At 37.8% G+C, this 72,089-nt stretch overlaps 1 protein-coding gene and 1 pseudogene across 1 annotated transcript; one reads left to right on the forward strand and one right to left on the reverse strand.

Moving 5' to 3' along the window:
• Positions 1-2,580: 2,580 nt before the first annotated feature.
• Positions 2,581-50,166, reverse strand: CUNH6orf118 (chromosome unknown C6orf118 homolog). The gene is made up of 8 exons (XM_069070563.1): positions 49,466-50,166; positions 43,596-43,718; positions 42,622-42,681; positions 26,302-26,426; positions 17,021-17,079; positions 8,046-8,227; positions 4,948-5,001; positions 2,581-2,646 (listed from the first exon to the last, which is right to left on the reverse strand). The coding sequence occupies exons 1-8, from the start codon at positions 50,129-50,131 to the stop codon at positions 2,581-2,583; spliced, it is 1,335 nt and encodes a 444-aa protein (XP_068926664.1). The 5' UTR covers positions 50,132-50,166.
• On the forward strand, positions 33,143-34,259 carry LOC138147913 (transcription elongation factor A protein 3 pseudogene; annotated as a pseudogene).
• Positions 50,167-72,089: the final 21,923 nt, after the last annotated feature.

Raw genomic sequence — 72,089 nt, forward strand, 5'->3', positions numbered from 1 at the left:
GTTGCAGAAGAACTATCCAGATCTCAAGAAAGGACTGCTCTTGGGAGGGGAGATTTCTCTCCCATCGGCCAGGATGTCTTGCAGCACACAGCAGAAAACAGAACCAGTTAATGAAGGTACGAGACTAGAGGAACACTGTGACATGACAGCAAATGGTACTGGCAATTGAGTCAACAGGAGGAACAGGACCAAGGGCTTCAGATGAGGGTGTTATGCAGCAGAGATGCATCACCCTGGGAGAGCAGCATGAAGACACCATGAAGGGAAACATAATGGGAGCCTGAAAGTCTCAGAGGTATAAGTGTTGCTAGTCACATGTCTTCACTATGTGTGTTCCTCTATTAGTGTTCTTCCTAATGCCCAATCTTCCCACTTACTGTTTATAGTTTATTCCTTTCTATAAAAAGCAACACAGTTTGAATCTCTTCTGTCCTACCAAAGCTTACTGCCTTGGCATCTTGAATCAAATCTTTTTAACTGTTTCTTCACGGCTTTGCCTATTTAGGGAGCAAAGATTTATTTTAACAACTGGGCAACCACAAATGGAACTCAGTACCTTTTCTCTCAAACCTTCCCCTTTTCTGAACTTCCATTTTATGGTCAAAGGTACTACCATTCTCTCTATTACTTGGACTCAGCCATGAAATCATCCTTGTTTCCTCACTCTTATTGGTCCCACATCCAATATTTTGCCAAATCTTATCTTTTCTACCTTCACAACATCTCTCATATATTTGGGTGTCCCCTTATCTCCAATAACCACCATGACTGGTTCAAGACTTCATCAATTCTTGCCTGGACTATTGCAACAGTCTTCTAATTATTTTCCTTGACTCAAGTCTCCACTCCCACTCTGATCCATCCTTCACTCAGAAGTCAAAGTGATTTTCCTAAGGTGCAGGTCTGACCATGTTACCCCCTAACTCAATAAACTCTTATGGCTCCTTATTACCTCCAGGATCAAATACAAAGCCTTCTGTTTGGCATTTAAAACTCCTCAGAACCTGGCCTCATCCTTCCCCTCTAGTCTTCTTGCATTTTTCCCTCTACTACTCTACTACAACTAGGTGCAGCTGGGTGGTGCAGGGGAAGCATCAAGCCAGGAGTCAGGAAGGCTCGAGTTCAAATCCAGCCTCAGACACTTTAACTGTGTGACCCTGAGCAAGTCACTTAACCCTGTTTGCCTCAGTTCCTCATCTGTTAAAAAGGAACACACTGGAGAAGAAAATGTCAAACCACTCCAGTATCCTTGCCAAGAAAATTCCTTGAGGTCACAGAGATTGTGACACAGACTTGGAGACAATTGAACAACAAATGTACTCCATTCCTCCGTCAACTCTATAGCTACACTGGTCTATCTACAATTCCTTACTCATGCAATAGCCCATCAATCATCTGTGTGTTTTTGTACTAATTATCGCTCATGCATGGCAAGCTCTTCCTCCTTCCCTCTCCTCCCCCTCTTAGCTTCCCTGACTTTTATTAACCATCAGTTCAAATCTCACCATATTCAGGAGCACATTCTGCTTCTCCCCTGCTACTAAGGGAGCCTTCCACTGTCAGATTACTCTCCATCTACTCTGTTTGAATCTTGTATATCCTTGATTATTTAAATATTTTCTCCCTTATCAGAATGTGAGTCCTTGAAGCCAGGTGCTGTTTTTGTCTTCCTTCCTTTCTTCCTCCCTCTCTCCTTTCCTCCCTCCCTACCTTTGTTCCTTCCTTCCTTCCTTCCTCCCTCCCTTCCTTCCTTCTCCTCCTCCTCCTCTTCCTCTTCCTTCTTTTGGTATCTCTAGAACTACTCAAAATGCATCTCACAAAGTATTTAGTAAATGCTTTTAAACCTATTTATTAATGATCTCGGTGTTTCCAATACCTTCTCTACAACAAACTAATGAACAGTGAAGCAAACACTCAAAAAGAAGCTATTAAAAGGTAAATAAGTACAGATGCCCATCCTGAAATATAAGTTACTCTAGAACAGGAGTTGACTATAGATTCATACCTATAATAGATTTGGTTGGTGTTCAGTCATTTCAGTCATATCTGACTCTTTATGACCTTACTTGGGATTTTCTTGGCAAAAATACTAGAGTGGTATGCCATTTCCTTCTCCAGCTCATTTTACATATGAGGAAACTGAGGCAAAGAGGGTTAAGTGACTTGTCCAGGGTATCAAAGCTAATAAGTGTCTGAGGCCAGTTTTGAACTCAGGAAGATGAGTCTTCCTGACTCCGGGACTGCCACTCTACCCACTCTGCCACCTAGCTGCCCATAATAGATTATAGTCTGGTTTAATTTATCTGCTTTTCTTCTTAAAATGCATGATGCTCCATATTATTTGACCTTTTCCTAACAACTTTATGAGGGAGGTGTATGTATTATCACTTCCATTTTACAAATAACAAACTGAGACCCAGAAAGGTTTTTTACTTAAGTACATAGAAATAAAGAATCATAGGCAGGTTTTGAACTTTTGCTGATTCCAAGTGCATTGCTTTTTAATATGGTATAATTTAATATGAATTAAGCTGTTATAAAAATATATTGCTACCATTGCTTTCATTAAGTTACCCATACTTACTGCTGCTCTTCCTGGCTTATTTTATACCTGTCAAGGTTTTCTTTGATTTTTAATTCTGAGTCCTACCAAAAAAAAAACAAAAATAAATAAATGCCAGTTTATCTCATATAAGATATTTCCAACTTCTCTCTCCTTTTAGAGTACTTATGCCAACTCCTGCTATTACACATTTATATATGAACAAACGCATACATATTGTGAAGGGAAACACACACATCAAACTAATTAGAGACAAAGTTAAGAACACACCTGCTCTCAAATAACTGAAAATTAAAGGAATAGAATGTAAATTGGGGGATGACTGAAGAAAATTTTCTTATGAATGTAATGGAATATGATTGAACCATAAGAAATGATGAAAATGATAGTTTTAGAGAAACCTGAGGTTTATGGCCTGATGCAGAATAAAGTGAAAATAAGCAGAACAATTTCTACAACAAAAATGTAAAGAGAAATAACTTTGAAAGACTTAAGAACTCTGGTCAATACAATACCCAACCATGAGAGAATTGAGGATGAACTATGATAATCCATTCCCTGACAGAGGGGGTGATGACTTCAAAAGGCACATTTTTGGAAATGGACATTTTGGACATGGGAATCTCTTTCACTTGACTAGGAGAATATGTTACAAAGGTTTTAATCTTCTTTTTTGTTTGTTTCATTTTTATTATGGTGGAAGGGAAAGAAAAATAAATGCTTGTAACTGAAAATTTTTAAATCCAATTCTAAAAATTCTTAGAAATTCTTTTCCTATCTTAAAAGGAAATGCACAACATTCCAAGGGGTGATGGTTCAGGGTTGCTTCAGCTTGTCATGGTCTTGTTAGCAAAGATTCGTTTCTTCTGCTGGCCAGTCCTTCCCTCTCTCTCTTGGTTCCTGCTCACTTACTACTTTATTTTACCTTCTAGTTTTTATGCCCTCCATGTTCTTGGCTGCTTGCCTGGCTTCTGACCTGCTGTTTGTCCTAATTCTCATTATTTATGTGTGTCCTGACTCGTCTTGCTTATTTGGTTTGCCCATCTTGGCTCTGTTCCTTCAATGTATAACCTTGGCTTCCTTCCCCCTACATCACCCACACATTGTCCTGACAAAAGCAGTGATCCATTAAATATGATCTCATTGTCTCTGGCAAAGTCACCAATGGATGCTGTTAGAGCATTCGGTCAATTCCCATGACATCAATTTGAAAAGATTAGGGATATAATTTAGCTTCCTTCAATAACTACCTATACCACCTTATGGACTATTTCTATAAGTTCCTAACTGTTCTCCCTGTACAACCTCTCCTCTCTCCATTTCATCCTTCCAGTTCATCATTCCTTCATCAAGAACCTTTCCTATTATATCAAGGATAAAATTTAAATTTCCTATCTTGGAGTTTAAGTCCCTCTAAAACCTACCTTATTCTGTGTGAGTTCAGCTGTTACCAAGACTATAGAGAAACCTTAAGAAGTATGGACCAAAGTTAAAAAATGACCAAAAAATAATTCCAGTAAAGCAAGGAAGATCTATATTAATTTATTCAGAATGGAATATATACAAACAAAAGGACAACATACACAATACCACAACAATACAAACAAAAAGATCACTGAAATGAATCAAACTCTGAATAATTGGGGGGAAATGGTCTTTGATAATTTACAGTAAAACATAATTGCTTCCTTATAACAAAGAAGTGGGAGACTACTGTGGCAGAATACTGTATACCTTGTAACACAGAGTCACTGTATTGGGTGTTTTTGCTTAATAGTTTTTTTTTTTCTTTATTACAAGGAAGGGTCCAAAGCATCAATAAAACACAAAGACAGACAGAAAGAGAAAAAGAGAGAGAGAGAGAGAGAGAGAGAGAGAGGAGTATAAAAGCATTTGGAAGATGAGTCATTACCCTTCTCATAACTATTGTACATTTCATTAAAACTTCAGATGTTCTCTGCTTTAGACTACCAGACCAAATTTTTGGTTTTAATTAGTTACATATCTTTATTGGCAATAGTACCTTGTCTCTCCAATGGTCCCAACAATATTCCTGAATTAAACTAGATCCCAAACCTTCACCAAAAGCTCCCTACTGAGGTCACAGCCCACCCTCAGAGACCATATCTCCAAGAAGTAGTCAATAATGACTAAAAAATAAAAATAAAATTTAGAGCTCTTCATTCTGTAAGTATAGTTTTGAATTATTTTCCCCTAAACTGAATTACCTCATATTTCTCCAGATTAAAGTTGGAATAGTTAAAGGCCATGGATTTTAGACAGAGTTCAATGACATATTAGGAATACAACTTGTTGATGATGTAGAAAAAGCACATTCTAAGGGAAACTAATCTCAATATAACACCAAATGAAAAAGAACTCACCATTATTTTTTTCTTTAAAATCCCATTAAGTGTCTCCAACTTAATAGCTTCGGTCTGAATGAGAAATGGGAAAAAAAAGATTAGATATCTATTTAACAAGGATTGTTAGTTTTGAGAAACACAGGAAAAATTCTACATGTCTTAATGTCCTAAATACAGGCAAACGTGGTATTCTATTACTATTATATTTTAGCTGAATAAATGAATTTCAGCTTTTACAAGGCAAGTATCCTACCACACAACTTGAAACCCACACATGACTGATGAGATCTAGAAGTTTAGAGGAGGTGAGTAAGGATGCCTTATACCACCATGGGACCTTTGTGTCACACATCTATTGCAGAGATGTGGGTCTCTCATTTTTAAGGGATTCTGAAGAAAGAAAACTCCACTGCCTCCTTTGGGAACTTAGTCCCATGAATAATAGCCCTCTCTGTGAAAAGAAAGAAAAGAAATTCTCATAACTAATGTGAGTGTCCAATCGAACATACCCAACTCATTTTTCTTTTTCTTTCTTTGTTGTTTAGTCATGTTCAACTTTTCATGACCTCATTTGGGGCTTTCTTGGCAAAAATGACTGAGCAACAAAAATGTTGGGCAGCTAGGTGGCTCAGTGGATATAGTGCTGGCCCTAAAGTCAGGACTCATCTTCCTGAGTTTGACTCTGGCCTCAGAAATTTATTGTAGGACCCTGGGCAAGTGATTTAACCCTGCTTGCCTTGCTTTCCTCATCTATAAAATTAGGGGGAGAAGGAAATGGCAAATCATTCCAGTATTTTTGCCAAAAATAAACACCTAATGGAGTCATGAAGAATCAGATATGACTGAAATAACTGAACATAACAAGGCAGGTGCAGTGGATAGAGGTCTGGACCTGCAGTCAGGAAGACTCAGCTTTGTGAGTACAAATATAGCCTCAGATACTTACTAGTTGTGTGACCCCAGGCAAGTCACTTGAACTTGCTGGCCTCAGTTTCCTTATCTGTAAAATGAGCAAAGACCAGATTTAAACTTATAAAGATAAGTGTTCCTGATTCCAGGCCCAACACTCTATCCACTCTGCCACCTAGCTGCCCAATGAAATGGTAGTCTTTGGGAAAATAGGGATCCTGTCCATCCAGGTAAGTTATATCAGAGCTCATAGTAAAAAAACATAACTTCAAAATCACTTCCATTCCTTCATGGCTTTGGAGGAGGGTTTGAGATCAGGTAAGTTCTTATAAAAGAATGACACACACACATATGTGTGTGTGTGTGTATATATATATATGTATACATATATATACATATATATTATACCTCACATCTTGGCATGGAATTGTACACTAAAAATACTTTCTCAAAATCTCAATTCATCTTCATAACAGATCTTTGTGGTAGATTGGGCAACTCCAATTATTCTCATTTACAGATATGGAAACTGAGGTTCAAAGATACCTAAATATATAATTAGTGGCAGATTCGAAGACTAGGATCTCAACACTTAGAAACATCAGTTGGGTGATATCTGCATGACAGTATCCCAAAACTGTCCAGGAAGAGCTAAAACAATGGCAGAAATATGTCTTTCGATCACAGGAGAGGGAATGCCTACTGAGCACTTGAGAGTAAACCATCTCTTTTCTATCCAGAAGCATATCAAAAGTTTCATTTTGGCATAAAAGATTTGACTCACAAGGACTGACACATAGCACATACTTAATAAATATTTGCGGATTGTTTGTTTGTTTGATTTTAACTTGGTGGTAGAATATTATGAAGTCATGGTCTTTGACCCTCATTTCAATGGCCAGCTGAGAAAAGTTAGATTTTCCAGACATTCATTGGTTCAAGAACCAATCCATAGTCCACCAGTCAAAAAGCATCTTTAAAGTCTCAGCATGTTTCAGGCACAAGGATAACTGCTGAGGATATACAGAAAGGTAAAAAAAATCTCAATCCTCAGGGAGTTCACATCCTAAGGGAGACACTATGTGAATAACTTGGGTCATGCAATGCAGAATTAAATCTGTGTGTATTATTAAACAAATAAAGAAAAATACCAGCATGAATCTAACAGCCGTCTCAGAACAAGGACTACTCTTATTTCTCCACATTGATGGAGAGTGATATAGCGAAAAGATCATGGTATACTTGAACTCCATCTGCAGGGCAATTCACTCAACCCTGTTGGCCTCAGTTTCCTGATCTATAAAATGAGCTGGAGAAGGAAATGGCAAACCACTCCAGTATCTTGGCCAAGAAAACCCCAAATGGGATCAGGAAGAGTCAAACATGAATGAAATGACTCAACACCAAAAAAAATCTGACACTAAGAATTATGAATCTAAAGTCAAAGAACTTAGGTTTGAGTCCTAACTCTGCCACCTTCTCCATTTGAGGACTTCTGTTGGATTAGATGTCCTTTTAGATTCCTTCAAGCTCTTTATCAATGATCCTATGAGTCCAATGTTCTTATTTTAAAGATTAGATAGATAAGGAGAGGGGGTGAGGGAAGGAAGGAGAGAAAAAAGGAAGGGAGGGAGGAAGGGAGGGAGGGAGGGAAGGAAGGAGGGAGGAAGGGAGGAAAGAGGGAGGGAGGGGTGGAGAAAGGAAGGGAAGAGGGAGAGAGAAAGGGAATGAAGGAGAAAAGAAGGAAGGGAAGGAGGGAAGAAAAGAAGGAGGAAAGAAGGAAAGGGAGAGGAGGGAGGAAATCCACATTTATTAAGCAATTACTATGTTTCAAAGGCTTTACAAATACTATCTCATTTGCCCCCCATAACAGCTCCTTGAGGTAGGTGCTATTATTATCTTTATTTTATAGTTAAGGAAATTAAAGCAGACAGGAATTAAGTAATTTTCCCAGTATCCTACAACAAGTAATTTTCTGAGGCTATATTTGTATGTCATTCTTCCTAACTCTAGATTTGGCATCCCATCCATTTTGCCACCTTGTAGCCCCTCAAGGGGCAGTTAGGGGTAAAGTGCTTTCAAAACAAAAAAAAGTTTTACATAAATGGAAACTTTGTTGTCATCATCATCAAATATTATTATTTTCAGACTCACTGTGCATGACATTATAGCTATTTTTTAAACAATTAAATAAGGAAATTGCATACCTCTATGCTTTTAATGCTACTCTCAGTAATGCTTATAATTTCAGAATGAGTCAAGTTGGTCTTAATGGTTTTTTCAAGACCACAGATTGCATCCCATTTACTAAGAATTTCGCATCTCTTTTCTTCAATCTTTTGAATCAAAGTAAGTGGCTCTTCTTTAGTTATTTCACTTTCAGATGACTCTGAAAATATAAAAGCAGAACATATGATTGGGAAGAAATCACCTTATAGTTCTTTCTTAAAATTTTGTTTTCTTTAATTTGAATATGCTTTAAAGTAATATCCACATATGACTCCAAGCTTTTTGATAACAAGTAATCTAAACTAGAAAGCAAATATAAAGTAAAGTTACATATTTGGAAGAGGTAAGATTCTAAAATCAGCAAGCAAGGCAACAATTGTATATGGTAAAAATCATCCTTTAAATTCCAACAATTTGGCTATAATGTACAGTAATTCATCTTTAAGGCATTCTCCTCTTCATTGGCTTTTTGGGTCTCTTTTGCCAGTTGAATTAGTCTATTTTTTTTCTTTTTTGGAGGGGGAAAGGCAGGGCAATTGGGGTTAAGTGACTTGCCCAAGGTCACATGGCTAGGGTTTGTGTGTGTGTGTGTGTGTGTGTGTGTGTGTGTGTTAAGTTTCTGAGGCCAGATTTTAACTCAGATCCTCCTGATTCCAGGGCCAGTGCTCTATTAATGGTGCCAACTAGACATCCCAAGTCTATTTTTTAAGGTGTTATTTTCTTCAGTATTTTTTGAGCATTTTTTTAGCAGGCCATTGACCCACTTTTCATGATTTTTTGCTTCATTCTAATTTCTCTTCCCAATTTTTCCTCTACTTCTCTTACTTGATTTTCAAAATTCTTCTTGAGCTCCTCCATGACCTGTGACCAATTCATATTTTTCTTTGAGGTTTTTGACGTAGGAGTTTTGACTTTGCTATCTTCCTCTGGTTCTATGTTTTGATCGTCTTTGTCACCAGAAAATGATTCCACAGTCTGATTTCTCTTCCTCTGTTTTGTCATCTTGACAGTCAATTACTTGACTTTTGAGCTCTTTGCCAAGGTAGAACTCTGCTTCCAGAGTGGACAGTGCTGTGTCTCAAATTTATGGTGTTTTGTGCAGCTGCTATCAGAGCTTCTTCTAGGCACCTGTCTCAGAAGTGTGAGAAGGACTGCCTTTCCACTTCCACGCCAGTGCTCCTCGCCCCAGGACCACCACCCAAAAGAGTGACCCAGATCCAAGTAGGGCAAAGCAAGAGAATCCTGCCTCACCATGAGCATTCCAGCAAAGATTCCAGCAATTGCCCTCTGGTCATCCACATGGTTCCCCCACAATTTGTGGTCCAGGAGCTCCAGAAGCATCCACTGAGCAGTAGCTGAAGACAGCCACCACCTCGACCTCCCCAGGGGTAAGGAGCTGACAGTGCTCTTCTCCCACTCAGTTCCAACAGTTCCCCCCACTGACCTTTTACTTTCTTTTTGGTGTTTATGGGTTGAGAAGTCTGGAAACTGCCACAGCTACCAGTGATTCACTCTGCTGAAGTCTGCTCCAGCCCATCTGTGCCATGGGCCTACACTGTGTGGTCCTCATGGCACTGTGCGCAGCTCCAGTCCAGTGTGATAGACCCTTCTTGTTGGCCTGCTAGGCTGCCTTCAGTTGGAGATTTGTTTCTCACTTTGTGGATTCTGTAGCTCTAAAGTTTGTTTAGAGTCATTTTTTACTGTTATTGGAGGTGGTTGGAGTGAGAGCTCAAGCAAGTTCCTGCTTTTACTCCACCATTTTGACTCCACCCAGTAAGCTATCTTTAAATAGTTGTATATGAAAGGAGGATTAGGTCACTTTCAAAGGAAGGCAATTGGAAAAAAGAAATAAATTTTAGATGGCTACTATAGTGGGAAAATGTACACAAATTTTATTCTATACAGTGGCCAAGAAAGAGTCAAGAACCAGAACGTCTACCCAAATATCAGAAAATCAAAGGAAATATAGCAGGGGTCTTCTACCTTATCTGGGTACTAAAAGGCTAGCTAAAGTTATCTGTCTCATTAGTTAATGTTTTCTCTGTGAAATTACTTAAGCATAAGGAATATGTCTGGGGATAGGATGAAGGAGAGATTTTAGAATCACTCAGCAGTTTCATTTCTGATTCTAATTTAAGGGAATATGCTCACTGAGTGGAATGCCTGTCCACACTATTTAAGATGTATTTCTGTGTGTATGTGTGTGTTTGTGTATGTGTGTTTTCCTGCTGATCTCTGTAAGTCAATTCCTTGAAATGTGTGTGATAGGATGTGCCATGGTATTTTATTCTGAGAGGAGTGGTAATTGCTAAGGAGTCATTCAATTCAAAATGTTCCCTAAACACTAAAGTACTAGACACCTAATTGGAATGGGGGAAGTATGGCCCTTTGAGAAGTGAAAAATTACTCCCTTCAGATGAGAAGCAATCATTGGAGACTGAAATAACTGACATGCAGACACTTTGGCTTTAATCTTTGCTCTTTTGTCAAATTATTTCAAAAGAAAAATAAAAGTTTGAAGAGAAGGAAGCTAAAATCTTCTGGGAAATTATTTCAGCAATTTGGTGAAGCTCAGAGCAGAAAACAACCATAGAACAAACTCTAAGCTATGGAGGTAGTTACAGGATGGATATATATCTTCAGACTTAGTATTCAAGGTCCTCCACAACATGACACCGTTCAACTAGTCTGTTTCATCTTATCTCACTCTCTACTCTTCATCCAACCTAGATTACTAGCATATCAGGGGTTCTTAATCTGAAATACATTAATCTTATTTTTAAAATATTTTTTGTTAACTATTTCAAATAATTTATTTCCTTTGGAATTTTACTATTTTATTTTATGCATTTAAAAACATTATGAGGAATCAACAGACTTCACTGGACTGTCCAAGGGGTCTTTTGTGACAGTCCTTTGGCATAAGGGAGTCCCTCCCTGGAGAACATAGAACTTTATTCTAAGCAATAGGGAAGAGGTAAAGGGAGAGAGGGAGGAAAAAGGAACAGGACACAGAACTCAGACATAGACACTGACATAGAATATCACTCACATAATGGCAGTGCTGCATTGGGAAACACAAATAAATAGGTCCATTCAGCAGGAAAGGATGCTCAGTCATAAGATATGCTCCTGTTATAGAGGAAGGTGTACTCCAAAGTACCCTTCTGAGAGTGGATTGTTTATAGTCTGATTTTGGGTGCCCCACCCCCAGTTGGCCAATTTGTATATCAAGGGTCAGGGAAAAATGTTTTGTTAGAAATTTAGTTTTGTTTTGTTAAAAAATGTCAGGTAGAAGAAACAAGCAGGTTGTAGATAAAATATTATTTGAGGGATTTGCACATCAGAGAGAAAAACAGATGGTGATAGACTATATATTATTTGGAGGAGGCAGCTGTACTAACATTCAAAAAATTATTGTTTGTATTTTTCTATGAATATGTTCTATAAACTGACAATCTGCTCTAAGGGGAGACCATCATGATGACTTCAAGATCATCTGACCTAATCTTGTAACAATGGTTTCCATGCATAGATTCCCCCTTGAGGGGACTCTGTCATGGTGCTTTCAAGAATTCAGTCATTCTGGAAGACAATTTTTAACAATATGCAAAAATTTTCTAAATTGAATATATCCGTTGATTGACCCAGCAATACCAGTATTAGGTATATATCCCCAAGAGGTAAAAGACATAGGAAAACAACCATATATTAAAAACCTACTAATAGTAACTAACCATTTTTCTTTTAGCTAAGAACCAGAAGCAGAGGATGCACATAAATAGGCTGTTGTTTAGTCTTTCAGTAGAGTCTGACTCTTTGTGACCCCATAGACCATAGCACATCAGGCCCTTCTGTCCTCCACTATCTCCCAAAGTCCCTTCCTCCTCTGTTCTCTTCCCTCCCTCTAATCCTCTCACGTTCTCACTACTTCCTTTCCCACCTCCACTCTCCTCCCCCCAAAATTCCTCTAGACACACGTGGTTGTATAGTTTCTATCCTTGTCTTGTGTCTGGCCAAGACCTGAAGGGAGCCTAGCTGGTCAAGAAGCCTTGCCTCTGAGACTCCCCTCCCACCCATACATGTACATACACTTCTCACAGTGGAGAATATGGGTGAAGCTGCCAGCACATACACGGATACCCTTGCCTTCCTACAGACTCACTAACTGAGTCAAGCACACTAACCCTTCTTCCAAGCAGCAGTTCCATTAATGCCACTCACTCACTTGCCATTGTAAACACTCAGAATAAGTTGAAGTATTTTAGGGCCAAACAACTGTTTTTGTAAAGTATTTTTGAATAAATCTGAGAGTTCTATTTAAAAAAATGTATTTGTATAAAAATGTATAGCCCATGTATAGATGTGACCTAAATAACATCCCTTATGAATATGAATGGAAATGATGAACTTAAGGGATTAAATCTGTCAGATAAAGTGCTTGAAGAACTATGTAGAGGTTTCCAATACTGTATGGGAGGCAGCAGAAAAATCATTCCAAAGAAAAAGAAAAAAAAGCAAAATGGCTGTCTGATAAGGACAGATAGCTGAGGAAAGAAGGTAAGCAAAAGGTAAAGGAGAAAGGAAAACATATACCATCTAAGGCAGAATTACAGAAAATAGCAAGGATAGATGTTTTCTCAAATGAGCAATGCAAAGAAATTGAAGAAAACCATAGAAGGGGAAAGAAAGAGATCTCTTCAAGAAAACTAGAGATATCAAGAGAAACTTTCATGTTAAAAGGGGCATGTTTTTATAAAAGACAAAAATGGTAGGACTTAACAGAAGTAAAAGAAATTAAGAAGATGTGGCAAGGATATACAGAAGAACTATACAAGAAATATCTTAGCATCACTTAGCATCATTCCTTAGCTAGGAAGCATTACTTACAATAAGGCTAGTGAAAATAATGAAATTCTAGATGAACTAATGAATCCTAACTAATGATGTTAAACTGCTGCACTCAATATACCAGCTAATTTGGAAAACTGAACAGCAGTCTCTGTATTAGGAAAAAATCAGTTTACTTCACAATCCAAAATAAGGTCAACACTAAAGAATGTTTAAATTACCAAGCAATTTTCACATGCCAACAAGATTACACTTCAGTAATATGTGAACCAAGAAATACCAGAAGGGCAGGCTGGTTTTTAAAGAAGCAGAAGAACTAGAGACCAAATTGCCAACATTCGCTGGATAGTGTAGAAATCAAGGAAATTCCAGAAGAAAAAAAAATGACTTTCCTCAAATTAAGTCTGAATTTTGCTCATGATCTGAGATGCAGTCAGCTCCAGGTCTTGTTTTAACTGATGTAATGGCAAGTAAAGATGTAGTTCACACCTTGTTTCAGCTATTGAATTAACACCTTGTTTCAGTTCAAGTTTCTTTTGAGCTTTGTATCATCTGTTAAGAAACAGAACATATATAACTTGAACAGAACCCCATAACTTGTGAACTACTGAGGAGGAGCTAATGACTATATAAGGAGAGTCGCAGGTCTAGAGACAGAAAAAAAAATATTGAGAAGAGATAGAGTCAAGAAGGAGAAAACTTCTGGTATCCCAGCACTCTGTTTGTCTGCTCTGTCTGTGTTGATGTTTTCTTGTGATACTTTATACAGAATCCCTGGGACCTTAAGAGGATTTTCTGGTAGTATGTTTACAAAAGTCCTGGAGGAGCGTTTTGGAGGTCCTGGGACTTTACTGATAATTTTTGCTGACCTCTTGGACCTTGTTTGTGGGTCTGTGTTGATTTCTATGTTGATGATTTGTGTTGAGTTCTCAGATCTTGGTGGGTCTGAGTTGATTTCACAGGCAGATAGTGAATATTGATGATGGTGCCTGCAATGTGTATGAATATTATTGTGGCTCTGTCAAGCTTTGTCTTCCCAGAAACAAGAACTGTGAAGGGCTTGAGGTGGACTGGACACTGTGAGCTTCAATATGGAATAGGAACTGGACAAGGAACTGGGAACTGCCTGCCTTTGAACCCAGGTGACAGTTGGAGCTGGGACCGTGGAAGAGGAACCATGGAAGCTGAGAGACAACCTCGAGTCAAGCTGAAAAAAGACTTTACTTGGATACCGTGCACTGACTGAGGAGATTATGATTTACTGTGACCTAGGGGTGGAGAACTTTGACTTTTGTATTTTGTGATTGAATTAAAGATTTTGTGATTGACTAAATGAATATACTTTGTTGAAAACTATGCGTCCATTTTAGTGATAAGTTGTTGAGTTGTGACATGGTGAATGCTGTACTTGATTTTCTGTGATAAATTGTAACACTTTTAATTCTGTACCTTGATTTTCTGTGAATGCTTTGCTCTGATTTGTTATTGAATACATAGAGAGTTTGTTATACTATGTAGTCAGAACCTTGAAAGATGTTCACAGCAGCAGTCCTCTGGAAAGCTGCTCATGCATGGCTTTACAATTGACTATATAGGACTTCGCCACATTTGACTGTAAAGTATATAATCAATCTGATTTCAATATTGACCATCTGATGATATCCATGTGTAGAGTCACTTTTTTAAAAAGGTGTCACCTTTTTGTTGAAAAGGAGTATTTGCTATGGTCAATGAGTTATCTTTACAAAACTCTATTAGTCTCTGCCCTGCTGCATTTTGTATTCCAAAGCCAAATTTACCTATTATTCTAATCATCTTTTGATTCCCTGCTTAAGCATTCCAATCCCCTATGATTACTGTGGTTATCACTGAGGGTGTGCGTTTTATTTCCAGAAGCTGTTGTAGTCTTCATAGAATTGATCAATTAATTATACCCCAGTACTGCTATTCTCATACTTTTATTGACTATGAGAGCTACTCCACTTCTTCTAAGGGATTCTTGCCTACAGTAATACATGTAATGATCACCTGAATTAAATTCACCCATTCCCATACATTTAAGTTCACTGTCAGCCAAGATGTTGATATTTAATCTTTCCATCTCCTGTTTGACTAGGCCCAGCTTACTTTGGTTTATTCCATTTTCCTATGCAATATTGATCTTCGCAGATGTGGGCTGTCCTTTGGTTACCAGACACATCTGCAGCTGCCTTCTTTTGGCTTTGACCCAGCAGCTTCATTCTTTCTGGGACTACTTGCAGTTGTCGTCTGGTCTTCCCCATAGCATCTTGGACACCTTTCTACCTGCGGGGTCCATCTTCCAGTGTCTTATCTTTTATCATTTTAATACTGTTCATGGAGCTGTCTTGGCAAAGATACTGGAGTGGTTTGCCATTTCCTTCCCCAATGGATCACCTTTTGTCAGAATTCTCCACTATGGCCTGTCCATCTTCAGTAACTCTACATGGCATAACTCAGAGTTTCATTGAGTTATGCAAGATCCTCCACCATGACAAAGCAGTGATCCAGGAAGGGCACATAAATTAAGCAAATGGATAAATATATTATGGAATATGAATGCAATGGCATAATATTGTACTATGAGAAATGAAAAGAATAGAGTTATAATTACACAGGAAAAAAGCTAGGAAAACAAATGATTCAAGGAGTGTGATATTACAAGAAAAATAACTTTGAAAGACTAAAGAATTCTGGGTGACTAGGTGGCAGGTAGTGCCCCTGAAAGAGAAAGGAAAGTCTGGGAGAAGGTTTTAGGATAATAATAATTAGTTCTGTTTGTGATGTATTGAATTTGAGGTGCCTATAGTTCATCCAGTTGGTAATAGATGACTGAAGTTTCAGAAACTATGCTAGATATAGATAGATAGATAGATAGATAGATAGATAGATAGATAGATAGATAGATAGATAGATAGGTAGGTAGGTAGATAGATAGATAGATAGATAGATAGATAGATAGATAGATAGATAGATAGATAGATAGATAGATAGATAGATAGATAAAGAGATAGAAATATCTGGGATTCATCTGCATAGAGTTGATAAGTGAACACAATTCAGTTGATGAGAATACCCCATACCCCATGAGATAGTATAGAGGTAAAACAAAAAGAAGAGAAAGCAGGATAAAGTTTTGGAGGGACAATCATGGTTAATGGGCATGGCACAGATGGGGAACATGCAAAGGAGACTGAGAAGAGACAGTTAGATAGATAAAAGGAGAGTTGAGCGAGATTTGTATCATGAAATACTATAGAGGATACCACAGGCATGGGGAACCTGTGGCCTTGTGGGTATAGATTCCCCACCCCTGGGACAACATAACCAGAAGTTAAAGATAAGCATTTGTGTCAAAAGCTACAGAGAGCTCAAGAAAGTTGAAATCTGAAAAAAAAAGTTATTAGATTTGATAAGGGATTAGAAGTAACTTTACAGAGGATGGCTTCAGATAAATAATGAGGCTGAAAGCAAGAATGTAATTAGAAGTGTGAGAAAAAGATGAAATTGAAACATGGAGTATGGGCAGCTTTCTCATGGAAATTAGCCACGAAAGGGAAGAGAGATATAATGATAGCTAGATGCAATGAAAGGAGAAAGGAATAGTATTTTAAGAATGTAGGAGACATGAAATTGTCTGTTAGCAGGTGGGAAACCCCTTCTACAGCTTACATCAGTCACCCATGCTGAGGTGGCTAGTTGGTATACTGCATAGAGTACTGGGCCTGGAATCAGGAAGACCTGAATTCAAATACTGCCTAAAACAACCACTGCCTATGTGCCCCTGGGAAAGTCACTTAAACTCTGCCTGCCTTGGTTTACCCAACTGTAAAATGGGGATAATAGTAGCATCTACTTTCCAGGGTTGTTGTGAGAATAAAGTAAGATAATATTTGGAAAGTACTTAGAACAGTTCCTTTCACATAGGAAGCAATTAATTAAAGCATCTTTCCTTCCTTCCCTTTCGAATAGGTTGAAAACTTTCATAGAGGTTCTTCAGATTTAATAGTGTTTCTAAAGTTGTTTTGTACGTATACTCTTGGTCACAGAAAAATGTCAGCAGAACAATCATATAATTACTTGCCTGATTTAATACTAGGAGACTTGCTAAGTGACTCTTCTAATTCCAATTCACTTCGGAGTCTATAAAATACAGAAAAGAGTGAATAACAATTTGGATCACTACTATGTGTTTTCTACTCTAAACTTTTTATCCTTATAACCATGGTATAATAAAGAGTATTTTTTTATATAACTACTGCTTTTAATTTTCAAAATTAACCAGGTGCTTTGACTCCTATGACAAAATAATAACAATTTGACTTAAAGAGAATAATACACTGGAAAATATTATCAAGTGTATATTCAACTAGTTAAAAGAGATAGTTTATTAAAGTAAGAATAACTTCCTTTCATATTCTGTCCATCAATATGGTAAGCAAATAGCTGGTTAAGGAAATAAGTCAAATAATATTATTTGGAATTCTACATAAATAAATAGGATTCTGGCTACAGTTCTCATGTTCCTAACAAGAGCTGATGAGGATATACTATTTTTAGAGTCTTGGAAATATTATCAAAATAGCTTTAAACTGAAATGGAAGGGAAAGGGAGAAAACTGCATATGATATCCATCAAGAAAGTAGTTACAATTTAGGAAGAAGAGTCGTGCTAAAAACTCAGAAGTAGCAAAAAATAATCTTCAAAAGTAAAGAATTGGAAACTGAGAGGATGTCCATCAATTGGAGAATGTCTAAATAAGTTATGGTATATGATTGTGATGTAATACTCTAGTAATATAAGAAATGACAAGCAGGATGATTTCAGAAAAACGTGAAAAGGCATTAACAGATACAAAGTGAGCAGAACCAGAAGAGCATTTTACATAGTAACAGCACTATTGTATAATGATCAACTAGAAAAGGAGGCACAAAAACTCACAAAGGAGAAGAACTCTAAAAAATTAAAATAGGTCAAATGGAAAAGGAAATAAAAAATTTAACAGAAGAAAATAATTTGCTAAAAGTTAGAATTGGGCAAGTGGAAGCTAATGACTCTATGAAATATCAAAAGTCAGTTGAACAGAAACTAAATGAAAAAAAAAACACATAAAATACCTCATTGGTAAAACATCTGACCTGGAAAATAGATCCAGGAAAGATAATTTAAAAATTATTGGTCTACCTGAAAACCATGATGAAAAAAAGAGCCTGGACAGCATCTTTCAGGAAATCATCAAGGAAAACTGCCCTGAGGTCCTAGGACCAGAAAGTAAAATAGTAATTGAAAGAATCCACTGATCACCTCCTGAAAGAGCTCCCAAATTGAAAACATCAAGGAATATTGTAGCCAAATTCCAAAATTTCCAGTTCAAAGGGAAAATACTTCAAGAGGCCAGGAAGAAATAATTTAAATATCATGGAATCACCATCTGGATTATGCAGGATCTTGCAGTGTCTATATTAAAAGACTGGAGGGCATGGAATATGATATTCCATAAGGCAAAGGAGCTTCTGGATTACAACCAATGATTTACAACCCAGGGAAACTGAGAATAATCCGTAAGGGAAGGAAATAGACATTCAATGAAATAAGGGACTTCCAAACCTTCCTGACCAAAAGACCAGAGCTCAACAGAAAATTTGATATCCAAATGCAAGAATCAAGAGAGGTATAAAGAGGTAAACAGGAAAGGACAAAAAAATTATCTTATTTTTTCCAATTACATGTAAAAACAATTTTTTTAGCATTCATTTAAAATATTGTTTAGTTTCAAATCATCTCTTTCCCTTCTTCCCTTTACCCCTCCCTAAGATGGTAAGCAATTTGATATAGGCTATACATGTGAAATTATGCAAAACATTTTCATATTAGTAATATTATGAAAGAAAACAGACTTTTAAAAATCATGAAAAAAGAAAGTGAAATGTAGTATACTTCTATCTGTATTCAGTCCATCAGTTCTTTCTCTAGAGGAATAGCCTTTTTCATCATGAGTCCTTTGGAATTGTCTTGGATCATTGTATTGCTGAGAATAGCTACATCATTCACAGTTGATCATTATACAATAGTGCTCAGAGGCTCCATGGTCTCTTTCAGTCATAACTCTTTGAATCAGGCTTTTCAACTAATTCCAAATTAGTTATGCCCTATTAGAGCTATGTTGCAATCATTGATATCATCTAACAAAGCCTCAGTGATAAAGCCAAATTAATGTCCTTACATCATGATCTATAGTTCACCTTCCTTGTTACCCATATATTGTGTACTTTTTGTCAGCATCTGAGACCATGGATCCTCTGAGCACTTTAAAAAAATATCCTTAAGGGAAGGAAATAGACATTCAATGAAATAAGGGACTTCCAAACCTTCCTGACCAAAAGACCAGAGCTCAACAGAAAATTTGATATTCAAAAACAAGAATCAAGAGAGGCATAAAAAGGTAAACAGGAAAGGACAAAAAAAAGTTATTAATAAGGGCAAACTGTTTACATCCCTACAAGGGAAGATAACACTTGTAACTCTTGAGAACTGTACCATTAAAAGGGGTATACATAGACAGAGGGTGTGAGTATAAGCTGACTTTGATGTGATGATAAAAAAAAGTCTAATTAAGTTGTGAAAAGAGGTTATTCTGGGATAAGAGGAAAGGAAGTGACAGAAAAAGGGTAAATTACACCACATAAGGCACAAAAGCCTATTATAGTAGAGGGAAAGAAGGGAGGATCATGTGAACCTTACTCTCATCAGATTTGGCTCAGAGAGGCAATAATGTGATCAGTTAGGTATAGAAATCTAACTTACCTTATAGGAAGTAGGAGGGGAAAGGGGAAAGAGAAGAGAGGGGGCTGATAGGAGGGAAGGCAGACTGAGGGAGACAGTGGTCAAAACAAAACTATTGAGAAGGGAAAGGAAGAAAGGAGAGAGAAAAGCATAAATGGAGGGGGGTGGAGGGATGGGGGCAGGGAATAGGATGGAGAGAAAGACACAGATAGTAATCTTAATTATTAATGGAAATGGGATGAACTCTCCCATAAGACACAAGTGGATAGTAGAGTGGATTAAGAATCATAATCCTACAATATGTTGTTTACAAGAAACACATTTGAAGCAGAGGGAAACACACAGAGTAAAGGTAAAGGCAAAAGTAAAAGGCTGAAGTCAAACAGATGAAATTTAAAAAAGCAATCCTGATCTCAGACAAAGCAAAATCAAAAATAGATCTAATTAAAAGAGGAAAGGAAGGAAAGGGCATCCTATTAAAAGGTACCATAGACAATGAAGTAATACTATTACTAAACATATGCACCAAGTGGTATAGCATCTAAATTCTTAGAGAAGTTAAGGGAATTACAGGAAGAAAGAGATGACAAAACTATACTAGCGGAGGACTTCAATATCCCCCTCTGTGAACTAGGTAAATCTAACCACAAAATAAATAAGAAAGAAGTTAAGGAGGTGAATTAGAATTTTAGAAAAGTTAGAAAAGGGAAGGAGAAAAATATGGTAGATAAAGTTAGATGTGGTAGATATAGTAGACCTCTGAAGAAAATTGGATGGGTATAGAAAGAAATATACTTTTTTTCTCGGCAGTAAGTGACACTTAAACAAAAACCAACCACGTGTGAGGGCATAAAAACCTCACAATCAAATGCAGAAAGGCAGAAATAATAAATGCATACATTTCAGATCATGATGCAATAAAAATTGCATGTAATAAAGAACCATGGAAAGATAGATTAAAAATTAATTGGAAACTAAATAATCTAATCCTAAAGAATGAGTGGGTCAAACAACAAATCATAGAAACAATCAATAACTAAATCTAAGAGAATGACAATAGAGACAACATACTAAAATTTATGGGATGTAATCAAAGCAATACTTAGGGGGCATTTTATCTCTCTAAATGCTTACATGAATAAAATGGAAAAAGAGGAGATCAATGAACTGGGCATGAAGATAAAAAAAAACTTAGAAAAAGAACAAATTTAAAATCCCCAATTAAATACCAAATTAGAAATTCTCAAAATTGAAGGAAAGATTAATAAAATTGAAATTAAGAAAAACTATTGAACTAATAAGTAAAACTAAGAGCTGGTTTTGTGGAAATAAAAAACAATAAAATAGATAAACCTTTGGTTAATTTGATTTTTTTAAAAAGAAAACCAAATTACTAACATTAAAAATGAAAAAACGTGAGTTCACCACCAATGAAGAGGAAATCAAAACAATAAATTAGGAGCTATTTTGCCTAATTGTATGCCCATAAATTTGACAATCTTAGTGAAATAAATGAATATTTACAAAAATATAAATTGCCCATATTAACAGAAGAGGAAATGAAATGCTTAAATAATCCCATTTCAGAAAAAAGAAATTGAACACGCCATAAATTAACTCCCTAAGAAAAAATCTCCAGGGCCAGGTAGACTTACAAGTGAATTCAATCAAACATTTAAAGAACAACTAATTCCAATACTATATAAACTATTTGGGAAAATGGGTGAAGAAGGAGTCCTATCAAATTCTTTTTATGATACAAATATTGTGTTGATGCCTAAACCAAGAAGAGTCAAAACAGAGAAAGAAAATTATAGACCAATTTCTCTAATTAATATAGAAGCAAAAAGTTTTAAATAAAATATTAACAAAGAGATTATAGCCATTTATCACAAGAATAATATACTTTGATCAGGTAGGATTTATACCAGGAATGCAGGGTTGATTCAACATTAGGAAAACTATCAGCATAATTGGCCATATAAACAACAAAACTCAAAGAAATCATGATTATCTCAATAGATGCAGAAAAAATCATTTGACAAAATACAGCACCCATTCCTATTAAAAACATTAAAGAGCATCAGAATAAATGGCGTCTCCCTTAAAATGATGGGCAGCATCTATCTAAAACCATCAACAAGCATTATGTGTAATGAGGATAAGCCAGAAGCATTTCCAATAACATTGGAGGTGAAACAAGGATGTCCATTATCACCACTGTTATTCAATATTATACTAGAAATGTTAGCTTTAGCAATAAGAGAAGAAAAAGTAATTGAAGGTATTATAATAGCAATGAAGAAACTAAGTTATTACTCTTTGCAAATGATATGATGGTATACTTAGAGAATCAAGTAAAAAATCATTCAAAATAAGAAACAAATTTAGCAAAACTGCAGGATTTAAAATAAACCCACATAAATCATCAGCATTTCTGTATTTTACTAACAAAGCCCAACAGCAAGATAGAAATTCCATTTGTCACTGCAGACATTATAAAATATTTGGGAGTCTACCTGCCAAAACAAACCCAAGAACTACATGAAAATTACAAAAGACTTTTCACACAAATAAAGTCTGATCTCAATAAGTGAGAAAATATCAGTTGCTCATGGGTAGGCCAAACTAAGATGATAAAAATGAAAATTCTATCTAAATAAAATTACTTATTCAGTGCCATACCAATCCAACTACCAAAAAAATTATTTCATGGAACATGAAACAAGAATAACAAAATTCTTCTGCAAGAACAAAAGGTCTAGAATATCAAGAAAATTAAGGAAATGAAATGCAAGGTAGGGTGGTCTAGCTGTACCAAATCTTAAATCCTATTATAAAGCAGCAATAATCAAAACTACTTCGTACTGGCTATTAAATAGAATGGTGGATCACTAGACTAGCTCAAGTATGTAAGACACAATAGTCAAGGACTATAATTATCTACTATTTGATAAATCTAAAGAGTCCAACTTCCGGGATAAGAATTCATTATTTAACAAAAACTGCTGAGAAAATTAGGCATAAACCAACATCTTACACCCTTTACTAAGATAAAGTCAAAATGGGTATATGATTTATATATAAAGGCTGATACTTTGGAGCAAACTAAGAGACAAAGGAATAGTTTACCATCAGATCTATGGAGAAGGGAAGAATTTATGACCAAACAAGAGAGAGAGAATATTATGAAATGCAAAATGGATGATTATAATTACATCAAATTGAAAAGGTTTTGCACAAATAAATCCAATGCAACAAAAATTAGAAGGGAAGCAGAAAGCTGGGAAACAATTTTTACAGTCAGTATCTCTAAAAAAAAAAAGCCTCATTTCTAAAATATATAGAGAACTGAGTCAAATTTATAAAAATATAAGTCATTCCCCAATTGATAAATGGCTAAAGGATATGAATAGGCAGTTTTCAGAGGAAGAAATTAAAGTCCACATGAAATAAAAATGCTCTAAATCACTATTGTTTAGAGAGATGAAAATCAAAACAACCCTGAGATTCCATATCACACCTATAAGATTGGCTAACATGACAAAACAGGAAAATGATAGATGTTGGAGAAGATGTGAGAAAATTGAAATACTAATCCAACCATTCTGAAGAGCAATGTGGAACTATGCCCAAAGGGCTATAAAACTCTGAATACCTGTTGAACCAGCAAAATCACTACTAGGTCTGCACCTCAAAGAGATCATAAAAATGGGAAAAGGAGCCATATGTACAAAAATATTCAAAGCAGTTCTTTTTGTGGTGGCAAAGAATTGGAGATTGAGGGGTATGTCCATCAATTGGGGTAATGTCTAAACAAGTTGTGATATATGAATGTAATGGAATACTATTGTTCCATAAAAAAAACAATGAACAGGCAGATTTCAGAAAAACTGGAAAAGACCTTTATGAACTGATGCTGAGTGAAGTGAGCAGAATCAGGAGAACATTGTACACAGTAACAGCAACAACTTTGTTAGACTTAGTCCTTCTGAATAATGCAATGATCTAATTCCAAGACTCATGATGAAAAGTGCTATCCACATCCAGAGAAAGAACTATGGAGTCTGAGTACAGATCAAAGCATACTTACTACTTTCTCTTTTTTGTTGCTGTTTTTTGTTTTCCTTTTTTTGTAGTTTTCCCCTTTTTGTTCTGATTCTTTCACAACATGACTAATGTGGAAATAGGTTTAGCATGAAAGTATAAGTAGAGCCTATATCAAATTTCATGCCATCTTGGGTAGGGGGGAGGAAAGGAAGGGGAAGAAAATTTAAAACTCAAAATCTTATGGAAGTGAATAGTGAAAACTAAAAATAAATTTAAAAATTTTTTTAAAGGAAATGGGTTAAGTGTATTAACCGTTAATGTCCTTTACATACATGATGTTCTATGAAATATTTATTGAGATCCTCATTTGCACAAAATACTGAGTTAGGTGCTATGTGAGAAAGAAAGATGGATGAGAAATAGTCCTTACCTCCAAAGAATTTACAGCTTGAAAGAAGTCGGTGGAGAGGGGTGAGGATAACTTTGTATGCTCAACAACTAATACGGTGATTTGTACATTGTAGGTGTCTAATAAATGCTTGCCACATTGAATAAATCCATTAAAACAATAGAGTTTGAACAAGGTAGACTACAACAAATGCCTTAACAGATATATAGAAAAATTGTCAGGAGGATGCAAAGGATGGTAATCGCAATTAGGGATCATGGTAGGCATTATGAAAATTAGGCTAACCTCTTATGGGGAAATTTGCAAGCGAGAGCATCTCAATCAGAAGAAGCAGAATGAGCAAAGGATCAGACATGGAAAAAACCTAGGACACATGGAGAACAGTGAGTCATCCAGGTTGTCTGAAATACAGGTCGCATAATCGGAACAGTGGGAAGAAGGCTAAAGAGGCAGATTGAGCTTTGTCTCAGAGATACTCAAATGGCAGCCTGGGAGTTTAGACTTCATTTTACAGGTAAAGGAAAATTTTAAAGATTCTTGAGCAGGAGAGTAATATAATATTGGCTGATAGTATTTTGAGGTTTGAATTTAGAAATAGGCCACTAGAATATAATCTCATTGAGAATAGGAACACTCTCTCTGATCATTTTCATTTTATTATGCTCAACACCTATCATATTGCCTTGAACAGGGTAGTCTTTCTTGAAGGAAGAATTCAGTTCAAAACCACAAATATGTGTTCAGTACTTACTATGGGTAAGACAATCTAGTACTATAGAACCAGTAATACAAAAAATAAAATGTTCCTTGCCTTCAAGAAGCGTATACAATCCTGGGGATACAATAGGTACATCAACAAATAAAGAAAACGTTGTTTGAGAAGAAAGAGAATACTATTATTTTGAAGGATCAGAACAGGTTTTGTGTAAGAGTTGGCTTATGAACTGAGGTTTTAAAGAAGAAGTACATTCTAGGCACTTATTTTTAAATTCCTCAGTGCTTAGGACAGGGCTTGTATATAGTAAGCATTTAATAAATACTTATTGATTGCTTGAATGAAGACAGTCTATGGAAAGGCTTCCAAAGCAGGACATGGAATGGCAAGTTTGCAAACAGCTATTAAGTTGGAGTAGCTAAAACATAGAGTGTATAAAGGTGAAAAATATGAAATAAATCTGGAAAGGTAGCCTTAGCTGAGAAGTTTATATTTTATCCTTTTGGCAAAAGGGATTACTAAAGGTCTGCGAACAGGGGAGTGATCTCTACCTGTGTTTTAGGAAGATTGTTTTGACATCTGTGAGAGGATGGGTTGGAGACTAAAGATCCTAGAAGCTGTAAGACAAGGTAGGGACTACCAGAATATTCTAGATAAGAGGTGATATATGTTTGAACTAGAATTATAGCCATATGAATGGAGAAGAAGGGATAGATGTGGAAGATGTGAAGACAGAGTTTATAAGATAACTCCTTTAAAAGTCTGTCTTACAATCAGAGACAGACAACTGTCTGTACTAGAGTACTAGAACGGATGGTCCATAGTGATTTTTAAATTGTAGAACTGACTGAAGTTTAACAAACATTATTGATCCTTGTTTGTTACAGCAGAAATCTCAACCCCTTACTTTTATTTTCCTTACCCTTTTATAAAATCAGTAGCACTCTAGCCTTCACCTTTGCCAAAGAAAATGGGCTGAATTAATATGATTTTGTAAAAAAGAGATTTTTGTTTGTTTTAATGGGGCCGTCTGCATTTATATTAGATGCAAGATAAGAAAGGACCATCATATCCTTTTGGTATCAGCTTTGGTATCAGCAGTAACCTTTCAACAAAGAGCCAAGAGGTACTGTCACCTATGTCCTCAGGGAGAATGTAACCAAGATATCCACTGAGTCTTCCTCTGAATCTGGAGCTAGTGATTGCCCATATTGATCTCCCAATACTAAGAGGAAGTCCAAGTTATATGAGAAATGTCTTGGTGAAAAGGCCACAGGAGGTTAGTAACAGAGTTGATAAAAGCATGCATAATGTTAAGGATCTGTGGATTTGAACTTAATGGTGTGAAATATATTTTTAAAATAATAAACTATGTAAAGAATAAAATACTAAATATTATGACACTCACTCTTCATTTCTCTCTAAAGCTCCTTTGGCCACCTTCACGAGCCTCTTTACTTCATCTTTGGCTTCTTCTATGTCTGAAGTCATGAGAGTTCTCTTTTCTATTCCCTTTACTTGAACCAGCAAAGTCTTGTAGTGTAGTCATACACAGAAGTAAAATGAGACACAAGAGTACAAGAGAAATTGGATAATAATTAAATTTCATTTATTATTCAAGAAGCATCATGTCCTTTCTAGAAATCTAGTGCCATATGCTTACTGGGACATTTATAGGCAGGAAGCTTTTTATTAAAACATTAAGTATAATAGGAAGGATTTGTAGTCAGGGGACTCATTAAAATACCAGCTATGAAATATGGTACCTAAGTGACCTTGAGCAAGTCATTTAATTTCAGTTAATTAGGAATCAGTTTCCTTGTCTATAAAATGAAGGGGTTAGACTAGATGAACTGTGAGTTTCTTCCCATCTCCAAATCTAGGATCCTATGGAATGTTTTTTTTTCCCAGAGACTTTGAAGCTTGTATTTGAAAAATATTTGATTTGTATTTGAAAAATCTGATAATTTTGCATTAAGTTTTGTTTATATTGAAAAGGTGTTCATTTACTACCCAGACTTGGGCATCCCTAGATAATTTCTAAAAATGACAGAAGTTTTTATTTGTTCTTCTTCTTGTTGTTTCTCCCACACAAAACAATGGACAGGGCTGCATCACTTCAGTGCATTAACGACAAGCAGTACAACATGTCTCTGACTCTAGGGAGTCCTGAAAAGGAAAGTACTATTCTGTGCCTCTTTGAATGATAAAAAAATGACCCTAGTAATCTGGATTTGGAGTGTAGAGCAGAAAAACAAGCTTTATTGTTATTATAAGCCATGGCAGGGAGTGGTAAGCTGATTGACAGCTTTCCTTCATCAGTCAAATGCTATCTGAATAACTATAGATTGAGAGGTAGGAGAGCTGTCTCCTGACCATAGAGGGAAAAGAGAAAGGCAACTTAGTCAGTTTGTCAGACAATAAACATTTAAGTGTCAACCAAGTGCCAGGAGCCTGTTAAGAAATGGAGATAGAAATAAAGATAACCCATGCTCTCAAGGGGCTCATAGTCTAACAGAGGACATAACACTCAAGCAACTATGTACAAACAAGTTATCTACAGAATAATTGAAGGTAATCAACAGAGGGAAGACACCTAGAATTACAACATGGGAATGGGTGAAGAACGAAAACAAACCAAGGACGTGAAGGAAAGGACATGGTTGTTCATTTTCTGCTGAACTGGAGCCCATTTAAATATGGAGTCAGTCATGCCAAAAGAGAGTAGATACAGTGCCTCTCCCTTGTTATCTCTATACTTCTTTGTTTGTTGATCTTAACCCTTTCCAGAGGCAAGTCAAGAAAGTATATTTAACAAGTTATACAGTTTAAATATCAAGAAAACTTTTCAGAAGCCAAGAGGAAACATATTAAAAGGCATAAATTTGAATCATGCAAGACTACTCAACAATGTAATGTAAGAATGTAAAAAAAAATGGGGGCTGCCAGGTAGCACAGTGAGTAAGAGCACCCGCCCCAGAGTCTGGATGACCTGGGGATCAAATCCAGGCTCAGACACTTAGAACCCACCCAGAAACACTTATCCATGTAACCTTGAGCAAGTTACTTAACCCCAATTGCTAAGGGACAGTCAGGTGGCACAGTGAGTAAAAGCACCAGCCCCAGAGTTGGGATGACCTGGGATGGAATCCAGGCTCAGATACTTAGCACCACACCCAGAAATACCCGGCCGTGTAACCTTGAGCAAGTTACTTAACCCCAATTGCTTAAAAAAAAGGTAAAAAAAAATTAGTAAGATCTGATATACAACAAAGCAAAAGAAATTAGTTTGCACTCAAAATATCATATTGTGCAAAGGTAAGTGCTTTACTTCGTGTATAACAAATACTATTTAAAGATATCACTGCCTTTACATCATATTTTCTGTTTATGATGTTAAAACTAAATGCAGCAATAAAGCAATGCATTCCAATACAAAAGATAACTATGTGAGGATAAGGATAGGGACCAGACAGCTACATGGTGAAGTGGATAGAGCATATACCTGGAGTCAGGAAGACTTGAGTTCAAATACGACCTCAGACACTTACTAGCTGTGTGATCCTGGAAAAGTCATTTAAATCCATTTGCCTCAATTTCCTCATCTGTAAAATGGACTGGAGAAGGAAATGGCAAACCACTCCAGTATATTTGCCTAGAAAACTAAATGGGATCACAAAGAGTGGGGCAGGAGTGAAAAGACTGACAGGGACTAGGGATTAGACTGAGGATTTCATTGGTGTGAGAAAACCCCTGGGCAAGGAAACTCCTTCTAGCAATGCGGCTAGATACCTTGTGTGCATTTGTAATCTTAGAGAGCCACCTAGAGCACTGGGAGGTTGAAATAACTTGCTTATGGTTCCACAGTGACTTAGTGTCACAAAGACAAGATCTGAACCCAAGTTTTCCTGGCTTCAAGGCCAGTTCTCTATCTACTAAGCCACACTGAATAACTGTGACATCACTAAGGTCGTCACAATCTTAGTGATAATACCTCAAACAGTTCATGAGATCATAGTTTCATAGATTTTGATACAGCTAATGGCATACTGGATGGAGCACTGGAGCTGGAATTAAGAAAAACTGAGTTCAAATAAGACCTCAGATACTCACTCACTGTGTGACCCTGGTAAAGTCACTTAACTTCTAACTTCTTCCCTCAATTGTCTCATCTGTAGAAAGGGGATATAATCACCTCACCTACCTCCAAAAGTTACTGTAAGGATAAAATGAAATAATATTTGTAAAGCGATTTGCAAAGTTTAAATGGCTCTCTAAATGCTAGTTGTTGTTGTTATGAACTCAGAGGACTACTAGAGCTCATCTAATCCAATACTTCCATTTTACAGAAAAGGAAACTGAGGATTGAATGGGTAAAGTGTCTTCCCACAGTTACATTGTAAGAAAGCATCAGAATGGGGGTAACTCAGATTCTCTGATCCCAAATTCAATTTTCTTAAGTTTTTTTTTTTGTGGTTTTTTCTTTATTTCATAGAAGTGCTCAAACAGATAGAAACAGAAGCACTAAATTATACCAGTTGGAAATTTAAGATGGAAATCATTAAAATATTTGTTCTGCAGGCTGACTGTGCAAGTGACACAGTAGCAGCCTAGCAAACCATAAAGGGAAAAGGCCTACCCATTAGGTCTGTGTGCATGCCATGGCCTAAAACTGCTTTTTAATGGTGTCATAAATTTGGACACTCAGTGATAGTCTACAGAAGAACAAAATGAGTTGTAAAATATGTCAAAGGTACCAGGAATCATAGAATCTCAGAGTGGGAAAGGGATTCAGAGTACAACCAATACCTGAAAAAGAATCCTCTCTATAGCTTGGGCTGACCCCTTGCCTTCTCTGCAGCATCTGACTAATAACCACCTTTCTCCTCTCTGGATGTTTGTGACATTATTCTCTTCTGGCACTACTAGTACCACTTCTTTTCAGCTTGCTAGAGCATCATAGCCCTGGCCCCTAACTGTGGGTATGCCTTAATACCCTATCCAGTGACAACTTCTCTTCTACCTTCACACGCCTTCCAGGTTATTTCCTCATCTCTAAGCAGATGACTCCCAAATCTCTAAATCTATCCTTATCTATAGTTTTTCTTTTGAATTACAATACAAAACACTAACTATTCATTGAACATTTCAAACAGAATTCAACTTCCTATAAGTATTTTAAACTCAACACAGGTCTAAAATTGAATTCATTATATTTCACTTAAAACTTACCCCATTCCTCAACTTCCCTATTTCTTCCAAGAGTGCCTCCCTATCCCAGTAATACTGGTTTGCAACCTCAACTTTCCTTGACACCAATCTACTACTCACCTAACATATCCAATTTGTTACCAAGTCTTGTCAATTTAAACTCCACAATGTCTCTCTTATCTACTCACAGGACTAACACCCTCATTTATGCCCCCGTCACTTATCTTCCAGAATAGCTACCTTAATGGTCTGCCTCATAGTCTTTCCCTACTTCAATCCATCTATCCTCCACACAGCTGCCAAAGCTATTTTCCTAACGTACATGTGTGACCATATCACTCAATAAACTCTAGGGCTTTCCCATTATTATACCTCTAGGATTGAATACAATATCCGTTGGGCAACTAAAACCCTTCTCAGTATAGGCTTCAATCACATTATTCCCCTTAAACACTGCATGATGGCCCAATAAAACTCATTAGCTAACATCCATCTTATCCACAGTAATAGCATTACAAACTTTGTTTAAAATCTTTTTTTAAAACCTCGATGAGCTATAAATAAAGCATTTTTCCTGGTTGAATATCAAAGTAACATAAAAAATCAAATATTTACTCTATAATGATGTATTGATGAAGCCATGCTACCTCTTTCTAATCACAGCTTCCCTCTCCAGATTTTAAGAAACCATCCCTTTGATAAGTAAGTCTATATCTGAAGGTCAGAGGGTTGTTATTCAAAGATTTCATTCTCTTCTTCTTTAAGATAGGACAGAATGCTCCTTTCTTCTTTGATATCTCTCCTTTCCTCTAGAGTCTTTTAAAGTTCACTGACCACAACTGACTCAAGCAATCGTATTTCACAATTCTTCCAGTATTCTGGTATGTGGTCCATCTTGATCCAGTACTTTGAATTCACCAAAGTACTTTTTGTGTTATTTCCTTACTCGCCTAGCTAGGGCTTCGAATACCTATTAGTGATGTTGGTTCTGTTCCTTCCAGTCCAAAGATCATTCTCCTTGTCTGAGAAGTCAGGAGCAAAGTGTTAAGTAGATCTTTCCACCATCATTCATTATCATCATCTTATCAGCTATTCATGTGATGTTCTTGCCTTCTCCAAGAGGAAACGGATGAAAAAATTTCAAATAATAAAACAGCAGCAACTGAGTTGAGTAAAAAATATAAATAAATAAACTTCAGAAACAGAAATAGTTGAGCACCAGTTCACACTTCTGGGTCTGTTTCTGGGAACACTGTATTTGTTGAGAATATTTTCTGGGTTGCAGTCCAGAACTCACTGGAGATTTCAAAGCCAAATTCTTCAATAATCATTGTATTTAAATCAGGCAGTGCAAATGTCAAGCTTCCTTGGCAAATAGCCCAGATAAAAATAAACTATTTTTGAAAATCTAATTTGATTTTCACATTTAAAAAGTAGACTTTGGGGGGAGAGGGACAGCTAATTGGCACAGTAGATAGAGTACTCTCCCTGGAATCAGGAGGACCTGGGTCCAAATCTGACCTCAGAAACTTACTAGCTGTGTGACCCTAGGCAAGTCACATAACTCCCATTGCCTCAAAAAAAAAGAAAGAAAGAAGACATTATTTGTTTTAAAAAATCGGGAAGAACAATTCTTGTCTTTAGGAGTTTACAAATCTCATAGATCCAAGATTCAAATGTAGTAATGTAAGCTAGCCTTGCTATTTCATTAAACTACATCACAAAACAATCAAGACATTTCATGTTAAAGCACAAATTTCAAATGTTGCAGAATGTAAGTTCCTTCAGATGTTTGTTCCAGGAAGACTTCTGAAATTCAACCACAGACATTCCTTCTATAACATGATGATAAGATTTGTATATAATATTTCCTTCCAGTCATAGCTGATCCCCCACTTCATATTCTTCCATTTTTTTCAGTGTTTCAGTGAAAGCTTGGGTGGGAAAAAGAAGACAGCAATTCCTTTCCATCTCCATTTTCCTTGATGCCTGCTCCTGGAGAGCAATTATTCATTGATAGATGTTTCCAAGAGCTTAATTTCCCATAAGAAAGAAAGTTCACTTCCCAACAACTGGATAGGTAGACCTTGACTATTAGCAGGGATTTCTGGGTTGCAGAAGAATAAGAGAAGGGAGCCATGTGAAGTATACAATTAAACCAATGTCTATGGCAGTAAAAGGGATAGCAGCTAGACATCGTGCTTGCTTATTGCCAGAAATAAGCTGATAGAGGGAAAGGCTTCTTTCTATGAATATATAGTGGAAATCAATAGATGTTGGATATGTAAATCCATGTGCAATGTGTACAAACAGATTATGTCAAGTTTTCATCATTTCTCCAAGGTGATGTTTAGGGATCCTAGGATCACAGATTTAGAATTGAAAGGAAGCTTAGAAGTATTCTATTCCAATCTCCTCCTTTTTAGAAATCATGAAACTGAGGCCCAGAGAAACGAAATTATTTGCTCAAAGTTAGACAAAAAGTGTGTCAGAGTCAGGATTTGAACCTAGGTCATCCTCTGGCTCTCAGGCTACCATGCAGATGAAGACTACACATTACAGAGATAGAAAATCAATCTTAGTTTCTTTATCACCTCAGGTATAAAATAGGTAGGGAATTCATTTAGAGCTAATAAATATATAGTATCTCTCTTTTATTTCATAAGAAAGAAGTAGCTTATAAAGGCCAGATCTTTACTGTTTAAACATTAAATTTTACAACTTGAATTAGTCATAGAATGATCATGTGTGGTACGTTAAGTTTAAAAGTGTGATTCATTGAGATAATTATGTACTTCTTTGAATTTCCTTTAAAATGATCTTAATTTTTTGATAGGTCCTCTGACTTCAATGGAATATGGTAGTGAGGAAACTAACTCTACCAATGTAAGTTTCCACCATCTTGGTAGCTTATTTATAGTCTTAGAAAGTTGTTTGGGCCCTGCCCCACCCCCTTCACTGGGTGTTGGTGCTGAGCTGTCAGCCTCGGCCACCGACCTGGGAGCCTGACGGAGGCAGAGGACCCCCCGGCTGGCCCAGGCCATGCCGTCGTCCTCCTCCCAGCCCCTGCCAGCCAGCATGGGGCAGGAAGAGGAGCTGCTGAGAATAGCCAAGAAACTGGATAAAATGGTGTCCAGGAAGAGCAGGGAAGGAGCCCTGGATCTCCTGAAGAAACTGAATGACTACAAGATGTCAATCCAGTTACTGAAGACCACCAGGATTGGGATTGCTGTCAATGGGGTCCGTAAGCACTGCCTGGATAAGCAGGTGGTGGCATTGGCCAAAATTCTCATCAAGAACTGGAAATGACTCTTGGATGCCCCTGAACCCCCAAAAAGGAGAAATCGATGGAAAGAGAAAAAGAGAAGAAGGATCAAGATGTTGACCTCTCTGACTGGAAACCACTGGGGGCTTTTCCCCCACAGAACAAAAGCCCAAGGGAAGAACCCAAGGACAGGAGAGACTCTTCTGTGTGGGGGTCTTCCTCCACTGTCTTCTCCCCATCTTTCTCCTCCTCCTTCTCATCTCCTCAAAAGAGGCCAATGGGAAGATCTAACAGCAGCAAAGGGAAAGTGGAAACCCCAAAGAAACCCACCAGCCCCTCTTCCCCTACATTTTCTCCATCAAACTGCTTCTTAGCCCCTTGTTACCTCACAGGAGACTCTGTCCAGGACAAGTGCTTTGAGATGCCATCAGCGACCCTGAAGATGGATGGTGATTACAAAGAATATGGAGTCAACTGTGACAAAATGGCATCAGAAATTGAAGATCACACATATCAAGAACTAAAGGGCACAGACATGAAATACTGGAATAGGGTACGCAGCCGAATCAATAACCTCAAGGACCCCAGGAACCCCAACTTGAGGTGGAATGTGCTTTGCGGGGCTATTTCCACCAGCCTCATTGCCAAGATGATGGCTGAGGAAATGGCTAGTGAGGAGCTGAAGGAGCTGAGGAACTCCATGACTCTGGAGGCCATCCGGGAGCACCAGATGGCCAAGACCAGGAGGCACAGCAACTGACCTCTTCCAGGGTGATAAGTATAAAAAGAAGAATTGTACCTACAACCAGTTGCAGACACGAAGTGCTGATGAGCCCATGACCACTTTTGTCTTATGCAATAAGTGTGGCAACCGTTGGAAGTTCTGCTGAGTGGTTGCTGGCCCGGGGCTGTGGTGGATGCAAGGAAACACAAGAAGAAACTACTTGGCCCACGGGCCTGGAGTATGGAGAGAAATGCTCCCATAGGAAGGGGAGTTCTGGGTGGCACAGGCTGAACACAGGACTCCCCCCAGAATGCATAGTCAGCTTTGATCTCTGACCTCAGAGCTTTCCCTACTGGGTGAGAGAAGGCATTTCTGTTGGGAAAGTCCACACTGGATGAGCTCTGACCTATGCTTGTGCCTCCCCAAATCCTGCAGTAAAATAGAAGTAGGAACCTACTTAAGGATTCCCATAGAATGCCAAAACTACCAGAGAAATTAGAATATAGACTCAGACATGAGAGGCATTTTAGGAGACAGAGCTGGAAGGGATTCTTTTTTTTTTTTTTTAAGCAATCAGGGTTAAGTAACTTGCTCAAGGTTACACAGCCAGTTATTTCTGGGTGTGGTGCTGTGTATCTGAGGCTGGATTTGATCCAGGTCATCCCGACACTGGAGCCAGTGCTCTTACTCGCTGAGCCACCTGGCCGCCCCTAAGCAATTGGGGTTAAGTAACTTGCTCAAGGTTATACGGCCAGGTGTCTCTGGGTGGGTGCTAAGTGTCTGACCCCGGGATTCTATCTCCAGGTCGTTCTGACACTGGAGCCCGTGCTCTACTCACTGTGCTACCTGGCTGCCCCGCTGGAAGGGATTCTTGAGACCATCTGGTCCACACTCCTCATTTTATAGATGGGGAAACTGAGGCCCAGGGAGGAGAGCTCCCTTGCCCTAGGCTGACAAAAGCGATATCCCTGTCTGTCCCATCACTTCCTTCACCTAGCATGTCATTTGGCCTAATAATAGGTTTGGTACAGTACAATGGAAAGCATACAGTCTTCGGGTTTAGGGGTTGTTGTTGAGTAGTTTTCAGTCCTATCCAGATCTTCTTTGACCCCTCTTGGGATTTTCCTGGCAGAGATACTGTAGTGGTTTGCCATTTCCTTCTCCAGCTCATTTGACAGATGAGGAAACTGAGGCAAACAGGGAGAGGTGACTTGCCCAAGGTCACATAGCTAGGAAATGTCTGAGGCCAGATTTGAACACAGTTCCTCCTGACTCCAGGCCTGATGCTCCACCCGCTGCGCCATCTGTAAAATGGAGCTGGATTAATTAGCTTCTGATACTCCTTCCAGTTCAAGGTCTGCGATCCCACAAGGTTACATTCATATGTCACATCAGTGCTACAAAATCCTCTCACTTCCTATTTGACCCCCATAGCAGTCCTGTGAGCTTGGTGGTGTGGATACTGGGCCCATTTTACAGATGAAAAGACTGAAGTTAGAGAGATAATGGACTCATAGTCCAATTCAGGATGTTACAACGTTTTCCTAACTCTCAGACCCACTGCATTCTGTTATACTACAAGCCTGTATGACAACTGGGTATCCTTCCTAAATCACAAAGAGCCTTCCCTCACCTTGTCCTTACACCCTCCCAAACTTTCAGTAACTCCTTGTTCTCATTGGGTTTGGGGCAGGGGGACCTTTGGTAGAACCACAGATTGAATCTATGACCAGGAAAACATGCCTCCTGACTTCCTAAGCATGGCCAGGTTCCCACGCTGCCCCTGGGGCCACGGGCTAGGATGGGATTTCCCATAGAGGGAACAGAAGACAGGGTACCTGCAGGCCAGGCCAGTGCTTCCTTCGAATGCCCTGTATGAGGCAAAGGTGCCCTTCTAGGCTTTCCTCCTTGACTGTACTTCCTAATTGATGCAGTGATTTAGGCAAAGGTGATGCTTTCCTAAAAAAAGTCTCAGAGGGCCCCCGGCCCTCATGCCAGGAGAGGAGGCTTGCACCAGGAATAAGACTGATGGGGACCCCTGCTTTCCCTCACCTCCCCCTCCTTCTGGCCGCCCCCCTGGGAGAGCTGCCTCTCCTCCCCTGAAGATTCCATCCCCACCCACAGCACCCCACACAGCTGACAAGCAGAAGCATTGGCCAGTCCTCTGCCCCTCTAGGTGCCAGCTGGATGTGCTGTTTCATAGCCCTGCTTAGGCATCAGGCAGAATAATTTTCCCAAGGCCAAACAGCTAGTCAGTTATATGGAATAAGATCTCCATGACCTCTGCTATTTTCCCCCCTGAAGTGTACTAGGTACCTCCCTTATTGAAACAGAGACCCCAGGCAACTTCTCTTATAGGCTAACTCTGTAAATAAACTCTGTACAGAAAAAAAAGAAAGAAAGTTGTTTGGGACATTGACCAGTGAAGTGACTCCCCCAGAGTCACATAGCCAGTATGTTTCAGAAGCAGAATCGGATCCAAATCTTTCCTGCTGCCTATTCAAACTGTGGAATTAAAAAAAAAAATCTAACTAGAGTCTCTGTCTACCTTATTAGGACTAGCTAGAGCTTGCTCTCCCCTAACATAGAGTTTGGGCACTCTGGCTCACCTCCACTAATGTCCAGTCATGCCTCATTTTGGTAAATAAGTAGCAAATTTTAGAGGAGTTAATGGATTTCCCTCTCCTTCAGCTAGGTAGCATCACAGACAGAGCAGTGGCCTGGAGTTAGGAAACCTTGACTTCAAATCTACCTGTAGGTACTTACTAGCAGGGTGACCTGAACAAGTCACTTAACATTTGTTAGACTCAGTTTCCTCACCCACAAAATGAGGATAATAGTAGCATCTACCACAAGCAAGGTTATTGTGAGGATCAAATGAGATAATATTTGCAAAGTACTTAGTATAGTGCCTAGAATACAGTAGGTATGAGATAGATATTTTTTTCCCTTTCCCTTTCTAAAAATTATTGGGGAGGATTAGAGGGCCCTAGATTATAATTCTCCTTGAGAGTATTTACTGATATGTATTGGGGTTTTTTTTCTATTCTTTTATAATTCCAATTAAACACTTTACTTATAAAAGCCATGTTCTTGATCTGGTCTGCTAGCAAAATGCAAAGTCAATTCAAATGGTTTTTTTGAGCTTCCCAGTTAAACTGGGCTGGGAGATTGAGCTAAAGGGTACTTATCTCCCAAAATATTTCACCCTTAAGCCAGTAGCTCATGGGAAACCAGAGTCACAAAGCCCATGGTTTACAATTGAATTAAATGAAATCAAGAAATTAACTGGTGAAGGTAGAGAAAATTTTTTTTTCAATCCCAGCAAAGCTTAAGTTTTCAGAAACCCATGAAGATCATGAAAATGAAACATCCAAAGGGTGGAAAATTGCTGTGAACTTCAAAATTAAAAAAAGATTAAAGAGTATCCCATGTAATCAATGAAGATTTCTTTTTCCCTCTCAACAGCTTTTCTAAAAATAACTGTTTGGTTTGACTATTGATTGCTCTATACTAAATTTTTGGTTTGGGGTTTTCCTTCTCATAAATTGTCGTAAGTAAGAGGTGTTTAACACTTCAAAGGTCCATTATTCTTTTGTGTGTGGGGGGGACATTGTTCTCTTCATAGATACAGCCACACCTTAATATATAAACCAACTCTATGCATTGCTTCAAGATGGGAATCCTTGAGCTGAACTACACAAATTCTCAGCAAACAGATATAGGCTGTGGCCTCATCCTTGAAGATTTTCAAGCTTGCAAAGACCTCCCAAAGTGTGTGTTCTGCTAATATTGCCTTCATAACCCAGGTTCACCTTCCATAATGAGGAGAACTTTCATGAAAGTGAGCCTGGGTTCTCAGAAATTCTGCAAAGAAAGTACAAGTTCTGACCCACCAGAACAAGAGAAAGAGACGCTTTCTAACAAGTAGCTTGTTGGTCTACTTAAAACAAAAGTCAACAAAATCTGAAAGTAAATTCAATTCATAAATTCATAATTATCATCTGAACTGCCTATACTTTTTTATTAAATGTAGCACACATGATTATTCAGTGAGCAAAGCAAGACATCCTTGTTTTGTATTGTTTCGTTTTTACTTTCCTAGATTAACAAACTAAAGTGATCTCTTCCCATAAAGGACATTTATTTCCATATGAAAAATGACACTGTTCTGTGGTTGTGAGGCAGATACAAACTATCTGGTGTACAAATGTACCTTGAGAGCCACAGTCATGTACATAGCCCCGTTGGTTATTTGTATCAGCATATTAGAAACTGTCCCTTAGAAAATGTAAGGAAGGAAATGCAGTTAGTTATCCCTTTGACATTACAATTTTGACTTATGCAATTTGGCATAAGAAATTAAATGGGAATTTTGGAGCGATTTTACAGAAGCCACAAATGACACATGAAGGGTAGAAGATGGTCCAGGAAAAGTTTAGAAACTCAGAAATGCATAAAATATATGTATAGTATTGCATAATATCAACATATATTTTTAATACCATAATAATTCAGACTTCTCTGATACAAAACATCTTATGTGCATTTTCTGGTTCATGGGGGTCACCACGCCCTAACCACCACAATGTGGAAGGAATACCTGCAGTTATTTATTAGCCTTTGATTAACTGACCCCTCCCTTAAGATCCTAGGAATCTAGATACAGAGCAGGAGGCAGCTGCAGAGGCAATCTAACCTAACTCCTTCCTTTTACTAATGAGCAACCTGAGGGCCAGAGAATTGGGGTGACTTGCCCAAGGTTGGTTATACCAGTGGTAAGTAATATAAAGGGGATTTGAATGGATGTGTGAACTTCCATCTGCTTAATGCCAAGCATTATGCCAAAGGGTGAGATAGATACAAACACAGAAAGTAACATAGTCCCTCAAGGAGCTTATATTCTAAAAGGAGAAATGCACACATACTGGGTAGTGGTCACCAGGAAGGAACACTGAGAATGACAGTGTTAATGTGACTACTGTTCTCAGAGCTAGAGGTAGAAAATTGGGAAAGGGGAGGAGAAGGGCTGTAATGTATTTAGAGAGCCAGAATTGGGGGTGCCAACCCCACTTTTAGGAATATGGTACCCCAAGTCAAGCATCACGTTACCAGCTGGGAAGTGGTATTGAGGTTTAGGGGTTCTGGGATCCCAAAATGGCAACACATGGGACCTGCCCGAATGAATTGGACCCAAGCCTTGTTTCAACCAAAGAAAAACAAAGATTATTAAAAATCAATCACATTGGTCAGACTCTTTAGAAATCTCAGCATTGACTAGACTCTTAAGGAATTTGAGCATTTGTATTGCTAATGCCAGTGGGCCAGATTGAATTTGAGCCCTTTCATAGAGGCAAGATGGATTTTATATACAGAAAGACCATAAGAGGGATCTAAGGGTGGTCAAGTAGTCTGGGGTAACTGGAGATGGGGTCCAGAGAAGATCTTGAGGAGGAGTCTAGGGAGGATCTTGATGGGACTAGAGTGACTAGAGGTCAAAGTCAAGAACTAAGATAATGGGGTTTAGGATGGGAAGTAGCTGAAGGTTACCTGCAAATAACAGACAATTGAGGGCTACACTAGGTTCAAGGTAACAGAGATTTGGGCAGGTCAATAATGGAAGGTTTATGGACTCAGGAGACTGCCAGATTAAGTGGGAAGATTCTAGGAGAGTTCAACGGGGTTTCCAGGATCTATACTCCATCAGTGGGGGATTGAACAAGCATGGCATGATGATGGACAGAATGCTAGGTCTAGAGGTACCTGGATATGGAGAACTCTCACCCTCTAACTACAGAATAAGTGTTCTTTCTTCTATACCACACTTCCTCTTTCTAGGAAGGACTTGCTTCCCAGCTCTGTAAAGTCCTGGTCCTTTCCTTCATCATCTAGAGCAGCCCCGATGTGGAAGCAATAAAACTTAGGCATGAATTTAGGAGAGTGAGGAGAACGTGGCTACATAACCTCTGGACGCCTTCCTCCTCCACCTTCAGGACCTAAAGAGCACCTTGAAGCCTGGTGAACTCCCACTCTGGCAAGTGAGATCTCGCAGTGTCTTTCATTCTGAACCTTGCTTCCCTTTTTATCTAGTCATGAGCTCATATGTACTCATATTAAAGCTCAATTGTCTTACACATTTTGTCTGATTCTTTTCTTTTTTAAAACTATGACCCAAGACTTATAGAACAGATTTTAAGTGATTATTTGGCCAATTACCAACAGTGTTTTAAAACTCTCAGTCCTGCAAAAGATTTTTGTTTTGTTTTTACTATTTTTCTTTTATTCTGTGTAATGACAACACATTTCCCAGAAAAAGAGAGGAATTGACAGCAAACTGAATGTTTCTCAAAAGGATTTAAAAGGCTCTTTCTACCTGCTATAAAAGCTTGGTAATCCATTAGCACCTCCCTCATTCATCTTTATTATTTACTTTAATAATATTTTTTTCAGACTCTGCCACAATGCCTCAAATGTAATTTCACCCAGAATTTCTCTTGGTACCTTTGGCCCCCTTACCCTAGAACACCCATCTTCTCCTGTGGTCCCTCATCTTAGAACATCCCTTCACCATGTTGGCCCCTGTCTCCCATTGCTGAACTCTTTCCTGTGCTTCCACTTTGGGGGGAGTCCAGGCCAGCCAGCTTTAATTCTCCTGTTTCTTTCAGCATTCCACAAAGGGTACCTTCTTCCCACCTTTTCAGCCTCCTTTTTGAGTTTCTTTCCCTATTAAAATGTAAGATCCTTGAGGACCAGGATTCTCTTTTTGTTTTCATCTGTATTCCCAATACTTAGCACAGTACCTAGGACTGAGTAATTAAGATGCACCATATTTTATGGAGAACTCACACAGGGCAAGTGCTCACCTGGTGGTCAGTCAAAGCAATACAAGGACACTCTTGAAGCCTCTCTTAACAACTTTGGAGTTGTGTGACATGGGAGACACTAGCACAGGACCACCCAATATGGAATGCCTACATCAGAGAAGGACTGTGCTCTATGAGCAAAGCAAAATTGAAACAGCTCAAAGGAAATGCAAGATATGCAAATTTAGAGAATCCATTCCAAACGTTCACAAGGACTATTTGTGCCAGATGTTGCGGTATAGCATTCTGAGCTCATATTGGGCTGGTCGGCCACAGTCAGACACATTGAAACTTGACTCTAGCATAGTGATGTCATTTTGGTCCTGTTCGAGAACGAAGGACAACAGCCAACCAACCGTGTCTGGCACACAGTAAATGCTTCATAAAGTATGTTGCCTTGTTGCTTTACCCTCTAGATATACTTCAGCTTCTTATTTTCTTATATTTCCTAAAATGAAGCCCTTCAGAAATCCAAGGTATCAGGCTTGCACCTTTAGAGATAGAAATCATGGAGCCCAATAACTTCATTTTGCAGGTGAGAAAACTGAGATATATAAAGTGAAAATGAATTGCCTAGTTTATATAGTTAGCACTTGAGATAGAATTTGAACCCAGTTCTTTTTTTTTTTTTGCCTTTTTTTTTTGGAGGGGGGAAGGTAGGGTAGTTGGGGTTAAGTGACTTGCCCACGGTCACATGGCTAATTTTGGTGTTAAGTGTCTGAGACCAGATTTGAACTCAGGTTCTCCTGACTTCAGGGTCGGTGCTCTATTCACTGTGTCACCTAGCTGCCCGAACCCAGTTCTTCTTAACTCCAAATCCAGTACCTTGCCCCTACACTATACTATCTTATCAGTTCACTGGCATGTGGTATCAAACGTGAACTAAACTGGGTCTTAACAAAATCCTTTGGAGTCCAATGTTGAGGAATGATCAGCTCTGAGTTCACCAGCATAAAATCTGTGTTCATTGACAAGCATGTCAGGAGAAGCTTGGGGGCAGAGAAAGATGCTAGCTTTCCATAATCTCTTGTCATCTCTTTAAAGTCGCTCTCCTTTCCTTACATTGAAATTCATGTTGAAATTGAAAGCGCAGTTGAAATCTAACTCAGCTTCAGTATTTCTATGAATTGGAGGATTATGGTAAGAGATAGGCAAAATCAGATGTCACCTCAGGTCATTTCTATGTCAGATATTTTTATTTTCTTAGCTTATCAATTCAAACTACTTGGAGGAACGCCACTCTGAATGAGCAAGAACTTTAACACAGGATGCTTTTCAATCAGTTTTGAGTTCCACAATAACAAGAAATAAGGCAAAAGGTTTTGGAAAGTAGACATTCTTGTCCTGCTGCCATTAATTTGTAAAACCTATTTGTAGCTAATGCAGGAAAGGCTTGAATGCAGATGACTGCTAAAGAGTTTAAAAGCAAGCTCCTTCCTTAAGGAGGATTACTGTCCTTTCTTCACTACTCTTTATTACATTAACTTGTTTAGCAAACTTTTCCCCATAGTCCAAAGCTCAAACTTGACCTAAACATCAAAGACCCTGAAATAGTGAAGCTCCCAGACGGCTTTCTTGAATATGATGGAGAAATGATTCATGAACCACATGTTTCACTTGAACACTTAAACATCCTATTTTAAGAGTTTCATGAGTAGCTATTACCTTGTACTGGATGGAAGACTGGGAATCCAGAAGAATTGCCATATAGAGTTCATATTCATTCTAAATTAATAAAAGGCATTGAAAAATGTTATGAGACAAAAGGAGATAGTACACAGCTCAACAGAGGTTAAGGTAGTCCTTTCAGAAAATTTTATAAAAATCTCCTGACAAGGATTTTTACTCTTAATAAATTATGTTTCAAGCTATGACCTATTGTTAAACATCTTATTTTGTTATTTGGGTAATTTTTTTAATGCATTGTCGAAAAGACATTTCTCCAATGCAATGTCATTTTTCAGTGTTTCTTGACCTGGTACTTTATAGTATCAAGACCATATGACCTGATACATGCCTCATATAATTACTTTGTTCCACAAAGCCAATGCCAATGGACTTAATTCACAGCATGCTATCAATAGAAACACATTACAAAACCTAGAACTTTCTGCAGTGAGCCTCCTGTTGTCACTTTGGATTCAAAAGGGACCTTCTTATTCTAAATCAACTTCAGCAACAAGGATCATTTTTTTGTCATGAAATATTAATAAATTACAACACCTAAGGGTTCTCTGTTAAATATAAGAAATAATATTTGTTTAATTATGACAACCAATTACAACTTCTTTAGCTCATATTTCAAAGCCATATAAAGTATGTCATTTTGTTAGTGTGTGTATCTGTGCAAAGGTAGATTGCAACCCATCTATAACTTTACTGATGGTCTTTGAGAATTTCTGTGGATGAAGGAAAAAAAAAACATCCATTACCCTATAGCTGACCTTGGAATGAACCTCTTCAAATTTAGACAGCTAGTTATTTGAAGACAGATATAAGTCAGTATTTAGTGAACCTTACAATTTAGATTATGCCATGTGAAAATATATGAGCCTTTCTGATTGGGGTTTTGGAGGAAGGGTACTATTTGGGAAATTAAAGAATTAAAAAAAAACTTCAAATATCTGAGGTTATGTTACCTTCACTTCCTTCAAGAGGTCACCAAACATAAGAGAGCTGTTACAAATGTCCTCAAAAATGTTCCCAAACACATGCAGTCTGTTAAGTTGTGGGGAATCATTATCATGCATTTTCTGGAGTTCCTGGAAGAAAATCAGAATTAGCAATTCATTTAGGAGGCTTTCTTTCTCTGCAAACTTTCTTCCCACTATTCATCCTTCCAATCACTGAAATATGAGTTGCCTATAAGATCCTACTTTTGTAACAGAAGAAATATTCTCCTCTTACTCAATGTTTCACCAGCTATTTCCACTTATCCCTCCACCATCTTTTGCCAAGATCAATTTTCTTGCCTCTTTCATTTCCACAGCCAAATGTGATATCCAAGTCTATTTATTTCATATATAAACAATTATAAATTTCTCCTTCCTGACCTCCACCCTCTAGACTCATGCCTTTAACTAGGGGGGAAAGGTGAAAGTTCTTTACCAATCACTTGAACAATCTTAATCAAAACCACTGGTTCCCTGAGTACTTCACCACATTTCTGAGAGCTCAAACCCTCGACTTCCCCTAGAATTTACCTACCCCAATTTAGGACCTTGTCATCTTTTCTTGCATAGATAATTGCTGTGGCTTCTTAATTGTTTTCTCTGCTTTAGTATCACTATTTACCAGATATTTCTCCACCTTAAATTAATATTTTTACTTTAAGTATTATTAATTAAATTATTAGTTAAATTATTATATTTAGTATATTAAAATATAATTAGCTAAATTATTTTTAAGATACATTTTTGCCCATTGCACTCCCTCCCTCAAAAACTATCAGTGGCTCCCTTTTGTTCACAGAATTTCTCAGAGTTGAATAGGATGTAATAAGAAGTCTAACCCACACCTGAAGAAGAAACCCTTTTACAAAATTCCTGATGCTATGGCTTTGCTTAAAGGCAAATATTTACAATTTGTACTGTATTTACAATGTGTACTGACAAATATTTAACAGCTTACTTTGTATGTACCACATATTTTTTTAAATTTAATCTGAATTTAAAAAAATTTAATCTGAATTATTAACATTTTCTCTATCACTTTTTTTTAGTCTAGACAATCAATAAAACAATAAATTAAACCCTGATTTGTAGTGTTTTCTGATTTCCAGTTCTGATTCTCACGCTAGAAATCTATCAGTCAGCTCAGTAATCACTATGAGCTGGCTCCAAGAAACCCATGCTTAAAGACCTATAGGGAGGGGACACCACCTACTTTCCAATGCAGCCCAATCCACTTTGGGCTAACATTAAGTGTTAGGATGTTTCTTCCTTAAAGAGAACTGAAATTTGTCTTTTTGCAACTTTTACTTACCACTTCTTAGTACAAGCTTTCTAAAGCCAAGAAGATCAAGACCTCTTTCATCTGGCAGTGCTTCATACCTCTAGGCAAACATTTCCATTTCCATCACGTGATAATAGCTAATACTTCCATAGGGCTTTAAGATTTGCAAAGTGATTTACCTAAGTTACTTAAGACAACCCTCTGAGGGATGTGTTTTTATTATTCTCATTGTACAGAGGAGTAAACTGAGTCTGAGAAAAGTTAAGTGACTTGCCCAGAAGTTAAGTGAGGCAAGATTTGAACTCGGGTCTTCTTAACTTCAAGACCAACATTCTTTTGACTATATCACCTAGATGCCCTGATTCCTGTGTGGTATAATCTTGATAATTTACAAATTTGGTCACCTTCCTCTGGATGATTTCCAACTGAAAAAAAAATGGCCCTCTTAAAATATCGCACCAAGAAAGGAACACAGTACAAGATATGCAGAAAATATAGTATATCACCCCTCTAGTTTGGGGCATTATTTCTGTCTTAAAGTAACCTCTCTATTTGTCATCTGCTGACCTGCCTGGTTTCACTTCCAAGGCACATGTTACCCCTCCAGGATAAGCTCATCACTTTTAAACTCACTCCCACGTTGCTAACTCAGGTCTAATTGACTCCACTTCTCTTAGTCTCCTCTCCCCTCTGGTGGGCTAGAGGGCAGAGTATCAAATCCCTCACAATGCCTTCTTTCATAAAGGGCAGAAACTGGACTCTCAGATCACTCTACTTTGCATCTGCTGTCCTGCCAAGTTTCAACTCCATGGAATAAGATGCCCCAGCACCAGGGTCATCCCCCCTCCTCTCTTTCCTGCCTCTTTTTGTGTGTTGATTTCCCCTTTAGATTGCAAGTTCATTGATGGCAGGGACTATCTTTTTATAAATTGTATCCCAAAAGCTTAGGAAGGTGTCTGGCATGTCACAGGCATTTAATAAAAGTTTATTGGACTGGATTGGGGATACTATTAGCTCTCTTGGACTCCATGAGCCTCCCATGAAGTCTTCCCTGCCCCCACAATTCCATTTTGCTAGTTCTCTCTTGCTCCTCAAATACCATATGTCTATGTTGTATCTTTTGGAAGAATGTGCACCCTTGAGCGCTTGTGAATATTTTTTTTTCTGTCACCAACATCTAGGCTTTTAAAAATGAAAGTCTATAACAGACTATGTATGTACAGACACACAATCATTGTTAACAATTATGGTGACAATATTAATGGAAGATGTCTACATTGTGTTTCAAGTTTTAAAGTATTTTACATAGATTATCTCAGGTGATTCTCACAATAGCCCTTTGAAGTGGTTTTTACATTTATCTTTATCTCCATTTGATAGATGGGAAAACTGATTTTCAGAGATGGTGCAAACTTCCTCCTGGTTACAGGTCTATGTATATTAGAAGCATATTTAGCAGAATTTGAATCTCGTGGATAGAAAGTTGTAGATAATATAAGTTGTAGATAAGATGCCACTTTGCTGACTGTTTGTTGACTATTAAAAATAATTTGACTTGATACAGCTAAATACTACCTTAAAGTTTCTCCTTCCAAGAAGTTTTCTCTCATGCAGAGGTCAAAATCATACCAGATACATTAAAGATGGGCTAAGAGATAACATTGTTCAGTGACCTTCTGATTATTAATACAAACGGAGGCATAAAATAAGGAAAGGTATGCTCACCAAAGGTGATTGCATCTACTATTTAGGATATCCAGGACAAAGTACAAAGGGAAGAGAGATTCCCTATAAAACAGTGAGATGATCCAGAGACACCATTTTGTGGATGAAATTGTGCTTATTATAGTAAGATCCTGAACACTGCAGAAGGCCCTAAATCAAGTCTATAATGACTCAAAAAAATTCAGTTTAACAATACACACACATGCATACACAGAGAGAAGACAAACAAGTAGAAAAGGAATGACAATGCAGCGAGGCATAGGCTGTTAGACTGACCAAGCTGTTCCATTAATAAATATTATCTTGGACCATCACTATGGATAATGAACTGGGACCACAAGGGCAGAAAAGGAAGAAAAAGGACCGGATCATCTTTTGAAAATTGTGCAGTTCTTCTCCTTGTGTTCAAACTTCTCCTAGAACAAACCCATCTATTTAGCAACAATATTCTTGCAGAGCTGAAGAATGATTGCAAGATCACTCACAAGAAATACAGAGATATATTCACTGGGATAAGAAATAAGCTACAACATATTACTGATGGAAAATTGTTTAGGAGAAGCAACCTAAATGATACCATTGGAGAGTTGTGTGACTAGAATAGGAAGTAGATGACTTATGTGAGAGACAACCAACCCTAGTGGTATCTATGCACTATCAAGAGACTTGGGGAAGGCTCTCACTCAGCATATTGGGTAGCTCCCCGATGGAGGATTTATGAGATAACATAGACAAGGTGTGACCAATATAGATAAATTGTGAACTGTCCTATTGAAAAAAACTACCTAGATCAAAGAAATAACAGAGCCATCAAAGTACAGAAGTGTCCTCAGCGCTTTATTCAAAGTAGGTGATTAGCAACGGTTAGTTGAAATTAATTGAATTATTCTTTCTTAACTATCTTTCCTGTATCTTTGCTTGATGTTACTTAAACTATAACTTATTTTCTGTTCATTTTTCTTTTTATCTTCCACTTTATATTTTGAGCCTATCAATAGTAAGGACTAAAATTCTGTTAAGATTCTGATTCTATGTGAGATTACCTTTTTTTTTGTTTTGTTTTGGTTTGGTTTATTTTTATACCTAACCCATGATTTGGTTGGTATAGAGAATTGCTGTATAGAAATCCCATCTACCAAGGCAGTCAGTTAACTTCTGTGGTCCTGAGAAACTGATTAGATTAGATGATCTTTGAGATGACTTTTAGTTCTAAGTTTTCAAATGTCCTTTAGTCTGTTTGTCCTTTAGCACTGATTGCACTAGTTAAGCCTGGATTGCAACTATGGCAAGAGAAATTTAACAAAAATGGTAAACTAAGGCACATTTCCCTGAACAGGATAACATTTATGAACAGGGACATGCTGTCTGTCAATAAATATGTCAATGAATTACTTCCATTTGTGCCAAAGTCCTGGAACAAAAGGACAATCCCCCTTTAATAGATTTTTGGAGGTACAGAACAGAGTAGATGGTATCATGACACTGAAGACAACATGATTTGCTGCAGAGTTGAGGCATAAGGAACAATGTGATTGGTTGGAAGTTTGGTAATTGGGGCTAGCAATGAGTCCCTCCTCTCTTCAGAGTCCAGGTTCAAGATTGTGGGCCAGGCTTTTGGACAGCAAACCAGACATCATTGAAGGCTGGGTAGGTGGTATAAAAATTTTAGACCCAATTTCCATGTTCACATGCATCCCTTAAGGCCAACTAAATTCTTCAAGGCAAGAATAGATCAAAGATTAGCAGGAAAGCTGGATTTTTAAACTTAACCTATAACAGATCAGCTGAATTCTGAACCAATTGCAGAGATAAAAATATCATGACTTAAGCAGTCACAGGACAAAGACAATTGATATTAAATAGAATAAATAAATCAATGATACAAGATCAATTCAATCTTCTCACCACCAAGTCCTAAACATATGGGTCATGACTGAGTCAGTACTACAGAAATTCAATTCAAATCCAGAACTTTTTTTTTTTTTGGTGGGGTGGTGAGGCATGGTGGGCTAAGGTTTAGAGCATGTACCTGAAATCATTAAATGACTTGAGGTAAAAGAAACTGACCTTGCTTGATGTTATGATAGAATATAAGCTACTTGAGAACAAGTACCATTCATTATTTGTCATTGTATCTCCAGGGCCTAGTACAGTGCCCTGAATATGGAAGGTACTTAGCAAATGCTTGCTCATCAATTGCAAAGATTCATTGCTACTGTATTGCTCAATGAAATAAATTGGAGCACAAGATAGTTATGAAAACAATCCCAATGCTATCCTATGTCTTCTGAGTTCTTGATAATTTAACGCTTGTAACAATTGAAGATATTGCTAATGAACATCCATCTAGAAAGGTTTGGAAGCTTATTCAGCAGTCATCAATACAGGTATGCATTGTGTGCCAATTTTATTAGGTGGCGGTGGTGGAGGAGAAGGAAGTAGAGGAGAATGAAGAAAAGGGGGAGGAGGTGGATGAAGACAAGGAGGAAAACAAAGAAAAGGATGAAGGAAGAGAAGAAGGAAAAAAGAAGAACAACATCCAAAAAAAACAGGAGAAACAAGAAAGGAGGAGAGAATAAGAAGAGGCATCTATGTAATATTTTTAAATTTCTCAAGTCTTTGTATGTGCATTATCTGAACCTCATCACTCTGCAAAGTAGGTACTACAAATATTATTATTTCCATCATTTCCAGATGAAAGACCTGACACAAAGAGAGGTTAAGTGACTTGTCCATCATCACACAGCTAGCAAATATCAGAAGTGGTCCAATTTCCAGAATCTACAAGCTTTGGAGGGATGCCAAATTGGCACACAATAATGTTCCTTACCTGTTCCAACTTCTTTTCATGGGGTATCGCGACCTTAGCCCCAGTGAAATCACTTTCCACAAGATCTTGCTTTGCAACCACATCCTTTTCAAATTGCAAAAATTTAAGAAATTTATCCTTTTTAGTCACACCAGACAAATAGGAGCTAATAAACTGGTATTCGTCTTTGGAAGAAGAAAGGCACTGGCGACTATTTTTGCCTGATTTATACTTCAGCAGTCGGAGCTCTGGCAATTTGAGATCTTTCTTAAACATTTCTTCATGTAATTTCCTTCTCTCTTCTTTCAATTTTTGTTCAAGTGCTATATCAGAGATTGGAAGGCTAGGAAGTAAATCACTTTGTGCTTGAATGTCCAGAGTCTTCAAGAAGCTAGGACGATCAGAAGCATCTGAGACCAGAGCAGTATTAATGGCAAATTCAGACAAAGCATCTTCCATTTTTGCTGATTTCTCGTCAAATTGATCTTTTGATTCAGTTCTTTTGCTGATTGGCCCAAGGGAACCAGACCAGAAACGTCTGGGCTTACTGGGATTAAAGAGTTTATTGGGGTTCAAGTGTCCTGAGGTATAAAGTTTAACATCATCTCGATGAATTCGTTGTAGTTCATTTAGAAGCTCAGAGAGCTTCCACCCATGATTGGGGTTCAGCCTCGTAGAATTTTTCATCCTTGGTCAAACTGTTCAAAAGAGAACAAAAAAAAATTAAAGCCCACTATCTAAAGTTACATAGTAAGATGCATTTTTAATATTAATAATAGAAATGCCATATTTAAAGTCTACAAAGTAGAAGCCTACAACCCTGAGAGGTGTGGCAAGTGTTCTTATTTTAAATGTGACAAAAATTGAAGCTTATGGTAGGAGCCAAGAGTTGGACTTAGGTCTCATGAATACAAGCCCACCACTATTTGCAAAGTTAGATGTGATCTTAAAGACCATCTAGTGCCCTTTGTTTTACTGAGGTTCTGAGAATTTTAATGAATTGACCAGGGTCACACTACTACTAAATCTAGGAAGCAAGATTTGAAAATCATTTCCCCTCCTACTCAACATCCTGCTAAGTGCAAATAGGTCATACAACCATGTTGATTAGGTTCACTGGATGGTCTCTAATCTCAACTGGGCTCTCAATCCTGCAAGACATTTCTTTCCTAATTAATTCTATTTCTGAGATTCTCCACAGTTTGAGTCTACAGTATAATATATTAGACCCAATCTTTCTTTCTCAAGTCTTCTATTCCACCTCCCTTCTCCCTGTGAAAAGAAAATCTCACCTGCTACCTTACTGAGAAAATAAAGGACCATATTCTTCCCCCATTCCTCCTCTCAAAAATTTTTTAATGTTTTTAAATTTAAGTTTAAATTTAAATTAAAAGTTCAAGTGTAAACTCCATTCTCTCCTAATTTATTCTAGTCTCTGATGAAGAGGTGGTCTATCCCCTTGCCATGACCAGCCCTCCATCTGTGTTCTTGATCTCATTGAAATAACAACATACCTTACATCTGGCCCCTTGTCTTCACTCACACAAGCACAACCTGACCTCATCACCTCTTTCCCAGGTTATTTCAATAGCTTCCAAATTCATCCCTCTGCATCCAGTTGCTCCTCTTGCCAATGCATCCTTCACATAGTTGCCAAAATAATACTTATAAAGCACAGAGCTGCCCATGTTGTTATGCTGCTAATGGAGTTCCAGTGCTCCCTACTCCCCTGAGGACGAGTTCTTTAAATTTTCTTGTGTGTCATCCCCTTTAGCAATCTGGCGAAACCTAATTGACCTCTTCTCAGAATAATTTTTGTTACATAAATTCACTATTGAAGGAAATGCTAAGTTTCTGTTAGAGGTTAGTGAAAATAAAGAGGCAATTTTTTTTCCCCATCCAAGTTCACACACTCCTTGAAATCCATCCACAAATCCCATGTACTCTAGCTTATGAAACACTGCTCTAGGATAAAATACAAAATGTTCTGTCTGATATTTAAAGCCCTTCATAAAACTTAGCTCTAACCTACACCTTCAGGTTAATGGGATATTATTCTCCTTCAAGCAATCTATATCCCAGGTAAATTGGCCTAGATGTTGTTTCCCTATACTTGATATCCCCCTTCTCTTCTCTGTTCCTTTACATAGGCTCTCCTCCATGCTTGGGACTCCCTCCTTTTCCCTGCCTTCTGAGATACCTAGCTTCCTTCAAAGTTTGACTTAGGTCAGGTGTGGGTCATGTCTATAATCCCTGCTATAGGAGAGGTTGACACTGTTGTATTGCTTGAGTTTGGAAGTTCTGAACAGCAATGGAATAAATCAATCAAGTGTCCACGCTTATATTGAGTATTTGGAAGCCTGAGGCCTAAGGAGGGATGCACTGGTCCAGGTCAAAAAAAAAAAAACCAACAAAAACCATACCCATCAAAACTGTGAAAATCAGCAATGAAATCAAGGCCATGAGTGGCTGGCTGACACTGCATCTGCAAGGTGGAGGAGACAGAGACACCCAGACCACCTGCACTCCTCCCCACCCAAGAAATGTCACTCCCTAAAGAAAGCCTGTCCAGATTCCCCAGTGGATAGCAGCTTTCCTATAGAAGCAACTTTTTAATCTACTTCAGTATCAGTTTGTTCAATTTTCTTGTTCTCTACTCCCTGCCCTGAGAGTAGAAATGGTTTGTTTTTGTTTTGTTTTCTCTAGCACCAAACACAGTTCCCTGACTGTACTATCATCCGGCCTGCATCTCTCCATCTTCTCCACAAAGACCATATAAGAAGTTCAAGTTATAAGCAACCCACCTGCGAAAATGAATTAACAAATAATCTTATACTTAGAGCTCATTTATTTACTACTTCAAAACAATGGCACTTCTTATTTGTTACCACTGAACTAACAGAAATAATTTTCTTTAATTCCTAGTTTAAAAATATATTTATAAATTAATCTATTTGAAAATGTGATTGTTTAAGACAGTGATTCCCACTCCAAATTGTTATATGGAAGAGCAAATAAGATGCCATTTTCTGCCTCCTACCTCTCTGGTTTCCAGGGTCTCAGCCCCTGATGTGCTAAACAATTCAGAAGACAGGGAGCATGGAGCTAGAGAAAAGGGGAAGCTGAGGATGGGAGGAAAAAGAAACAAAGAAAAGGATTGGTTACTTTTACAAGTAAGAAACAAGGACTTTTGCTAACATAATTTTTCTTTGACCCTAAGTGTTTGCCATGGACAATCAGGGGTTGGAACATTGAGTTAGAGGAAAAGAAAAATTGACTTTGGACCCACCCTCACAGCAACATGACAGATCTTTTGAGATATTTTTAATATGCAACCAATGCATATTTTAGCATCTGAAAACACTGCACTGGTTTACTTTTCCCCCAGATTTTATGTTTTCATCATGAATCCATGATTATATCATTTCTTTCTTCATCTTCATATCCTGCCCCCTACTCCCACCCCTTGCACAGTACCTTGTACATAGAAATTTCTTAATAAATGTGTTGAATTGGTCCCTTGAATTTTATCTCTGACACCTTGTAGAACTTATAGTTGATTTTTCTCCTGAAAACTGCCCTTAATGAATCATCTTTTCATTCCTTCTCTTCCAGCCTTTTTTCTCTTCCTGGGGGCTACTGTGGATAGCCAATCAATACAATATACTGAAAAAAAATGTAACATCTTACCTTGGTTTTTAAATTTGGATGCAAAAAGGGGGAGGGAGGAGAACAAAGCATTATTAAGTCCCTACAATGTGTTGGCCACTGTTCTAAACACTTTCCAGATATTTTCTCATTTGATCTTCTCAGCAAACCTGGCAGGTGCTATTATTATACCAATTTCCCTTATTAGACCCATGGTTAGTTGAGGAAACTGAAGCAGACGGAGGTTAGGTGACTTGCCCAGGGTCACAAAGCTAGTAAATGTCTGAGGCTTGATTTGAACTCATATCTTCATGTAGCCAAGTCTAGAGCTCTATTCACTGTACCACCTACCTACCTCTTCACAAGTACATGATGGGAAGACATGACTAGTTTAAAATGGGGAAGCACAGGATACTAAATGTAGTCTAGTATGATTGTTCATAGGGCAGTTAGATGGTGCAGTGTATAGAGTGCCAGGCCTAAAGTCAGGAAGACTGATCTTTCTGAGTTCAAATCTGGCCTTAAATACTTACTTGCTCTGTGACCCTGGGCAAATCATTTAATACTGTTTGCCTTAGTTTCCTCATCTGTGAAATAAAAAAAATAAAAATTAAAAAAAAAACTGAAGAAGGAAATGGCAAACCACTCTGATATCTTTGCCAAGAAAACCATAAATGGGGTCATAAAGATTCAGACATGGCTGAAACAACTGAACAACAGAAATGGTTCACATTTTTTTGTTCCACCAATCACATAATAATAATATCAATAACAACTAAACCAACATGTTTTGTGATCCCCAGAGTAATTTAATATAATACTTATAATTCCTTAAAATTATTTCCTCCTCAAGGTAATGATTTTTTAAAGCACAATCTACTTGGATTATTATTGCAAACCCCAAGGGGTTCAAGAACCACTAATTGGGAATAACTGGTCCAGTTGAAAATCCACTGGGATTGATGTCAGAAACCTATTTTATGCTAATGATGGGGTACAGGCCCCAGTCAAGACCTTTGCCCCTTACTCCAAAAGAATTTGGGTGCCATTTATCTTAGGGCCCTGCAAAATTCCAGGTTGAGCTCTCCTGGAATTTACCCACTTGATCTGCCCTTTACCTGAGGCTATAAGCCTTTCTTTATCACTATGCCCACTTCTTTGTTACCCTAAACCTAGCCTAGAACTCCATTGTCTGTTATCTCCAGATTACCTTTGGCTGCTTCCCATCCTTAATGTTAACTTGGTTCCTGGCCTCCAGATATCTGGTCACCCTAGTCTACAGGTGGCTCCCATCTATTCCCATCAAGATTCTCCCTAGATTCCTTCTTCCAATCACTCCAGACTACTTGGCCAACCCTTAGATCCCTCCCACAGTCTTTCTGTATATAAGATCCATCTAGGCCTCCATGAAAGCACTCAGATTCAATCAGGCCCACTTATGTCAGGTTTACAAATGTTCAGATTCCTTAAGAGTCTGGTCAATATGGCAAATTTTTAATAAACTTTGTTTTTCAATGCCTAAAAGAAGTCTTAGGTCGAATTCATCTGGGCAAGGATCTGTGTGTCACTATTTCAGGGTCCCAGCATCTCTAAACATCAACACTACCAAGTATAACTTTGGGCAAGGCCCTTGAATTCTGACATTCAGTTTTTTCACTTGAAAAAGCAGGAGGTTGGAAAAGATGGTTCACTCCAATTCTAATTTCTACTTTCTTAAATTAAAGAACAGATTTGTGAAGAAAATTGGCATCTAACTTTTGGAAATAAGCTATATTCTCCAGTAAAAGTACACTTCCTGAGTGAAGAACATCTCCAGTTTCAGTTTTGTTCCCCTAGCACATTTGCATAATTTTGAATTATGCAAAACCCTATAATTTTGAAGGTCAGAGGTGTTAAATACCTTGTTGCAATCTCTTAAGTCTAATCCACCAAAATGGAATTTGAACTCAAGTCCTCTGATTCCAGGGGCCTGTGAGTCAGATCCATTGTGGAACTTCTCATACTATGTCCAAGGAATTCAAGGCACTTCAGAGAACATCTTACTATCCTTGCAACCCTATATGTCAGGGGAGGAAAATGGTAGAGGAAAGTGCCTTGAACAAAGTAGGCATTTTATAATTGTTTGTGAAAGTGAAAGTGAGAGGTTTTCAAGGAGAGTTTATACCCACTCAGGAATGGAAACACAAAATGTAAACCATTAAAAGCAAAAGTGGAAGTTGACTCTTCCTCTCCTTCCCACCTGCAGGACTGCCTCTGGGGCTCCAAAGTAAAGATAATTGAGTAGCTAAATTACAATTTGCCTTTTTAAAATTTAAGAATAGCTTTAGGGAGGGAGTTCTTTGCCTCTTCCACTTCCAAACAATCTCCTAGGATCTCATTAATTTGATAATTCCTCACAATGAATATATGTATGAATAAATCAAAAACCATTCATTTAAGGGTTTCCTACTAGCCAGACCCTAAAAGTGAGACCATATTTGCCTTCCAGGTGTTTATATTCTAATAAGAGATAACTACTGTGGCAGAGCGGTAGTCATGTGATATAAGGTCCTGGAGGATCAGTTCTTTTATGGGACAATAGGATTATTGATTTTATTACTGTGGTGATTGAAAAAAGGTGTGCTAGGCAAGGTTAAGATGGCGGATTAGAAGCATGACCTTCCCACAGCTCCGGCCTCCACCTTCCCCAATCCATGTAAAAAGGGGACTTTAAACAAACTTTGGAGCTGCAGAACCCACAAAAAGATACAGAGAAGCTAACCTGCCACTGAGGACAGCCTGGCAGGCCCGCAGGAATCAGCCAGCACAGCACTCTGGGATCTGAGCCCAGCCCCAGCCGAGGCTTTAGCCCCAGGGCGGGCAGGCCTGACAAGCAGCTGGCTGGCCAGAGGGATCCCAGATCAGCAGCAGCTATGGCTGTTTCCAGATTTATCAACACATAGATGTGAAGGACAAAGTGAGAGGTCAGTGCAGTCTGGACTTTGCGACCCAGTAATTGGGAGTGCGTGGCTTTTGCCCCCGGGGAGGCAAGGAGCCACTGAGACACCAGCACAGCCAGCCAGCGCCACTGGTGACAGCTTCAGCTCCTGGCCTGCAGAGTGAAGGGGGACCAAGCACCAGTCTGAGGGGTAATTGCTCTTTCTTTAACCAGCTTGTATCTGAATTGCAGTCTAGATCCTGGGGTATGTGTCCAGCTTGCCAGAGTGTGTGGAGACGTCAGAAAGGGCACCCATCTAACACTTCCTGTAGCTGAGAAAACCCCAGTGTTTGGGACGAAAGTTTCCCTGTCTGGTGGCAGAGTCCTACTGTGGCAAAAAGCCCAGGGGTCAAGTGACTGAGGGGCAACATGACCAGGCAAAGGAAACAAAGTAGACAGAGGATTCCAACATTAGACTCCTATTTTGGGGACAACAAGGAGCAAAGCATGGAACAGGAGGAAGACAGTGAAGTCAGAACTCCTGAACCAAAAGCTTCAAAGGATAATACGAGCTGGTTACAGGGCATAGAGGATCTTAAGAAGCAGATAAGAGAAGTGGAGGAAAAATTGGGAAGAGAAATGTGAAATGAGAGTCAACAGTATGACTGAGGAAAATAATACCTTAAAAAACAGACTGACTCAAATGGCAAAGGAGGCTCAAAAAGGCAATGAGGAGAAGAATGCCTTAAAATGCCGAATTTGCCAGATGGAAAAAGAATCTCAGAAGCTCAATGAGGAGAATCATTGCTTCAGAATTAGATTGAAGCAAATGGAAGCTAATGACTTTATGAGAAATCAAGATGCTGTTAAACAGATTCAAACAAATGAAAGAATAGAAGGCAATGTGAAATATTTCATGGGAAAAACCACTTACCTGGAAAATAGATCCAGGAGAGATAATTTAAAAATTATTGGACTACCTGAAAGCCATGACCAAAGTAAGAACCTAGAAATCATCCTCCAGGAAGTTCTTAAAGAAAACTGCCCTGATGTTTTAGAACCAGAGGGCAAAATAGAGGTTGGAAGAATCCACCGATTACCTCCTGAAAAAGATCCCAAAAAGAAAACTCCTAGGAATATTATAGCCAGGTTCCAGAATTCCCAGATTAAGGAGAGAATATTACAAGCAGCCAGGAAGAAACAATTTGAATATTGTGGAAACACAATCAGGATAACCCAGTATCTGGCAGCTTCTACACTGAGGGATCAAAGGGCTTGGAATATGATATTCCAGAGGTCAAAGGAGCTGGGATTAAAACCAAGAGTCACCTACCCAGCAAAACTGAGTATCATGTTTCAGGAGAAAATATGGTCATTCAGTAGAATAGAGGACTTTCAAGCATTCTTGCTGAAAAAAAGAGAGTTGAATAGAAAATTTGACATTCAGATACAAGAAGCAAGAAAAGCATGAGAAGGTAAACAGGGAAAAGATATCATAAGGAACTTATCAAAGTTGAACTATTAACATTCCTGCATGGAAAAACAATAATTGTAACTTATGAAACTTTTCTCTGTAGTAAAGGGAATAGGAATATATATATATATGTGTGTGTGTGTGTGTGTGTGTGTGTGTGTATACATATATATATACATGTGAGGGTATATGGGCATATGAATACATATGTGAATGTGTGTATATATATTTACAGGTATACTAGATAGAGGGCACAGGACCAATTTAACAGGAAGGAATGATACTTAAAAGGTGAAATTAAGAGGTGAGAGAGGAATATAATGAGAGGACCTAGGGACAGACAGAATGTAGTAAACTATCTCATATAGAAGAGGCAAGGGAAAATGGTTACAATGGAGGGGAAGAATAGGAAGGCAAAAGGGAATGGGTCAACCTTATTCCCATTGAATTTGGCTTGAGGAGGGAATGAAATATACACTAGGGGAGGAAGGGGATGAGAGGGGGCATGATGGAAGAGAGGGCAGGCTGAGGGGGGAGTAAATAAAAATTAATACTATTTTATATGTATTAGGGAAATAAGATATACAGACACTGGGGCATAGAGATCCACTGGAAAAGTCGAAAGGGGTATGGGAGAAAATATGGGAGAGAGCAGATTGGAGGAGGGGATATCCTGTGGGACTGCTATTTTGGGGCGGTGGGTAGGGGAAAAAAGGGGAGAAAATTTGTAACTCAAAATCTGGCGGAAATGAATGATGTAAATCAGAAGTTAATAAAGCATTTGAAAAAAAAAAGAAAAGAAAAAAGGGGTGCTAGGCAGATGGGAAGATGATTCCTGGGCTCTGGTGAAGTGTGGTAGGAGATACCATAGGATTATATTGGGTTAAATAAATGGTACATTCCACCCTCAGTTTAAGACAACTCAGCCTCGGGGCAGGAACTCCAAAGTTAAAGAGATAAATTTCCTTTGATCTATGGGCTGGGTAATATAGTTCCAGCACTGAAGGAGCTGGTCCAGCTCAAGAGAAAATGAGCACATAACAAAATGGCCAGAATGTGATTAGAAGGTCTGGGCCTTAATCAAGGAAAACCTCCCATGAAGGTAATTACCTTAACCCCCTTCTTACTGAGAGAACAGAGGGAATTCCTCCTATCTGTCTCTAGTGACCTGCATTTCCTGCTAGGTAAAGAGTAACTGAGAGTCAGGGTCAGATCTTGACCCCTTGGTGTACCAGTTCAGCTCAAGTGCCTGGTCTCTTATCTTATCAATGACCTTGTGATGTGAGATGCCAGCCTTGGTTTTTCACTTTCAGTAGAAAAGTCAATCCTCTATTATTATGTAAGATTAGAGTATTCCAGAAACAGCCTGACCTGGTCTCCCTGGTACTTCCAAAACTCTGCAGTTAGCTAGGAGAGGGGGGAAAGGATTTCTCCCTTCCAGCTACAGCCCCCTCCCTCCTCTGCATCAGGCTGTTCCCTAGACTTCCAGTTTTCCTATCTGCATTTTTTTTCCTTTTCTGAGCAGAAGTTGAACACATGTGATCCTGAGGATGGACCCTTCCAGTCTTGTGAGTCACCTTGTGAGTAATTCTGAATTTAGGAGTTCCCAGGACACTTAGGTGCTGGCCTCCCATAGAGAGATTTCCTCAATGATGTGTAATTTAGGGAGATGACTGTGCTGCTGCTGAATGAAGAAATCCATGTCATAGGAATGTAAGAGATCTCTATTTATCTGCTCAATCTCTATGATATTGCTGCAAGTTTAGACAGTGGAGATTCAGGTAAATGTAGAATAAGGAAAATGTTATTTAGAAGTTCCAGAGGCTTTACCTAAGTGGGGAGCCGCATAAGGGGATACACTAAGGATGGGCTTTTTATTTTTATTTATTTCACTCTTTCAGGAGCTCAGGTGAGTCCTTTAAATAAAGGCTACTTGGGACCCAAGTTATATATTGAGTATTTTTGTGAGAGTTGAGGATCTAGCTACCTAAATTGGGAAAACCCATAGCTAAGCCATAGCTAAGTTTTATGGAGTCTTGCTCTGGGGCCAGAACAATGAGCCAAAGAGAAAGATAATGATTCCTTTGGGTCAGCTTTCCCCTCTTCCCCTCATGGATTTAGAATCCATGTGGACCCAGAGTCCATGAGTTTTGTGATGGGGTAAAGTGAGCAATGTGTGACTTTGTTATGTACATATATTGTATTCGATTTTCTATGTAGATAAACTTTTGATTCTCTCCAATGGAAAAATAAGCTTCTGAGGACAGGAACAGTTTCATTTTTTTTTACTTTAATGTCCCAGTGCCTAGTGCTTTACAAGTAATAAACACTTAATAAATGCTTAGTGAATGAATGAATTTTTCTTTGGTTCCTTTGAAATCTGAATCATAATGCTGACTGTTAGCCCTCTCTAGAGGAGTAACCTGGTAGTCCTTTAATTATACCCTCCATCCTACTGAAATAGCCATCTTTCTTAATGAGCATAGCCATACTCCATCTCCAATGACATCTGCTTTTACTGCTCTTTCTTCTGGTGCATCAAAACTATCTGCCAGGAAACAGGCTTCCTCACAAGATCTAGCAGCACAGCAGATTTCTTTCAGAGATGAGACCAGTCATCTGCTCAGTGGCAGCCCTAGGTAAAAGCAGGAAGTAAGCAAGGTGTGTCACCTCTCCCACTCTGCTGGCACATTTTCCCCTCCTTTTAGGACCTCTTCTCCTTCCATGTCTCCAATCCTGAGACCTGGTATTTCACCCTTCCATCCTCTCAGGAGGAAAATCATCTGAAAATGGTAATAACAGATCACATGTGTATAATACCTCTTTATGGGATTCTTATATACTTGATTTTATTGAATCCAAATGCAGTTTTTAAACTGTCAAGTACAATTATTTCATGTATTAACCAGTCTTGTGTCCTTGACTATATTATAACCTCTTCTCCTATACTCCATGCCTTGAGCATAATATTCTGTCTCCTGATTCTGTGTGGTTTTACTGGCTGCCCCAGATTGCAATCTTCTCTTTCTTCATCTCTGACTCCTGGCTTCACAGGCTTCCTTCTATTGTTAAATCCCTTCTAGAGAAAATCTTCTCCTGTTCCTCTTAATGCTAATGCCTTTCCTTTAGGATTACCTGTAAGTGATCTGAATATATTTAGGCATATAATAGACACTTAATAAATGTTTGTGGGCTCCATTTTTTTTTTTATTTAGTGATGATAGTTTTTCAGAGTCTAGAGTCCTTTGTTACACTAGGTGGCACTGTGAGACAAGGTTTTGCTGTGTGATGGCTCTCCCTCCAACCTTCAGAATTTGGAAATTAATCAGCCAGGTATGGCTATACCTATCTAGCCTACCATTTGGCAACTTCTGCACCCTTGATTCCATCCCTGCAGAGAACAGGGAGGAAAGAGGAAGGAGTGAAGGAGTATATGCAACCTAATAGTACCTGCCTTGTTCCAGATAGAAAAAAAAAAGGACCTCTGAATCATTTGTAGACTAGGATTTAAAAAAAAAGAAAAGATCCTATTTAGTTCTGTCTTTAGGGAAATATTATTAATAATCAAAACCACAAGATTCTCTCTTACTTTCAGATCAGAGCCTCCAAGTCAAAATGAAATAAATGCATCAGAAAGAAGTTATGATTCCTCATTTTCAGAGGAAATAATATAAAAAGTTTAATGAAATTTTAAAATCATAGACAAAATGTGTGCTAGCAACAGTCACAGGGGGAGTTAAACCTTTCACAGCTTTTCCATAGTCCCTGCATTCAGTGATAGTCACAGAGAACAGTTCCAGTCTATTCCAATCAGCCTCATCAAAATTCTTTTAAGAGGCAAAGCAGGGAGTAAGGGAAATTCTAATCAAATCAGCAAGTTATTTTTAATTTCCATTCAAAGGAAATAGTATCATGAGACACTCCATTAGTTTTTACCAGCAACTCTTCCCCTTTCTTGCTCTGTTGTAGACTTTGCTCCAAAGTTCTTCAAGAAGCAGGACCATCTACCCAGCTCAGATGTCATAATTCCTATCACTCTCAGGATGGGAAGAGAACAGTGTGTCTGTCTGTCTTTGTCCCTCTCTATATACACATGTACACATTTACATACGAGTACATGAATGTATGTGTATATGTATGTGTGCAGATATATGTGGGAAACATTATGAGGAATTTTGTTTCCACAGGACTAAAGTAGTCCTATCTTGGAGTGACAGCAGAATGTGGGAAATTCAAATGGAAGCAGCATAAAAGGGATCGTATCTTTCTTAGTTCCTGTATTCTCCATTCTGGAGGTACTCATTCACTAGGAATGTAAAATAAATGTAAAATAAGGGTAATGAAAACCTTCCTGACTTTCCAACGAATATTGTTTATTCCTAGACTAAGTATGTTCCTCACATACATTTCTCTTCTCTGATTTGTCCCTCTCTGGTTTGAGTATAATTAGGACCATATTTTTCTTACAAAGGAGCTTGGTAAGGCTCATTGTTCTTAATCTTTGAGAGTAATTTTTGAAACATTCACATTTTTGAAACTAAATATTTGATATAATTTACTTATAAATCTATTTTAGCAGAGTTTCCTCCCTTTGTTAACTTATTTATGGCTTTCTTGATTTCTCTTATTATCTAAAATCTCTATTCCTTATTTTCTTAACATGCTATTTTATATTTTTAGAGATAAGAATCCATATTATTTAACTTCTAAGTTTGGCTAGTATATAATTCTATACAGTAGATATAGATATATATGGTATATATCGACTATATAGTATATATATAATATATATATATATTTTCCAGTAACTACTCATCTTCTTTGAGGTTCATGCAATGCATATTTATTATTCAATCAAGATTCTAACAGCAATTATCTATTAATTTTCTTTTCTTATTAACCAAATTAGCTATCAGTTTGTCAGTGTTGTTAAATTCTTTGTTTTATTAATCATTTCAAATTTTTGCTTTTCATCCAACGTCTTTCTGCTCACTCCAACAGAACTTTTAAGATTTCTTCTTTTGTGTTTGCTCTGGGTTTTTTTTTTTAATGTGTTCATTTATTGGTTCAGCTCATTAATCTTCGGTTTTCTATTTTGTTAATATATTTCCAGAAGTATATCCACTGAGGATTGCCTTAGCTTAATCCCCAAATTGTTAATATTATCCCATTGCTATTGTTCTATTTAAAATATGTATTTATAATATTTATGATTTCTTCTTTGACCAACTCATTATTTATGTATTTTACTTAGTTTTCAATTGGGTTCATACATTTAGATTACTTTCCCTGAATTAACTGCTATGTTATATTATATTCTGACCTGAAAATTATGTTTAAGATTTCTTCCTATTTACATTTATAATTTCTTTGTGTCCTAATTCATGATATATTTCTGTAAAGATACTTTTTAGTGCTGAAAATATCTACATTGTTTAATGATCCCATTCAGAAAATAACAAAAATCTACTCACCTCTGTTTTCCTTTATACCTACTGTATTTATCTAGCTCTGAAAGATGAACATTAAGAACTATCACAATTATTGTGATACTCTCAATGTCTTTTGTCATTTTTCCTTTAAGCAATCATGCTCTATGTCATTTGGTCCATCTATATTACACAATGATCTAATTTCATTGATAATTCCTTTAAGCATAGTATAATTTATCTCTTAAAATATTGTCAATTTTTATTGCTGTCTTACCTGACATTATGATTGCAGTTTCTGTTCTTTTGGGACAGTTCTTTTTTCCTTACCCTTATTTTCATTTTGTGTGTGTCTCTATGTTTTAAGATCTTAATCTTGTAAGTAATTAATAGTTGAAGTTTCTTTTATCTTTTATTTTATTGGAAAGTTCATGTTTGAGATAATGGTGTTAGGTTTGCATTTTTACTCTCAATTTTTTGGGGGGGTATCATCACTTCTTTTTTCTTTCTTTTAAGTCAACATTTTGTCTCTGTGGTTAATTTTGCTCACACCAGTTTGATCCAGTTTCCTTCCACTTTCTTCCATAACCTCTCTGTTCTTCTTAACCTTGACTTTATTTCAATTATTACTCTCTTTAATATTTTTCCTTTGTCTTTTTAGCTTTTTCTTTCCCTGCCCAGATAAGAGTTTAGCATCCTGTTTGTGCCACTCTCTCCTCATCTACTATCAACATCAGTAATTTTCATTTTTAGCACCCTTTTCAGGGAAGTATTTATTTCATCTCTCTCTTAATTCCTTTCTCTTCTATGCTATTCTAAAATACATTATTTCATTTATAGGTCTTATGCTTACATGTTCATTTTCTTTTCTTTTTTGTCCCTGATACAAAATAGGTTTCTGGAAGGTAGAAATTTTCTATCTCTAATTTATTTTTGTTTGTCTACAGATAGCACTCATTCCCCTCTCCCCCTAATTTAAAAAAAATCTGTGTAGTTTTATTCTTGGAAGAATTAAATCCTGAAGAAGGAAATGTGGTGAGCTGGGTGTCTATATATATATATATATATATATATATATATATATATATATATATAACTTGACATGGGGGATAGGCTTCCTCTGTGACTTTACTTTTACCATTTGCCCATCCTAAGGCTAGTTAATCTTAAGACGAGTTTTTTATCTTCCTAAAATAAACTCATCTTCCATAGTAGGTGACCTTAGGGGACCAGTAATTTCCTTTCCTAGGGGTGGAATACAGCTGTGGGAAGCATGATCCTTGCTCTAATGAGGGGATCTTCTAAGGTGCTCTTTCCCCCTGGTTAAAGTCCATTGTAAGGTTGCTTTCTTTCCATTCATCCCTATGTGGATGCATATTAATATCTCCCCCATCATTTCCTCTCTTAGGGAAGGTCCCAGATTCTGTTTCCCCATCCCCCTATCTTTTCTACTTATTTTTCTTTCCATGTTTTCCAACAGCATTCCCCCTATACTCTGACAAAATGAGAGAGTGAAGAAGAAACTTCTACCTTACCTCTCAAACTCTAACTGGGCAAATATGCATCTCTGCCTCCCCTTTGTCTCTTGTCTCCTCGCTGCCCTGGTGACTTTCCTCTGTGTTATTCACACCATCACAAATATATATACACACACACACACATACATATTATATATATGTGTGTATATATATTTATATTTATATGCACACATTCATATACAAGGCAACATAGGTTTTAATCACTGAAACATTACATTCTGTAAACTCCTTAGGTCTTTATCTCCTTGGCTTTTGTACCTAGATGTCCTTCTTTGACTCTCAAACAGTGTGAAAGGCTGTATTAAAAAATAATAACCTTGTCTGGTCTTAGAAACATTAGTACACGGATTTCACTGCTTAGTCTTTTCTGCTACTTAACTGTTATTTACTTTTCTTGTATTTCTTGTTCTGAAGGGTTTCCATATTGAATATATTGACCTCAGTTTTTCTTTTGGACCAACAACTTGAATTCCTCCTTTTTGTTGAAAGTCCATTTTAAAAAAGATTATTAGGATCCATTTTGTAAGATATTATTTTGGGATGCAATCCAATCCTATTTATTTTAGAAGACTATATTAAAATATCTTCTTTGAATCATCAGAGATGAAGAATATTCTAAGCTATCCAGAAGGATTTTCTTTAATAACCCAAAGTCTTTCTCTATGCTGCTTATAACATTTGTTTTTTGATATTGAAATTCTTAGTTTTAACCACAGAAGTTCCTGGTTACTTAAATTCACATCACAGGTGAACAATGGATCTCAATAATATGTGTTTTCTTTTTATTTTCAGTATTTATGGACAATTTAATTTTTTTTTCTTGAGGCATATTATTCAGACATTTCCATTAAATCTGAGTCTTGATGTTTTCTTTGATCCTATCTTTAAAGTCATTTGCTTTGGCTTGCATAGAATGTATGAGATCTCCCAATGCTGTTATCTTTTCATTTTCTTACATAAAAATTTACTTCCACCTTTGTATTTTTAACTGATCTTTATTTTTCACAGGATCAATCATTTTGGAGAAATTCTCCATCAAATGTTCTAAATTGTCTAATCATTTATTTGTCCTACTAATTTCATCTTTGAGAGCTATGCTTAAATTCTACCTTATTTCCCAATGTTCTTTTAATTATTTAAAAAAATATTTTATTTCACTTCCTAATCATTCTGGGCTTTCTTATTTTTCCATATTTTCTGGGAATGCTGTAGAATGCCCATGCTTTCTTTTTAATAAGGAGTTTGAGGTCTCTATGACTGATGGCAAAACTATTCTTTTCTAGTCTTTTTTTTTCAAAACTAAATGACTGTTTTACCTCTACTTTGTTCAGCTCATTGTTGTTTTAGAGCTAAGGCTAACCCCAACCTTTCTTTTTTGCATTTTTTCCCTTTTGTACTTTTTCTTCTTTTCTGAGTAGTACTATATCAGGCTCCCTCACTATTTAGTCCCTCCAACTAATGTCTCCTCCCTTCCCCTCCCCCATCCATACCACTGGGATTTGGTGGCTTCAATAACCTTATATTGCTGGAACAAGGTGAGGGGATAATTATATTCTGATATATGGAAATTTTATGAGGAGAAGAACACATCTGGATTTATAAAACTTCCTTTTCCTGCTAGCAATTTCCTTTCATTATATTCTTTTCAACTTTGTACTGCTATGTGTCTCCCAATCTTTGCCTGTTCTCTCTATTGCTGGAATAGATGATTTCAATACTCTCTTTCCATTAAAGGTATGGAGATGGGAGTCTGGTTACAGAAACAAGATAGAAGGAAGAAGCAAAGTTGAAAATCCAGCTGTCTTCTAGCATTCATCATGTTCAGTGCATGATTGATTTGATATTTGAGAGTAGGTCCTTTGTATAGCTTTCTGTTATTATAGTGCAATAATTTTCATTTTGTGAATGTATTTCCTAGTTCCTAGTCTTGTTACCTTATTGTCTATGTTTGTTGTTCTGAGGTAGTGAGTGTACAACTTGTGCTGAGAAGTAGACTCTGTCTCCTGACTGGAAATTTGAGACATGAACTTTTAAAATAAAACAATTAAAAGGAATAAAAAAAAAAACAGTAAAAGAATACAGATGTGTACTCAAACCCATTGATAACTAAATCCAAACTTATCCTTGATTCCAATCAGAGTAGCCTGGGAAAGGAATATTTTTAAGATCTATACCTCTAAAATGAGGGAACTGGCTCCCCCTTACTGCAACAAATCAGATGTAGCTTTCATTGCTGGAATCCTTAGGTTTCAAGATTGCACTAGTCATGCAAATGGCATTTAGATGGGAAAATTAAGAACAAATTTTCAGAAAGAACTACACTCTAGATAGGGGGGAAGTTCTTGCATGGTATCTGGTGTGGTCATGCTACTGACCAGTTTTGTTCACATAGCACCAAAATCTCTATTCAAAGCAACTCATGATCTTGCCACCTTTCCACAGCATGAATGTCTCCTTTCCTTGAACTACAAGATTTCAGCTTTTAAGTAGACTGTACTGATGGTGTCCCTCTTCCTGTATCAGGTACTGTGATAATCACTTCTCCACAGAGTTCCCTACCTCCTTCTTAGAAATAAAAATGTGCATCATTTGGATCCACTGATCACCTACAAAGGGAAAATCTTAATTTAAATCACTGAGAAATTCTGTAGTCAAGATGTAACAACAAATATTATAAGTAGCCAAGAGAAAAGGCTTTCAGTCATGAAGGAAAATCCATCTTAATAGTCTGGGAATAATCTATAAGGATTCAAAGAAGATACTTGAATGTGACATTCTGAAAAGTTTAGGAGATTTGATTGTACTCCTAAAATAATATACCCTGCAAAGTGCAATCCTCCTAAAAATCATTTTAAAAAATGGACTTTCAACAAATAGGAGACATTTAAGTTATTAGTCCAAAAGAAAGAAAAACAAATTTATATATTCAATTTATAAATCTTTCAAAACATAAGAAAAGTAAATAACAGTTTAGTAAGAGAAATGACTAAGTAGTAAAATTAATGTATTATTATTTATAGGACCAGACAAGAGTATTGTTAAGCAACAAAAACAATTTTCACATTGTTTGAGAATCAAAGAAAGAACATCTAGGGGCAAAAGCCTTGAAGGAGAAAAAAATCTAAGAAGTTTACAGGATTTAGGAAGAGGAAAGAAGGAAGAATTAAAATAATGTTCCAGTTATTCAAAACTATATTGCCTTGTAAATGAATCCATATTTTATAGTGAGGGCATGGAAAGTCACCTGAACAGGGGGCGACGAGACAGAGGAGAGGCAGAGATACCTGTTTGCTCAGTTAGGGTTTGAAAGGTAAGGGAAAAGTATTTTCTTCAGTCTCTCATTCTGTCAGAAGATAAGGGGAAGGCTGTTGGAAAATATGGAAAGAATAATAAGGAAAGATATAGGGAAGGAGAAATAGGATTTTGGATTTTCCTTGGGAAGGGGAATGATCAAAATGCTTAATTAGTTGATTTTTTTAAACAAATTTGGCTTTATGTAGGCATTGAATGCTAAAAGTTTGAAAATAACTGACCTTCAGAATCTTATGTAAGATTTAGAGTTAGATTTAAAGCTCATTATTACTTGATGAGGAAGTTACTCAGCCAACAAATGGAAAAAAGCATTGTAGTGGAGTCTAAGCTGACTTTAGACAGTCAACACAATTTATTTTATTTCAGAGACACCAGGTCCTGCTGCTACCAGAGAGGTTTCAAAGGCTCTCAAATTCCACTGCTAGTCAGTCAATTCACCACTTGTCCTGCTGGCCCCTTGTTAAAAACAAAATTTCCTAGGAGAGATAGCACATTAAACAATTTTATACTAATCCATTTGTGCTCAGGAAGAAGTATATTATTTTGAGTGATGTGGTAGAACTAAAGCACTAGCATTATCAAAAGGTTCAGTGTGCAGCCACAGAGGAGAAAGACATATATAAAAGCCAGTGTAAAACCTGCCCTGGAAACAAATAAATCTCATTGAATTAATCAATCAACCAAATGTAACTGAGAAAGGCCCAACCACATCTTCAATGATACCTCTGCACAAGAACTCATCCCTAATTGGGGTAGGTGTGAAACTTCATGCCTGAAACAATGATGTCATGAGCCATGGAATCTGATATGATGTCTCTTTGGGCCTAGATGGTTGGCTGGAAATATGGCTGACCATGAGCATCTCCTCTATTGTTTATAGTCTATAGATGTATATGTAATATGTAAACAGTATAGAAATGATGATGTTAAATCATTACATTCTGACCAACATGTCACTCTTTTTGCACAAGGACAAGTGGCTTACTTGGTGATTTAAGCTAAGGGAACTATATTCCTTAAAAGGAAGTGGTTACTGGGTGGGGGGGGGTAGTGTGTGGGGGGAAGTAATGAGATAAGAAATTACTACATTGCTGTTTAATCTCTCCCCCAGCCAGGCACAGTAGTAAGAGCATGGGATAGGAAGCAAGAGTACCTGATTCCAATCATAGCTCTGTTGTATGGCCATGGGAAAGTAATTTTAGTTCTTTGAGTATAAGTGTAGGTGGGCCCAGGGGAGTTAGAATAGATTCTCTTTCTAAGGTCCCTTTCTGATTAAATATTTCTTCAAGATGGTGAAGGGGTGGGGAACCTGTGGTCTCAAGGTCACATATGGCTCTGTAGGTCCTCAAGTATGGCTTTTTGACCAAGTTCAGGTTTTACAACACAAATCCTTTCATTAAGGGGATTTGTGCTATAAACTCTGGATTCAGTCAAAGGACAAACTTGAAGACCTAGAGGACCACATGTAGATTCGAGGCCACAGGTTCCCCACCCCTGGATAGGGGAAAGAGCAGTGGATTTAAAAACAGAGTAATTGGGTCTGATTCCTGGCTCTGCTACTGATGGCAAATTACTTATGTCTCTAGGACTCAGTTTCCTAATCTATAAAATGAGGGCATTTATCTAGGTGATCTATGATGTTTATTCTAGCTTTTAATCTTATGACCCTGAAAGTCAATTGTTTCCAAACTTTTTACATCCAATTCCTATGTAAAGTGCAATTGGTTGAGAATCAACTAATTAAGCATTTTGATCATTTGGATAGGAGTTCCTTTCAAATTAATCTTTTTACATTGTCAGGAATTTGGGATCACAGACTTAGAGCTTGAAAGACCTTAGGAAACACTGAGTCCAGTCCCTTCACTTTGCATAGGAGGAACCAAAGTTCAGAAAGAGGGACTCACCCAAGGTTACTTGGGGAGTAAAGGAGAGAGTCTGGACTTCAAAATAAATCCTGGGATTCCAAATTCTTTGTGCTTTCTACTGAGTCCCACTGCCAGGACACCATGGGCCATAAGAAGGAAGGGAAGGAAAGGTAGAGAAGACACAAATAGGTGCCAAGACATAATATTTCTCACTTGTCTCCTGCCAACACAGGAAGGTTCCAAAGGGAAGCTGATATTCCAGCAAATTGTAGCTGCATCTGGACATAGCTTCTCCTTTGGCACATTGAGTGTTTAGAGACATTATCCTAAGCACAGCAGAGTAGAATCGTCTATGTTATTATGAGTGTGGGATCAGTGAGATTCCCAGGGGGTCAAGCGAAGAGGTCAGAGTAAAGGCTATTGCAGTCCATTTGAGATTTCCTAGACAGTGAGTCAGGGCATTCTCATGTGGGTGTTGAGGATGAGAGATGTGTTTATTTGGGATTGGGATTGGAACATGGTAGTTCTCTAAGTGAGGACACTTAGAACTTTGAGTAGTCCTCTTTCTATTATGCTGCACTATCCATTTCATATATACTCGAAGATAATCAAACTGCATTTCTCTAAAAGAAATTAAGTCATTCAAATTTTAACTAATTTCAGTTAGTCCTTTCCCCCAAATAGTCTGAAATATTGGGACTAGGCTGTATGAATTCACTTTATGAGAGGAATAGGTAAGACAGCTCTTAGCACTAGAGAATTTTGAGACCTAGCTTGTTTTATTGTTTTGTGTTTTGTTTTTATTTTTTGGAGGGATATAACATGACCTTGGCTTTAAACACCTTGCCTTTCAACCAGTGTCCTCTCCCAGCTTTCCAGATGAAAACAACACATTCATGCATCCACTGTCCCCCTTTTCGCTACTGTCCCCTTTTGCTAACTTCATTGGAAGTTCCTATCCTCAGTTCAAGGTAGAACTTGAAAAGGGGTTACAGGTTTTCTCCAGGTACAACGTATCTCCCAGTCCAATGTGCATATCTTGTGATCCCATACCCAGCCTCCAGAAAATGGAAAAAGGAAATTGGTTCCCTTTTGCAAAAAGGCTTTTTGTTTTTTTACGGTCAGTTCATAAGATTCAACGTTGTCCAAAAAAAGGCAAAAGCCTAAACACGAAATACTCCATGTCTACTTACATGCAGGTTCCAAATATGGGCCATCTACCTGTGTCCCTATTGCAGCCACCACCATGGGCAGAAGGTACTGGGTTACTGGGGAAACTGACAAACATTCTAAGTCCCACCCCCAGCTTTTGCTTCTGCTGCTCAGCAACAACAGGACAGAACTACTTACACACACCAGAGAGAACTCTGCTACCGATGGCTGTAATCCTAGCCCCTCTCATTTGGGGACTGGAGGAGCTCCTTTTAACCCCAGAAAGCCACACCTGCTCTGCAGTTCCATTTGGTGAGTACTGCTAAGCAACTTGCTTTGCCTAGTGGAGTCAGGGTCAGGTGGGAGTCAGAAAAAAACTAAACTGAGAGCTAAAAGGGGGTCTCAAGAGGTATTCTGGTTCCTATCTCTTGCTGGAGCAAGGATTCTCCTTATAGTATGAATCACTAGAGAGTTCCTTCAATGTTCATTTGATAAAAATGTATTAAACAACTCTGTGAGATGATGAGGGACATATACGAAGGTGAAGCATGGCCACTGCTCTTGAGGAGCTAAGGTATCAGATAATAGTTCAGGGGCATGGGATTTTAACCCATGTCTTCTGAATACCAGAGCCTATGTCCTTACCACTTCCTACAAACAAGTAGGGAAGAATAAGGCATGTATAAAAATGTAACCCAAATTAGGTTAATACAAATTGGTAAGAGCAGTATGCAGCATGGTGAAGGGACAAAGAAGAATGACGACAACAGGGATAAGGAAAGATTTCACAGTCTTCTACCATAGAAGGTAGCATTTGAGCTGAACTTTGAAAGATGGGCAAGAATGTTAAATGGTGGAAATGCCAGAGGGTGGGAGCAGAGGGGGTGATGTGGAACAGTAGGAGAAAAATAAAGTTTCCTATTAACAAATTACAGTTCTTATGAGGTTGAGAGCTGGAAAGGACCTGTGAGGTCATCCAGGTCACCCCCATCATTTTGCAGATGAAAGTCAGGCCAATTATGATTTTTCCACCATCAATAGTTAGCAAATGCTAGAGGTGGGATGATTGCCAGTAAGTTACAAGATTTTTTTTTTAATCCCCACCAACCGGTTATTAGGCATCGTAAATTTACATATTTTTGAACCAATGAAATGCTAAAATATAAACGGGTTTGGCAATGCAATCCCTTTCTTGGGGGTTTCTGAACATTTTATCTGGGAAAAGATTCCATCAGAAACTGACCGTTTCTTCTTTCCTTTAATTTTGAAGGTCCTCTAGGCCTAAAGCAATGAAAAAAAAGTCTAAATGT

This window comes from Petaurus breviceps, unplaced genomic scaffold (assembly GCF_028583685.1).
Source record: "Petaurus breviceps papuanus isolate PSGF00001 unplaced genomic scaffold, PetGlider_PUasm1.0 90808, whole genome shotgun sequence".
NCBI classification, from domain to species: Eukaryota; Metazoa; Chordata; class Mammalia; order Diprotodontia; family Petauridae; genus Petaurus; species Petaurus breviceps.

Excerpts from the sequence above, each read along its gene's own strand:
- CUNH6orf118 (XM_069070563.1), bottom strand. The coding sequence starts at position 50,131 with ATGAAAAATTCTACGAGGCTGAACCCCAATCATGGGTGGAAGCTCTCT. Across the intron at positions 43,719-49,465 it reads ATGAAAAGAAGTTGGAACAG|GAACTCCAGAAAATGCATGA; the intron begins GTAAGGAACATT and ends ATTTTCTTCCAG. Across the intron at positions 8,228-17,020 it reads GTCTCCTAGTATTAAATCAG|AGTCATCTGAAAGTGAAATA; the intron begins GCAAGTAATTAT and ends TTATATTTTCAG.